The 67,629-nt window shown below is 41.3% G+C and overlaps 1 protein-coding gene across 1 annotated transcript; it reads right to left on the minus strand.

Moving 5' to 3' along the window:
- Window positions 1-13,821: 13,821 nt before the first annotated feature.
- Window positions 13,822-40,864, minus strand: ELOVL4 (ELOVL fatty acid elongase 4; the record flags this gene model as incomplete). Its single annotated transcript, XM_080934179.1, has 6 exons — window positions 40,728-40,864; window positions 22,708-22,895; window positions 20,990-21,070; window positions 17,841-18,012; window positions 16,454-16,581; window positions 13,822-14,094 (listed from the first exon to the last, which is right to left on the minus strand). Exons 1-6 carry the CDS (start codon window positions 40,825-40,827, stop codon window positions 13,822-13,824), a joined length of 942 nt encoding a protein of 313 aa, XP_080790305.1. The 5' UTR covers window positions 40,828-40,864.
- Between the last annotated feature and the right edge of the window lie 26,765 nt (window positions 40,865-67,629).

Consider the following 67,629-nt stretch of genomic DNA (forward strand, 5'->3'; position numbering starts at 1 on the left):
GTAACTAGAAGAGGGCTACAAAAGGATGCTACCAAATCTGGTTTGTAACAAGGACTGCCCTAGGAGAACCAAACAGCAAGACAGAAAAACAAATCTATCTGCTCATTAAAATAGTATTTTTAAGCTCATAAATGTTCTCTTGTTATGTGATAATATATTTAATGGCAAGAGAAACCAAAACCATCTTCTGATGGTGACTTTCTAGATGAGGTAGAAAGAACATGGCAGATACAGTATGTTCTTAAAAGAAAGAAAAGATATTTTTTAAAATCAATTTGTCTCACCAACTAGCCAGAGAAAGTAAAAATGCTGGAGAAACCTATCCAGAGAGGTGTAGAGAGCAGAGCCTCTAATTTTAATTTTATGCCTTCAGTGACCATCATGCTGTCTGTCACTGAAACTATAGGTGAACCTGAACTTGTCACTTTGCATGTGGGCTAGGCTATGTGGTGGGGATTCATGTGTGAGTGTGCATGTGAGTGTGTGTGTATGCGAGGGTGTGTGTGTGTGTGTGTGTGTGTGTATGTGTGTGTGTGCAAGTATGCACCAACATGTGCTGAGCGAGCCAGAGGTCACCCTCAAGTGTTGTTTCTTAGGAGCCATCTGTCATGTTTTCGGAGACAGGATCTTTCATTTGGCTGTGGAGCTCTCTAACTAGACTAGGCTGCTGGCCAGGAAACGCCAGGTATTGGCCAATCTCCATAACCTGTCGTCCCACCCCCACCCCCAGCACAAGTGTTACAGAAACATACCACCATACCCAGGCTTTGGCATGGATGCTGGGTTCAACTTGAGTCTTTATGAGCACTTGGCATGGACTTTGATGAGTGGATTATTCCCACAACTGGCCGCTAAAGGCAATACTGATGAATAGAATCACACCAAGTAAATGGCTTATTTAGTGCCATTAAAAGACACTGATAAACAGACATATATGAATCAGTGAATAAAAAGTACCTTAATTGTCCATCGTCAACATAGCTGGTGTGGTTACTGGTGGTGCCCATTGATGATAAGAAAGAAAGAGGAACTTATTGTAAATTTTGTAGAAGTCGATGCAGATGCTGTCCAATGCTTGTGTTTAAGGAGGTCTCATTTTATACCCTGTCGGGAAACTATACAAAAGCATAAAATGTGTAATGTCATGCAAATTGTCATTAAGACTGAATTTCATAAAGACCAAAAGATGAAATCACTATCAATTCCAGGAATTCCTCAAAACTGTTGACACGGACTGTGACAACATCTTTTATTATCAGAAGTAAGGTTGCTGAGCTGAGGCCAGATATTGAAAATTATTTGCAACAGGATATCAAAGTTCCTTACAGTAGCAAAACAATTATTTGTATCAGAGTTGACAATAATAACTGGCTTTCAGATTTACCACTTTTAGTTCGTTAGATAATTCATTTAAGATGAGATTAATGAGTGTCTTTAAGGTGAAAACCAAGTTAGCAATACAGTTCAAATATAACAGAATTCCAAATGAAACCAAAGTCATGACAAGCTCAAATTAAAGCCAATGATGCTGTGCCGTTTGACAGGTTGCCTACACCTGTTCTATCGACAGTGGGAAGCATGCAACTGTGGTTCCAGTTTGATCCAAAGGTGGTCTGTGCTGCTGCTAAAGGTCATGCTGATGTCCATGGACCAGAGTGATGTGCGTGATCCAAGCTGCTACTGAAAACCATGTTGAAGTCTGATTGTGCTGCTGCCAGAAATAATGTGGAAGTCTATGGTTCATGTTGCTACTGGCTGTTTGGGGCTAGGAAGCTTCTCTCTCAGTGATATCAGTGACCCACAGACTTGTGACAGAGAATAAGAGATGCTGAAGGCCTCTGTGACATCTCTGCCCTCCTCCCCAAAGGAAAATGTTTAGACAGGAAACCATTGAAGACAATTCTTAAAACCGTGTTAAGGTTGCTGGAGTGTAGCTCTTCATAGTTGACGGTGTGTGTGGGTGAAGGATGTGGGGAAGGACACCGTTTTCTTTAAGGAGCTGGCCACTGGGAATTTAATCCTGCACTAATTAATACATGAACAACACAAATTGGATTTGATGGAGGGTTGGTTTTGGGGGGTGAGGGTGGTTGGTGGGAGGGTAGACTTGGGAGAGATGGGAAATGAATAGGATTGGCATACATCGGATAAAATTCCCAAATATTTAATTAAAATATTATGTTGGAGGAAATGTCCAATTAAATTTTTTTTAAATAAAGAAAACAAATTTTAAAGTGTCTTAAAACTAATCAGTATCCTGTCGTATTTGCAACTCCAGTCCAGTGACATAAATATGTTTGGGTTTTTTGTTTGTTTGTTTTGTTTTTGACATTTCAAATGGAATGTATACATTTGACTTAAAGGCATCTTATTGTGTCTTTTTATTAGATTTTATAGATTCTATCTTACTTCACTTTTCTTACGATCTTCCCTTATTTATGTCATGACTTTCTGGCGGCTCTTGTTTGTGAGTAGCTGTTTTCGAGAGCAAAGCTGAGAGTACGTACGGTCAGAGTCAAGCAGCCGTGAGCACCTTGGGAGTGGCAACAGCTTCCATCAAGCCAAACTAATGAGTGAATTCAGCCCCTGGGTCAAGACCCCTTTGGTGGTCAAATGACCCTTTCTGAGGGGTCACCTAAGACCTTTGGAGAATACAGAGATTTCCATTATCATTTATAAAAGCAGCAAAACTACAATTATGAAGTGATGAAAAAAATAATGTCATGGTTTGAAGTCACCACAATATGAGGATCTGTATTGAAGGGTTGCAGCATTAGGAAGGTTGGAAACCATTATATAATTATCTCAAACACACGTCAGATATGCTACTAGTTTTATGTTGCACTTTTTTTCTATTGCTTTTTATAATAAACATTCGGAAAAAAGTCAATAAAACTTTATTACTCGAGTAGGCCCATTCTCTTCATTAGAAGCAACTTGAGACTGGGAATGGAGTCCATATAGTCAGGATAATCTCTGCTTCTCTGCAGTGTCAGCTTCGTGAGAAATAGAAGCAGATGTTCTTTGCTCTCCTGGTTTTGTTAGTGTTTCTGCATTTAATGTGTGGTCTAAGCTAAGACAATTCTTTTTTCCTTTTCTTTCTTTTTTTTTTTTATCCCATGTATCCCAGAGAAGTCAAAAGTGTGGATATTCCTGTTCTTTTTTTAAAGCTCTCCCTCCCCTATACCAGGCAATTCTATAAAACCCCCAAATAATTCTGCAGACTCAGCTGTGCTGTTGCTCACTTCGAGAGCCTGTGCCCTTCCACCTTGGTTTCCTTATTATAAAATAGATTTCAAACTTTGTCATCAGTAATATACCTTCTACCAAATAGCAAGGGGAAAGGGAGGCTGTACTTTGGTTAGTATCTATGGATATGAACGTGTACTAAAGGAAGTGTGCAAAGCTATCACAAATGGAGTTACATATGTAGTTCACAGGAAGATGACTAGATGCCTTTGCTGAGAGTACATTGTTTCTTTAATTATAAAATCAATTTCTGGATATGAAGCAGTGCTCTGAAATCCACAACTGATGCTACTACTGGCAAACCACTGAGTTCACCGTGAATTTTCCCAATTAGAATGGACTACTCTCTGCAATGGGATCTATCAAATGGCTGTCTAGCCCAAGGATGGCCCCATATCAAGACCAGCATCAGGCTCCACTGGGGGAGGCTGGCCACTCCACAGATCAATCTTCCTAAGAAGTCCATATTATTCAAGCTCTTGTTCACCATCCCTATGTTCCTGTAGCAAATGACCTCCAAAGTTTATCCTCTTACAGTTTCAGTAGAAGTCTGATGTGAAGATGTAGTCAGGACAGCTCTTTGTTTCCCGCTCCTTCTCTCTCTTCCTCTCCCCCTTCCTCTTCCTCTTCCTCCCTTTCTCCCTCCCTTCCCCTATCTCCCTCTTCCCCTCTCTTTCTTGGCTCTAAGAAACAACCCTTGCCTTGCCTCTTCTAGGTTCTGATGAGGGCCAACATGCCTGAGCTGCATCCATCCCTCCAAGCCTGCCTCCTCTTTTCTCACCTTTGCTTTGCATGGGAAGCATCTCTCTCTTTTAAGAATGTTTGCCAAAATATTCAGAAAACAATCAATAACACAGAATTCCCTCCTCATCTTAAAATTACTTAAAATTTATAAATAGGTGTTTTGCCTACATGCATGCACATGTGCCACAAACATGCCTGGTCTCAGAGGAGATCAGAAGAGGACACGGGCTCCCTTGGAACTGGAGTTAAAGATGGTTGTGAGCTGCCATGTGGGTGCTGGGAATACAATTCAGGTCCTGTGTAAGAGCCGCAAGTGCTTGTAACAGCTCCATCTTAAGATTCTAAATCACACCTACAATGCTCTTTACTTTCAGGAAGGGCAGCATCTATAGGCTCCAGGGGTACCATTCAGTCCAATCTCTTGTTCCCTTTGAGAATCAATCTCTTATTCCCTTTGAGAGCTACAGAGAAAGCGTGAGTTCTCTAGAGGAAGCAATGGACTGATATCCTGGCATTTGTTAAAAGCCTCTGTACAGAGACCATTCAAATGGAACAGAAAAATGTGTGACATTCAGGGTCTTCAGTGTTAGGCTCCTCTAGTCACCCATAGTTTGTCCAAACCATTATCAAATTCATACTTCTGGTCATTTTTTCCTTTAGGAAAAAAAAATCACCAAGTGGATGTATAATCAAATGTCTTCTTACAGGGAGTTTTCCACTTTTCTTTTGGGGCCATTTCTTATGCATGCATACATACGTTGTGCGTATGTGTGCGCTACATGAAAATGTGTTGCATATACATGGATGTGCAGGAACTCACAACCCTGCACACACATGCATAGGTGAGAGCAGGTCATCAACTGTCTTCCTTGATCAATCACTGTCTTGTTTTGAAACAGGGTCTCTCACTGAACAGGGATGTAGTTATTTTGGCTAACCTGGCTGACCAGCTAGCTTTTGGATTGTCCCAGTCTCCCTACCGCAGTATTGGAGTTTACATCCGTACATAGCCAGGCCTGACTTTTTATGTGGATGCTGGGTATTTTCATTTATGTCTTCATACTCTTACCCACCAAGGCTTTGGTTTTTTGGACACTTCCAAGCTCAGCTCTGTTGCTGCCACAGTCTATTTGCAATCGGGGTTCGAATGTTACAGAAAATAATTTATAATTTTGTGTTTAATTATTTCTGTTTCCAGTTTCCCAAGAAGGGGCCCACCATAAATCAGAATTCGCCCCACATTACTTGTCTGAAGACACTTCAGTGAAAGGATTGTATGTAGATGTGAACACAGGGAGGCAGGAACAAACAGGGAACACTGAGGTTCAGGGAAATGCGCAAGAGTTTGGCACTGTTCTCCCAGAATTGCAAGAACAGGAAGGGAAACTCTTGAGCTCAGGGAGAAGTAAAAGGTGAAGAGGCTGTGTCTTAGAGGGACGGGGCTGGGTTAAAGAGGCAACCCACAGTAGGGAGAGGGCGAGGCTGTATCCTCACAGTGGAACCTTTAGGTCACCTGTTCATGACTTCTTAACTGAAATCAGCTGTCGGCCAGCTGACCAGGGGGCTGGCTGCCTTTCTCCATTTTCTGAAGTTATTGCAAAATTCAACACCATGGGTATTTTTAAAAGAAAATGGTTAGTTAGATTATGGTCTGAGAAGATTGCTTGGCATGTGGAAGGGGTCTTCCTACAGGGTTAAGATATGATGCAAGACATCACATGGCAAAGTGAACTATCCAGAGAGTTCACTTACTTAACAAAGCCACTTGGACATGACTACATTCATTCATGAAGGACAAACTCCTATGGCCCCAAGATCCCACCTCCAAATACCATTATTTGTGACTTCAGGGCTTAAATTTCAACCAACGGATGAGTTCGAGGGCCGCACTGAAAGCACAAAAGGAGCTGAGACAGTGTAGTCTGTGTGGTTCATCCTTTCAGTATCAAACATGTGCATCCAGTCGGCCAGCATTTGAATAAAGTTCTCAGTGGAACATTTGATCTGAGGGAGATGCGGCATGCAGCAAGGGCAGGCATGCTGGTACTCTGAGGGCAGCTCAGGCTTATACCTGGGACTTCACAACCTCCCACTGGATAAGGGAACACTGTTACACCTGCTCTAGCTTAAGAGCCCAGGCTGAACAGCTCAGTTGGCAGAATCATTTCATGTTCTCTGGCAGATACCAAAACCCAGGTATAACCTTCCACCTGTTTCTTAATAATTTGGGGACTAGGTCATGGCTTTTACCTAAACCCTAAAGGACTGCACCTTGAGGGCTTTCAGAGTCACCTCCAGAACTGCTTTTAAGTTAATCACATGGAGCCATTCTGTTGGCTCCTCCATCTTAAATAGCAGAGTATCACACACTGCAATGTTCTTTGCACCTGCGAATCCTTTTCTTGCCTCTGACCCCCTTTGGAACTGGCAGGGTAATAGCTTACCTGATAAATGAGAAAAAGCAGAACCTTCTGATGTGGGTGTTGTTAGAAGCCAACAGGATGACAGGTGTTCCTTTAATAGTGATGGGTGGCAGGACAGCAGCACTTTTACTTTGGAGGGAGTGTCTCAGCCTTCTATGGACCTCCGTAAACATGAGCCTTGAGTTCACCATTTATTTTCCCTCCGACTTCTAAGAAACCATAGTATTTGCTACCTCCTCCCCATGGAAGCACAGCAATATGATGCTATCCACACAATGGACCATGATGAGAGATGTCACCGGGAGACAAACAAGGCTACTGTGGCAGACCCTTACTGAAAACAGATGACTGGCCTTGCTCTGAGGCGAGACGGCGAGATTCACTGTGGCCGAAAACCTGACTTACCGCTATTAAAAAAAGAAGGGAGGTGTAACGTATTGATAGCCACCAGCTCCACAAGTTATGCTGATCTGCCGATTAACTGACGAGGTCTGTAACAGCCGCTGAACTGGGGGCTGCATGGTTAGTTCACGGTGAAGTATCAGTCTCCAGAAGTCCGCTGTTTCTCTGTTCCTCATTACTTCTGACGTACTGCTTCAACTGGGAGAGAATGTTCCAGCTCTGACTTGAGTGAGGGAAACAGGGTAAGCCTTGAGAACAACAGTGTGTAGTTCCCCTGTACATGTGGTAACTGGGGAGGTGTGTGTGTGTGTGTGTGTGTGTGTGTGTGTGTGTGTGTGTGTGTGTGTTTGGGGTGTGGGGGGGTCAATGAGCCTCAATGGGATAGACTCAGGCCACAATTCCATTTATCATCTGGCCACTAAAACCCTCATTTTGATTGGTTACCACAGTACTAACTTGGGTGGTTAATGGTAATGCCCCTGAACTGTCTCTCTGCTTTCTCGGTGAAAGGTAAGCAGGTTTATAATATATACTCATGACATCACCCCCCACAAGATCCCCTTCACTGAGGTAGCTCTGCCGTGAGACATGATGGTGGAAGCCTCTAGTCTCAGCCTTCAGGAGGCCCAGATAGGAGAAAGTTGGGGCCCAGAAACTCAAGACCAGCCTAGGCAATGTAGTGAGACCTGCTTCAAGTAAAAGAAGAAAAAGGAGGGAGGGAGAGACGGAGAGAGGAAAAGAGGGAAGGGGGAATGAAGGGAGGGAGGGAGGGAGGGAAAGAGGGTGGAAGGGTGGAAAGAATCTCCATGTCTGTGCTTTGGATTATATGTGAGAATTGGTAGGGAGTTTCCTTTCCACTGTATTGACTCAGGCCTGTGTTCAGAAGAATTGACAGGTGTATCAATCAATAGGACCTTAGTAAGTTTATTTCTGTCTCAGGCACATTATAACCAATTACCATCACCATAATCTCCAAAGCTATTCTGGATCAATTCTACTGCTGTAATGATAGCCATGCCTCACCACCACTGGCACTTAGGTTCCTCTCCAGCTGGTGACACTGTCATTCCCACTGAAGGGACAGCTTAAGAGACGGCTTTCTCTCCCTCTCATCATCCCTAGCCTACAGGCAGGAGTCACCAAGCAACTTTTCAAGCATGGTGGCAATCCTTACCAAACAGCGAGGAAATGGCCGGATGGGTCACACACAATAACCCCAACCATACTAGCTTCGTAAACTTTTGATTCTCACGTGCATGTGATTCCAATGCACTTCTAATCTTCATCTAACTTTAATGAAGGTCACATGGTTTTGTCCTCACTGGTGAGTGTGAGTCTCAACTCAAGAATTTCTGGTAAGCTACACATCTACCAACAATTTCAGTTCACTTTTCAGATGTTTCATCTGCTCTGGTTAGCATCCTGAGAATCTATTCCTATGGATGAAAACCTGCCTAATCCTACCATTGTTCACCATCTCCTATCCGGTTGGTCCTCCTGGAATGTGCCATATAGTTCTCCTGGGTGCAATGGTACTGAAAGTAGAAGGAAGCATGGGGAGGTTCAGCCTCCCTTCGGAGGCAGCCACCTTGGTTAAACTCATTATAAGGTTTTGTGTAAAAAGGCCCATGACTGCTTTACCTGGCCAGGCAATGGCCAAAGAGATTTAGAAATTCAAGTTCTCAGATGCAGCCAAATCTACTCAAATTCTCACAATGCAGTTCTTTGGAACCCTGTTCTTTTATAACAGACGCTACAATGTTCACATGGAAAAACTACTGAGGAGGTGGACTTAAGTCTTACTTCTGCAACCCACAGAAATAAGCATTGTTTGGAGACATTTTGGGTGTGCAACTATGAAGTGCAAGAAGGCCTTTGATGGGTAGTCACTCAAGGTCCTTGTCCCAGTCTAACCTAAGAACTTAAAATGTGAGCTAATTTTCTTTCTGTGTACCCTGTAGTGTGACCAGGAGCAGCTGCATCACTAATCTTTACGTTTCCCATTTGCATGACAATGGTAACAATACAGCAGCCCTGTGGTCTGCCAAATGTTCCACCTTCACTTACAACCCCCAGGACAGGTCATACATAACTCAGCTACGTGCCTCATGAAAACAGGATCACATTTCTCACAGAACTTAGGTTACTGCTCCCTAGAAACACAACCAGGGAAGATGGTTAACCCCATATCATCGTTAGAGCCATTTCTCTGTCTTGTTTAGTGCTGCATACAGGCTGTTATGTGAACTTCAACGTATGAAACAGATACCATTTAAGATATATCAAACACACACACATAAACACACAGACACCTCTCAAAGCACTGAATGTTATTACAATTATTTAGAAAGTTGGAAACATGAAGGGTCAAAAAAAACTACCTTTAGCTTTGACTTCAAGCATGTAAGACTGTATCTGCCATGACTATTACCAAAAATCTGTCTGCATCAACAAGATTGATACAGACAATGGGGCATACGGGCCAGCTGCTGCAAGCTTGTCTGGAAGAACTCACCGCTTTAGCTAGACTACTACAAGATGTACTGGTGTCCTCTGCCTTCTTAAGATTTCAGTTTTTGCCTTGTGTTGACAAAAGTTCAAGTTGTCAGAGAAACACACCCCACAAAGGAATCTAATGTAAATTTGATTTTTCAGTTTCTGCAATGCTGAGGGAGGTCAGAGAGCACATCACACGGAATGAATTCCGTGTGCCAATCAATGTCTAAACGCACTAACAAAGAAGGAGCTAGAATTGTGAGTGAGTCAGTCTTCATAATAAACTTCTCAGATGAAAAATCTCAACTATAAGAAATCTGCTCCTCAGCGTCATCTGGTTGCTCCTTTGCCTCAAGCCCTCAGTACATTTTCTTAGTGCAGAAAATATTAGATTTCACTTTTATAAGAGCTGGCCTAGTTCTTAAAAGTCACAGTTCTCCTCCTCTTCCTCCTCCTCTTCTTCTTTCTCCTTCTCCTCTTCTCCCCTCCCCCCCTCCTCCTTGTTCTCTTTTTTCTAAATACAAATTTGGAGAGGTTACTTTCTCTTTTGTGATCATAGAAAAAAAAATTTAAACTTTTCTGATTGGACCTGAAATTAGAATACATTTGAAACTTAGGGATGTAGCTCACAGCCAGAGAGCTCTTGCCTGGCCTGCATGAAGCCTTGGTTTCAAGCTCTTCACTGAAAGAGAGAACATGCATACATGTATATGAAATGAAACTATGTATGAACAGATAATGTACAATACGCCTGTGGAATGTCCAGCATGCCCAGATTGAGTACGATAGAACATAAGCTGAAAGGTGGGGCACGACTTGTTAGCACAATGCTTCCATATCATAATGCTTCCTCATCATCTACCCACACCTCATTTCCAAATAGCTAGGTAATCACTGCTCCTGAAAGACTGGTTCGCAGAATCCTTCCTTCACAGGGAGGGGAGCCTCAGTTAAACCGAATGTATCACAGGTGATAAACGAATTCTAACTAGCACCTTAACTTTCCCTCCTGGCAAACACGAAGGAGAAAATTCTAAACTAAAAAAAAAGAAAGGAAGGGCTGGTTTCTCTAAGACAGGAAGGGAGGAAGGTGAGGAGGAAGGGAGGGAACCAGGGGATAGACTTCAGACGGCTGAGGTCAGACTTTAAGCTGAGAGGACAGATCTTCCCAAGTTGGTGCCTGAATTGGTGTAGAATTAATTAGTTAGCACAAGAAAATAATCTCTACTTCCAGGTATTCTTTCTCATATATAGGGTAAAGGCATGCCACTTACAGAACGAATTTGAAAATTAAGGTTTTTCATTTTAAAAGTGGTTCATCTCATCTTTTATTTTAAAAAGCCTACAGATTAGCCGTGTCTAAAATATGCACAATAAACTAGAAACGAAACTAAGCCAATGACACTGAGGAATCCTGGGACATTACATTTTGGTGCATTTGTTAGGAAGATCATTCAACATTTTCAGACAAATACAGTCTTATGCACGCCAGGCCATCTCTGCCTGTCCTCTTCTGTGTCACCTCTCCTGTCTAGGGCTTGTTAACATAATCACCTCAGAACTGGGAGAGCATGAAGCACGTAGACAGAACCTGGCACTCCTTCCAAAGCCCACAGAAACAAGCCAATGGCTCTGTTACCTGTGGCTTTTCTCAAGCTGATGAATCCAGGGACACAAGTAAGCCATGTTTCCACCACGTGCCACCCAAGGGACAGGACAGCTGTGTATGCCTGGCTTATTTCTGTCTTCCGGAGACAGAGCTGGGGGGAAAAACACTGAAAACCCTAAAAGTCTCCTGCAGCTGGCTTTTAGGACTCTTTGAGGACACTGGCTCCCAGTCCCTTTCTAAGTAGCAGCCCTCAGCCACAGACATCAGAATGAACAAGCAAGAACTGTGGTGCTGGGAGGGTACACGTTTCAAGATGTGAACATCTGTTCTAAACCATGTTCAGATGCCTAGAGTATGGCGTGGAAGAGTGAATGAATTAGTAATGCTGACGCTGAAACTGCAGCCAGCAGTGTCTGTCAGGAAACAGATACAAGAGCATGTGGATGGGGTGGAGGTGGGGCAGCCCCGGTTATCCACTATACTGGCTGTTCGGGTGTTTATGAAGTATTTGAATGTGCGTATGATTAATAAACTCTCTATTTTCTGCTGAAGATATTTTCATGAAAGAAGTTTAACACAAAGGAGGCACAACCCTTATTCACTGGGTGTCAGCAACAAGGCATGTTGACTGCTCTGTGATGATTCAGAAATCATCGAAGCTATTAGGAGAGGCTGCCATTTAAGCATTTTAAAGTCATATCCCATAAACTCATAAGGACTGTGTGATTTAAATATGAGACTCTAAGAGCCTCCCAGAATTATTTAGAATGTTTCATGTTTGAAAGCAAATTGAATGATAAAATAATAGCAACAACAACAACAATAATAAAACATGCTACCATAAAAACAAGCTTTTAGTCCTACTATGCTTCTATGATCCCAGCACTCTGGAGGCAGAAAACAGTGGGTGGTGAGTTCATGGCTGGCCTAAACTACACAGCAGGACTCTGTCTCAAAAATAAACAAATGAATGCATACAAACATCCTAAACTTTGACCCAGAAACCCTGAGGACTAAGATCTAGCTAGTCTCATTGCTTTTTGTATATAAGAGGTTGGTCCCCACAGAAAATAAGACAGAAACAAATTGATTGACAGCAGTAGTATATTTATTGTGCTGAAATCTGATAGCAGGGAATGAAGGGGTCTGGGAAGCCAGTACAGAATGTTCACAAAGATTTACACATCTCCAGTCATTACACACTGGCACAAACCAAAGTGTTGATCCTCTCAGACCGAGCTATAGCCTGCGACGCTCATTTCTGCCATGTTCCTGACTGCGTGCCTTTGGGGGAAAATGTAATCTCAGCGCACAATAAATATTTTATAATTTACAAAATGTTCTGAACGTCTGTACAAACAGCAGACATCCTACACATGCAGTTTGGACAAGTTGGAAGATTTAGAAATATCCATGCTAATTTTTTTTGTCCCATTTTCTCTTTCCATGTGATCCCTCTGTGACGTCCCTTAACAAATTGATCTGTGTAAAAATAAACTGTGGAACAACATCTCTTCTGCAGACTTCCAGTCTCCTCCCCTTTTGATTACATGAGATACATCTTTTGTAAACACCACATTTGACTTGGTCTCAATTTTTCTCATCCTGTATTAATAAGTAACACCTTGTAACAGCAAGCACTGAATTTAGTGATCATTAGCACCAAGGAGTCAAGATATTGCACCAAAATGCATTTACACTTCTCTAGTTGATAAGGAAGATTTTTTTTTTTTTGCAAGGTAGTCACAGGGGAAGTAAGCATTATTCAGAATTAGATACATTGAAAGAAATGGATAGCATCATGGAAATGTTTGAGCTATTTGAAAATAAAATTAAAATAAAAAGTAAATTTTGAAAATTAAAATTAAAATCTATATTAGAGGACTCCTTGATTTTTTTTAGTAAAATTTATTTCATTTTAAATGTTCTTTCCAACAGAAGAGGTAGGTGTATGTCCGTCCACGTATGAAAAAAAAAAATCAGCAACAGCTACAAATCAAAACAAGGAAAGCCCTGATAAAAATCAATCCACCCTCAGAGTTCTAAGTGCATGTGAATGTGGTGACTACCTTAGATGTTAACAAAGACATGGGTTCTTTCATGTTTCAGTCATACAACCATCTTAATTCTCATAATACATTTCTGCTAATAATAGGAGTATTCAAAGGTTACCTGCCTCATTACAAAAATATATAGAGAGATACATTGTTTCCCACAGTGATTTGTGCCGTAAGTCATGGTGGCCTTTGGGTCACAAGGCAGGATTTTACTGTTATTCTTTCTTATCTTCACCAACACCATCATCATAGTCGTCGTTGTCTTCATCATCATCATCATCATCATCAAGCCTCTATGATTCTACAGAGATTTTGCAGAGCTTTCGAATTTAATTACAGCCAAAAGGGAATATTCTGGCTAGAGGTGGAGGAAGGTTTGGCCAAAAGGGTCAGTAAATGGATCCAAATTCAAATGCATTTTCTCGTTCTGTCTCTGAACTGATTTTCGACCAGTAGGAAACTAGTGATTTAGGGGAAAATTTTTTTTTTCATAAAACTGTGTTTCTGTGATCATCTAAAATTCAGACTGAGGAAAGAGTCAATGGAAGATGGGTGAAACTCCACCCATTGCACAGGTGGATGTGAACAGGAGGAGAGGCTCCAAGGTCACACTGGGACTGCTTTGGTCTGGACAACATGAAGGCTATTTAAAAAATGTTTAAAATAAAAACTTCATAAATAAAACATCTGGGTACCATATATTGAAAGGTTTACTCAGTCTGAAGGTGCGTAGACCCTATCTGCCTTTCTCCCCACCCCAGACCCTCTCCTTCTGTTGCCCCTGAACTTTTAAATGACACAGGAGTTTCCTCACTGTCTACTGGTTAAGGCCCAGTTCAATTTACTCTCCTTTCGGCTTCCCGTTTTTCTGGGGTTTCCCGTTTTCTGACACTAGCTGCTTCTCTGACTTGTTCACACCGTTTGCTGAGATGCCATTCACGGCCCTCTTTCCCGTTTTTGACTTGGGCTCGTTGTAGGTCCGAGTGTAGAAGTTGAGGAAGAGGAAGATGAAGCTGATTGCATAGGCGATCAAAGCCCAGTGCATCCACTTGGGGAAGGGGCAGTCGGTGTAGAGAGACAGTGCTGTGTGCCCGATGGTCACGTGGAACTGAACCTGAAAAACAAAAGCAGCAGTGCAGGGAACGTCATGAGAGCAGGAAGAGACCTCTGACAGCCCGCGGTGGCATCACAGTCTCCTACAGGGCTGGCACAGTCTGAGCTGGGGCCCGAGGTTTGTGAGGGTAAGAGTCTCTGCCTCTCCCTCCTCAAGGTCACAGTTCAAACACCTCCTGTTCACCAAGGGCACGCTACTGATTTCCACAGACCCCGCACCCATCACAGGACTTTATTTATTTATTTATTTATTTATTTATTTATTTATTTATTTATTTATTTATTTTTGCTTTTAAAGTCGTGTGAGAGATAATCTGAAGCTGCCTCCTGTATCCGCTGCCTCCTCTGGGACAGTTTTCGGAGGCAGGGTTCTTCTGCCTTGCTCACTGACCATTCCGGAGTCTCCGGCACAAAATTTGGACATTTGAATACTCGCTGGAGGGCATCCAAGGAGAGGGAACCAATGGCAGGCAAACAATAAAGCAATAGTATTTGTAGGGTCTTTTTCATTTTTTTTTTTTTTTTTTTTTTAGTACTTAAGCTTTCACCAGGCAGCTACACCCACTATATTCCTTTTTATTACATCTTTAGGCAGGAACACAAAAATAACGGGGTTCCCTGAAATTCTCATCCGTGCACATCACTGTAATTGGCTCAATCCCTCCCCCGTCCTCCACTGGTCTCCTTGCTCCCCCTGAATAGTCCTCTTGCTCTCACTCCAAATAAAACACATTCACCCTAAAAAGAACAGAAACCCATCAGGCTGGCTCACTCTCCCCTCTGGTAAGACAGGCAAGTCCACATCTAAATAAACACCATTCTTTAAAAACTTATATTCCAATTAAAATCAATAAATGCAAAAAGAATTGACTTCAATTTTATGAACTTCCGGGAAGAGAAAATTCAAAACAGAAATACTCGAAGAACAAACTTAAATTCTGGTGTACTAGTCACTGGACGGTCTGAAGCCCAGAATTACAGATTCCGTCGCATTAACAAGGGTGAACTTTTTGTAAGACTCTTACATTACTTAAGTGTTTGGAGAAAATCTGACTCAGAAATTCAAGTTCAGCATCCTGTCTGTAATGGGCAACTCTAGATTCTTTTGAGAGAAAAAAAATGACAGCATTCTCCATATGTTTATTTCATTAACTATTAAGACAATTTGTTCCACACACTGCAGTTTACATTAACTTTTATAATTCCCATGGCAAAAAGCCAAACTTTTAGAACGTGTAATTTCACAATGGCTCCCAGAAGCAGTACCACTGAAAGAGGGTGTGTTGTGGACTGGGTGTAGTTGAGTATGAGGTAGCTCCCAGCCTGGGGGGGGGATTGAAGGAGATGAGATACTTTATAGGATTTGGGTCGCCTCTTCGTGTTCTCGGGACCACCTAGCTCTTGGTGGGAGGAATACATCCTATGAGCTATATAGCACATGCTTCTTCAGTGCCAGAAGAAGTCTCGAGCCCTTCTTCGCTAATGAAGCCTTCACACCCAGCATTCCCCAAAAAGCTGTGCTTCCTGTTTGGTTAGGCAGCTGTGTGGCAACTCCAAGCAGAGAAGTATATTTCTAAATTCGATTCCACTGATAAAAAAGTATGTGCACACTATGATTAAAGCGTATTAGAATATGCTCTGAAGCCTGGAAATTAGGTACCATTGTGGATTTGCATGTTCAGTTTGATTACAGGACACACCCAAGCTCTGTACAACGCTTTGATGAATGCACTGTGGCGTAATGAGGAGCCCTACACAGAGGAGCTCCTGAGAGCAGTCTGCCTGGGACACTGGGAGTTCAAATCCTTGGCTCTGATGCTCCAGCACAGGGTGTCACAGAAGTAGAAAGAGTACCCCTTCTGGTGTTCCACCCATCCCCCTTCCTTGGCTTGTCCTTCCTTTGCTACATGTATGTGGTCTGTCAACAAGAAACGAAACAGGAGAAAGCTGAAAATTCAAGCCAGAACAAGAAAAGAGAATAAAATAGTAAGGTAGAAAAAAAAAATAGTCACTCATGGAAAGTGTTTTTCTAGTCATATATGAGTCTATGGACCTTGTGGCACAGTTACATTTTAACCATTCTTTCCCCAGATAGCTTTGTAGACTTTCTCTCAGAGGGGCAGGATCTGAATTCAGCCTTTAAGGGTTTTATAAAGTAGTGACCATGGTCAGTCCACCCACAAGTGTTCAGGTAAGAACCAAGCCAGTCTTGACACTGAACCTCGCTTATAAAGGTGATTTCCTGATGGAGAACCAACTAAAACAACTTGGCACTTTACAAATGATAAACTTCGACTATTTTAAGTACTTTGATTTGTCTGCCGACAGCCGGAAGTAACTTTTTAAAACATTTAACTCACCAGCTGCAACATGGTCAGGTATCGCTTCCACCAAAGATACTTCTGGATCCAGGGGCCGAATGCAGTCAGTCCATAGTAGGAGTACATGATCACGTGAATGAAAGAATTCATCTGGGCCCCGAAAAACGCTGTTGAGAAACAAGAGACAATTGCAAGGAAACAATCAGGGGTCAATGAAGACGCTGAGATTTAAAAATCGATCTCACCGATAAAAATGATGTGCACACCATGATTAAAGCGTATTAGAAAACTTTCTACATCGCTTCCCACTTAATTTACATCACATTCTACACATTCTATTTTTGTCTCAAAGAGAAGTCAAAGCCTCTCAAATGAAGCTGGAAATTCTTTACAATTTAGGTTTGAGGGTTTCTCTTAAAAATATACAAATAGAAATGTGTATTGGTAAAATGCAAAGGATTTTTGAAGTGGTGAATTGTTAAGTGGGGGACTCCCGAGAGCTTCAGCAAACAATCTAAAATGGCTGCTGCCTTCTACTTTACCGTATTTTCATGTTGCCTACCTGTAATTCCTTAGAAAGAAATTCCGGTGCTTCTAAGGGTTTATGTGCATTACGTCATCGCCTCTAGAGACACCAATGCGCACACCAGGGGCAAACTAGCACTCATTTCTTGGGTTTCTACACGGTTTTCAACATGACGGTATAATTGTATACATTGATCCATCCTTTTAGTTTATACAGATCTAGCGATGTCCTGCTCAGCCCAATTCAACGACATCCTTTCTCTTCAGAATGTGGAAGAAAGCGCGCACACAACAGTGCATTTTGTCATGACATGAGCGGAGGGGTCAGTTTAGGTTTACAAATTTTCTTTTAAACTCGGAGTTTCCCTTTAATGTTATTAGCAAATGCTAAGAGTGAACTGTGTAGATTGTAGCTAGTCACTCGGCGCCACCCAGCATCCAGAAGAAAGGGCTGTTTCCAGCTCAGCCTGTGTATCCCACCCCTAGTTTACAGCCACCCGAGAGACTAGAGCAGATCTCTGACCTGCTGTGACTTCTGATCCTCTTTAGTACCTATGAGGCTATGTTAAAGTTCATTTAAATGGGCAATGAGGTCACTCGGGGTCTGTATCATAGCAGGGGTAAGCTGAGGGCTTGGGCTGAACCTGAGGCGTTGTATCTCAGTTTCTATCAGATCAGAACTGTCAATCAGCTCCTTTTCCCACTCAAGTATTGTTTGCTGGCATTTAGGCTTGGTGGTTTATGTCCACCTTGGGGACAAGTCTCTAGGTGTCGATTCTTCACATATTGAAAAGTTGAAGTTTTTAGGAAGAGGGATGAATATTGACAGAGATGACACAGTAGGTAAATATATTCCCCCCCCAAGTACTTAAGGGTTCAGACAGACAGGTGGAGCCCTCACCTTGGCCTCCTGCTACCCACTTGATCCCAATCCACCACAGCGTGAACATGGTGCAGTGATGGTAGACATGAAGGAAAGACACCTGGTTGTTTTTCTTCCTCAGGATAAAAAACACTGTGTCCAAATACTCAACTCCTTTCGATACAAAGTACCACCACAGGGCAGCAGCTATCTGTAAACGGGAAGGAGAGGCACATTGTAAAACAAAATCATGCCAGGTGTGGGCTTCTACTTGGTGCTGAAAACTGCAGAACGGGGCACACAAAATGTACAAGGCCTGCAATCAGTCTTCTGCTAGGTACGTCTGAGACTGAACCGTGTACCCACCAGAAAACAAACTCAAAGCTTTCTCTGCTTAGAGCCAGGCAGTGTCCAGCAGCTGAGCACTGTACATTTGCCACACAGCTATGCTTTGCAGATGGTAGAGAAACCAGCGTATCTTTGGGTATTTTAGCTGTTCCTACAGACTTCATGTTTACATATCAGCTTATTCTCTTAACATCTCCCACTTTTCTTTACCTGTACACCAAGGTAGCCAATCACTCAGGCCTGTGTTGGTATAGTCTTTAAAATGATCAACTCAAAAACAACAAATATTTCCTAGGTCACAAATATAATCCTGTTTACACAAGTAAGTCTTTTCTCGGGCTCTAATTAAGACACCAGATGGTACAAACGATTATGGGACATGCTGGGGGATTAAGGATCCAGGAAGAGGTGACCTCTGAATATGTTTTTAATCATTCTACAAGGATCCGACTGTAACAATGACTAAACATAACTTTTGTATAGATTTCTGATAATAATTGTAGATAAAACTAAAAAAATAAAACAGTGCACCACTGAAGTGTACTTATAAGCCTTTCTAAGACAGAAGGCTAAGATCCTGTCCTCATTTTATGCCCACATCTGATGTCTATGAGTTTTTGCTCATGTTTTGGTTTTTGCTTCTGAAAATAAAATCATTTTTTTCAAGTTCTGGAATCATTACCATTCATGGCAATTTGAAGTTCTTAATTCATTACTGTCAGTTCTAGAATCAGCATCGCTTACAATAAGCATTCCCTAACAGTATACTTTTAAAACATAGAGGAGGGGAAAGAGAAAGGTCAGGAACAATTTACACAGTCTGAGCAGTATTGCTATATACCACAAAGCTAGCTGAAAACCTGCCTGATATAGTTTCGGTTACCCACAGTAATGCTGTATTTAATGTCCATGATTATGTTGCTGTAAGATAAAGTGACTATACATTTTAACTTATTAAACTGTAGGAGGAAAAAGGGGAGGTCTTTCTTTCCCTCCATGTGGACCTCTAAGGTAGCCCAGTTCAAGTATAATAAATTTTCCGCTTGGTCTGTGAACTGTGCTAGCTATCTGAATGGGATGCTTCAAATCAAGGAGTGACACTTGTGGTACATGCAATGCATACAAGAAAGGAGTCTGAGTACAACGTTCATTTCACCATGGTCACTCTTTGACGGGAGAGGTGGGTAGAGGGAAGTCCCCAATTGCAATCTGCTCAGTTACCAGATTTTGGGGGGGTCCTGGGTGTGTTTTCACAATAGCTCCTTTTTTCCTAAACTGAAAGAATGCTGTTGAATGCTGTTGATTGAGTGGGGTATCCACCCTCCGAAGAGGGTGAAGTCTGAGTGTGTCAGCAGAGTGGATTCACAATCAGCAGGTTGGCAATGTTGAGGCTTTTCCTAATAATATGACACACTGCCTTACTTAGGGCCCTTCCCTACGTGTACTCCTGAGAGAAGGTTAAGTCCAGCCCTTCTCCTTTTCCCACCTTTAAGAAAAAGCCAGCTCTCCACCGAGGAGATTCTTTGGCAATGCAGTTATTATATCAGAGTCTGAATGAAGCAACCTTGCTCAGTCTCTCAGCCACACCCCGGGCTTTACTTTCTTAACTGTTTCTCCACATGCTGACTACCTTCCAGACCACACTAAAACGTGAGCTCTTTGCAGGCAGAGACTTAATCTGTCTTCTTGCTTCTATGGCCCAGGCCCTGGTGCTATATACATACAAATGCAGGTTCTGCGTACATGCAGTGGGCAAACGAAGTCAATGGGCATGGCAAGCAGCAGGGTGACTGAGAGGTGACATACACACGGCGTCCTAAGGACATTAGAACAGTCTGGCTACATTCCCTAAAACTCATGCTACAAGATTATTCTTCCCAACCGATGGTATTACATACATCTAGCATCATTACACACATACATGAAACATACATGGGACATACAAAGCACACATATGTATGTAAACTGGCTTTCTTGTGTATATGTACAGGAATCATAGATTTAAGAGTTCACTAAATAAACAATTTGACATTTCTTCCACTTAAATAATAGTTTTACTAATATAAGTGACTGGGGAAATGGAGCATGATATTGTTTCTTAAAAATTTAATAAAATCCAGTTTCATACCCATATGGGTTATCTTGTGCCTTCCTAAGGTTTTTATAATTAAAATATTTTCCTCAAATAAGTTAGCTTTCTTTTGTAGTTTCTACTTTTGTCACAAAAGATGAGAAATAAAATTGGAGACATAGTTTCATGACATAGCTCTGACTGGCTTGGATCTTGCTAAAGAACTGGGTTGGCCTTGGACTCACAGAGATAGGCCTGCCTCTCTATCCCCAGGGAATGACTCTCTCTCTCTCTCTCTCTCTCTCTCTCTCTCTCTCTCTCTCTCTCTCTCTCTCTCTCTCTCTCGTGTGTGTGTGTGTGTGTGTGTGTGTGTGTGTGTGTGGCTTTTTGAGGCAGAATTTCTCTAGCCTAGGCTGTCCTGGAACTCACTCTGTAGATCAGGCTGGCCTCCGGTTCAGAGATCTGCCTGTCTCTGCCTCCTAAATGCTGGGATTAAAGGTATGAACCACCACCTCTCCACTTAAATGACCTGTTTTTAAAGTACTGTATGGTCGCAATTCAATCATGTTCATTCTTTCTACTCCCAGTAAAAGAGGACACAGGGGAATAAAAACACATATTTCAGTTATGTGTTTGAAAGGAAAGCTGAGCTTTCTCTTCCCCACTCAACACATGACACTCACATACAACACTCCCATACAGCACTGTATTTTTATGGCCCAAGAGCCTATAAACTGCACTCATCAATGGTTTTCACTGGCATACTCACCCTGACTTCATTAACGTTATTAGAATAATCCACTGACTGGCAAATGTAGCTGTATCCTGCGTTGTATGATCCCATGAATAGCTGGGGGCGAAAGGATTAACATTTGGAGTAAAGCTTTAGTAAACACAGCATTGAAAACAGTAAATGTGACAACTGTTCCAAGTGAAAGCATTTGTTTTCTTTAAAAACATTTCAAGTGCATTAAACACTTTATAAAGTTATTTTCTTGTCCTTTTGTGCTGAGGATCAAACTCGGGACTCCACATATGCTGGGCAAATGCTGTATGACTGCATTTGAGACAGGGTTTCTCATCTCCAGCCCTGAGCTGACATGTAAAGTTCGAAAAGCCTTTGTGTGATAGCCTTATTATAATTTTAATAAAGACTAAATAAAAAGCAAGCATACTCTTTTTCACCAAGACATCAACTAATCAAATACATATTTTTTCATTATGTAGATAATAGCTTATTAGTTCCCATAATTAAACATGCATAGGCAAGACCTTATATATTTAGCATAGTTCATCATTGGAAAGATACATTCAATGCTTCTAAACTAATATGGATGCCAATTCTATATAATGCCAACTCAGTCAAAGAGAAATTTTTACAGCAGCTGTGTTTGCTAAATTTTTGCCAATTTGATATAAGCTAAGTCCTTTGGGAAGAAGGAATGTCAATCCAAAAAATACCTCTACCAGAAAGCCCTGTGAATAAGCATGTAGGGCCCTTTCATGACTGATGGTTGGCACTGGAGGGTCTGCTCACTGTAGGTGATGCCACACCTGGACAGTTTGTCTTAAGTGCTTATAAAAAAGCTGGCTGAGCAAGCTGCCAGGGAGCAGGCCAGTAAGCAATGTTCCTCTCTGGCTTCTGCTTCAGTTCCTGCCTCCAAGTTCCTGCCTTTAGTTCCTGCCCTGACTTCCCTTTGCCTGGATTGCTACCTGGGAGTGTCAGATGAGATAAAACTCTGGTTTCTGAGCCAAAAGTTGTCCTGAGTTAACTGATTTATATCTTGATCGAAAGTGGCTTTTGACCATCAAACTAAGGTATCCAAATAAAGCCAACGAGAGTTTGTGACATTGAAAGTCTACAGGTTAAGTGTCGTTGGGAGGTTTTTCTATAGAACAGTTAATTTGCTCAGTACCTCTGGTGGGCCATCAGCCCATAAAGAATTTTACTAAGTCTCTTAGCAACAAATTCCTTAGACTTTAGCAACTTGAAAGGACCATTCCAGCCTTCAGGGTTTTCTTTCAAACTTTCCTGATTTTGCTGATGTCTCAAAAGTGTGGTGATTAGCAGCCACACCTGCAGAACAGCCAACTCCTTTCAGCTCCGGCGCATAATACGACAAATTACATAAGAGGATTCAATGTGAAACTCACAAGTGTTTTGATCAGGTTGTCAGGCCTGAAACTGATGAAGAATGGTCCTTGGTAGCCCTTGTGGCTCACTAAGTGTCATATATGTGCCAAACACCCTAGAAACATGCCTCTCTCACCTCTAGGGACAGCCTTGCATAGTTGGCAGGTACCTTCCCATGCCAAAACAGTTACTAAGTGTCTACTGAGAATCCATTCTATGCTTGCTTCCAAGTCTCATCCAAACAACTTTCCTACACTCCATGCAAGGCTACAATGGTAGTTTCAGGGGGGTCTCATTTTAAAATTATTTCCAACAACCCTGAGGAATTAGTAGAGTGACGTTAGTAAACCTACCTCTCTGAAGATGAAAAGGTTAAGCAAAACCATGCCAAAATTATAGACTATGAGCACTAGGCGCATTTGAAACGGCTCGCGGTCTCTCATCCACTTTGGACCCAGCCACACGAACAGGAGATAGAGTGTGCTGATGCTTAGTGTTGGCCATGGGGACTGCATCAGCGGCCAGTCTTCTACGCGCTTATCTGCAGAGAGAATCAAACCACATGCAACTCACTGAGCAATGCACATTTTACAAAACAAAATTCTCTTAGGAGTTAAAATAATGTCCTAATTCCATAATTAGAGTAAGTGCAGATCACTGTCCCCAGAAAAATACATGGTTTATAAAACAAAGGGCAGACGGGGAAAAAAATCACTTCTTTACTTACATTACACAGTGCTTTTTTTTTTTTTTTTTGAGAACTAAAAAAACAGAGACAAGAAATGCACTAAAAACATGGAAGATAACTTAAGTTGAAAGTGAAGACCTCCTAGCACAAAAATAAATACTTCAAGGAAACACTAATTTTTTGCACTAGGTGAATGAAATTTAACAGGCAGTGTGGCACTGTGCTTTGTATCCAGACCTAAGCACAAATCACATGGATGAGGTTTGGAGCAATGAAAGCCAGAGGTTGAATAGGTTTAGAAATGAGATTTACTTGATCATACTTGAGGAAGTAAGGTAATCCCTTTACGATATCTCTTTACGATTTTAATTTCTCTTCAGTGGTACCCATATTCAAGACGGGTTTGCTACTTTACTATTGATAATGTGTTATTGTAGGTTGATGTCAAGGCGACACATGATTGGACAGTAGAGAGCAAGGCTGGGAAAGTCGAGGGAAGTGGAAGAGGAGGAGAGAGGCAGGAGATTCGAGAGGAGGTGACATGGAAGTAGACGTGGATGTTCGTCTCGTCGCATCACTGCTTGGATAAGGTTGTTATGTATATTTTATAAGAGATGGAGTTGTACAGGATTATCTGACTTATCTACGTGGGCAAATTATATCACACCAACTGGATCAGAGTAGTTTGGTGTGTTCTTTGAGGTGACAACTTAATTGAGTAGAACACACAAAGCCTACCACAGAGTCCGGGTGCGTGTGTCTAAGGCTTGGCAGCACCACGCAAAGAGAAAGTGAGTGAAAACACGCAAGGGTGGGTGGAGTGGGCTGCGCCTGAGTTCTCACAGGCAGCATGGAGCCTCTGAGGTAGAGATGCCCGAAGTGCCATGTCCTACGGGAACCAGCACTAGCTCAGGATAAAAGCTTATCCACTTTTATATTTGCCACAACATGTTATCAATCTTATTAGCTATGAAAAACCAATTTTATACTTAACTTCACTTATTCATATATGAGTAAATACATATAGAACAAATCATTTCACTTAAATTGATTGCCTACAATATTTAAATGTGCAACCATCAATTTGTTTTATAATGTAATATTTAAGACAAAAACATTAATTAGATAAGAAATGATAATGAATTAATAGATTAAGAAAATCTATTTATATAAAGTATATTAAGATTAAAATTTATATTTCTCATGTTAAACAGAATTTTATTTTTTTATAATCAAATATCCACTTTTGGAAATACAAAACACATTTAAAATTCTATTTTTGGCATAGTTTATTTCTAAAATAAAGAAAAACAGTCTTTTATCAGATTCCTAAAATCCATCCTATATGGTTGTAATATATTGTTAATTACAGTAATCTCAATCAAAATGGACTATATATATATATATATATATATATATACAAAATGGTTCTGAATTAGATAACTAAATATTAGAATACTGTTTTAAAATAGACTAATCAGGCTGGGGTGTGGCTCAGTGGTAAAGAAAGAATTTCCCTTTTTGTGTCTGTGTGCATGTGTACGTACGCATTCACAGCTAAACATATGCACAAGCACACACTAGTCTATTTCTATATGCTGTCCAGTGAAAATAAGACACAAGAAAATATGAGGTTTCATCAAATAATCTGTCAAGTTAGGAAGTGCCATAATTACTGCAGTTTCAGAGAAATAACTTGATAAAAAGGTGAGGGGTAGGGGGGCATTCAGACAGAAGGACTGAGGTTGAGGCCAGTCTGCTAAGTTAGAAGAGATACCCCACCTCAACAGAACAAAGAAGGGAACATTTTTTCCTAGGGTCTGGCTGGATACATATGCATAGTTTTCAACCCTTGGCAAAGAAACTTTTCTCTGCCATAGACAGGGGCCACTGTAGAAAACCACAACGGGTAAAAATGTAGAGTTGCAGAGCCCAGTCCCCAAAGTATACATAAACAACACCCAAGACTCAGGATTTGTTACAGAAGAAGGGAGTAGAAAGATCATAAAAAACTGTGAAATTATGTCCCTTAGATATGTCAGAAGCGGGCTGAAGAGATGGCTCAGCGGTTAAGAGCACTGACTGCTCTTCCAGAGGTCCTGAGTTCAAATCCCAGCAACCACATGGTGCCTCACAACCATCTGTAACAGAATCTGATACCCTCTTCTGGTATGTCTTAAGAGAGCAACTCACATATATGAAATAAAATAAATAAATCTTAAAAAAAAAGAAGTGTCAGAAGCGGTATCCATGATGTCTCAGCAATATGGCAGCCTAAAGATGACCCAAACAAGGATGATACCCAGAGACAGAAGAACATGAACATGGAAACCTGTGAGGTCTGAACACTACACAGAGAACTATAGACAACTAAGGGATGCTGAGAGTGAGAGAAATAGCCTTCCCCAGGAAAGAACACACCAACTGGTTACCCAATTCCAAATGGTCAGCCCTGAAAACATATGAACAAGGAAAACAAACACACACACACACACACACACACACTGCTGCCACCACCATCACCACCACCAGTTAAAGAAAACAATACGATGGTAAATTTGAAGGACAAAGAGGAGAGCACATGGGACAATTTGGAGGGAGGAAGGGGAAGAGAGAAATGATAGTAAGTATGTACAATCTTAAAAAATACTTTTAAAAAGGAGAAAGGAGATAGCATTAGTTTAAGATGAACATACATGGGAACAGGAAAAACTACAATCAGATTTTATTTCGTACTTTACAAAGGAGGCCTACCGTTCATGATAACTGTGATTATATTGACCAAATAAAATTCAGCCAGACTTTAATTGAAAAATAAGAAACTTAAACCATGTTGACTTGTGCTGACATTTTTCAAAGGGCACATGACTGTCATGGTTGTTTGGGGCTTAGAAGACATGTTATCCTTCAGTGATAATTGTCTTCCTATAAATACAGTGTTTCCCTGTCTGAAGACACCATATAAAACACAGAATGCGTATCAACTTAGGTCTTCCCTGATGTAGACAGACTCCAGAAGCTTAAAGTCTTGTTCTAGGTCACAGCAGAGTTGCTCCAGGGTCCTGTTCTCCACAAATGCCAAGGAAAACACTGACCCACCAGATGAAGGTCAAGAGCCAATGCATTATTAATGGGATAGTCAGCCTGGCACAGAAAGGAAAATGGACTCTGCTCTAAAGAGACCTTAATATCTACGATCCTGGATTCGGTGTCATCGCTTATCTCAGCACACAAAAGACTCCTATTGACTTCAAAGAAAGTTCCAAGTACAAAAAGAAAAAATTAGAAAAACAGGTTCAGGGGTTAGAGAGAAGGCTCAGTCAATAAAATACTTGCCACACAAGTATGAGGACCCAAATCTGATCCCTAGAATTCATGTAAAACTGGGAGTGGCTGTGCACACTTATCATCCGTGTCCTGGAGAGGCAGAGGTAGGAGGTCCCCTGGAGCGTGCTGAACAGCCAATCTAGCCCCATCCAAGAGACTTAATCTCAAAAGACGAGGTGTCAAGCAATTAAGAAAGATACCCAGCATATTGCCTACAACACACACACACAAATACATATACACCCATTAGCTTATACAAACAGACATATATAAAACAAAGAAAATAGAAAAAGAAAACCAAGTACCAAAATTAGCCAGAAATTAAGAGTAAACAATGGTTTTGTTCAATATTTTTGAGATGAAGATAGGGGTTCTCACTCTGTTGCCCAGCCTGTGCTTGGACATTTGAGTTCAGGTTGACACTCCCGCCTCCCAAACAGTAGCTAGAACTACGGGTGTCGCACTACGCCTCGCTTGCAGTGCTGGTACACTGTCTCATTCTCTCATTCAGCAACGACACTTAAGAGGACTATCAAGGACAGGCAGAGGAAGACACAAGTGAGAAGCTGAAGGCTCTGAAATATCAAACACTAAGGGAGGCTGGGACACAGTTAAGAAGCCAAAGGACGACAGGAGATAACGGCGTATACAGGATGCAGTCAGTGAATGAACTCCAGCACTGGCCCTGCCCGGTGCACAGGATGCTACAGCGCAATCCCCCCCACATCTCCTTCATCTATAAATAGGGGAGGCTAGAAGGTGAACTAGATTCGTGATTCTCCAACCTTAATAAAACAGCAGCAAGCTCCACGAGTGGCTGACAGGCCATTTCCAGGGATACTGCACTTTCTGTGTCTGGGATTCTCCATATTCTTCCGGATTAGTCCAAATAAGTGTGCGCACTGCTTTTGTTTTGTTTTGTTTCCTTTGAGACAAAGTCTCATACCATGATTCTCTTACCTCAATATCTTGGGTTTGGAATGACAGACATGTGTCTTCAAGCCTCATCCTTAAAGGTTACAATGGTTTATATCTGTAACATATTTACTGTTTCCAGAGGCTCATGGCAAGCTGGACCAATCTGTTTATAGGTGTCAGCTTGGACAATAACCACATTTTATCTGTATTAAAAATCCATACATAGTTACCCAACCATGTTGTCCAAACTATCAAAATGTTAACTTTAAAAAAACAAGGGGGTATGTCCTTTAAGGGGATCCTTATTTATTGAGACAGTGTCTCACCGAGTATCCCTTGCTAGCCTGGAATATGCCTAGTACAATGGCCTTGAACACACAGAGATCCATCTGTCTTACCTCCCCAGTGCTAGAATTATTGATGTGTGTCAACACAGCCGGCAGATGAGCTTTCACACACTATGGACACATTTTTGTCCCTAACTTCATTTTGTACCTCATGATCACATAGCACTGGAGCCAACAACTTTACCTTTGTGACTGTGTGTGCCCACACACTCGCACACGTGTGCACACATTCATGCACAGACCTATCGAAATTTATCATTTACAGGAAGGTGGAACAGACTTGAAAACTCATCTGCTCTGCTGCAGGATAAGAGTCCAAGTTCAGCAAGAGGACAGGAAAGTGGCCAGGACATGGCTCAACTACAGGCATCTAAACTTTTACTCTTAGGGGAGGGGGAGGCTGGGGGGGTGGGGGGGATATGCCAGGCAGGCAGAGAAGTCCTGTTCCAGAGAAGGGACTTAGAGAGACTGACCCAGAGCTCCTTTCTTTGTTTGACAAGACTCTGGTAGCAGTGCAGGACAGACTGCAGGGAAAGGGGACTGTCAGGGAGCAGGGACACCATGTCAGGTCCATCTCTCCCGGTGACATAAGGAGTAAGTGCTATTTAATGCTTTGCTGATTCCAAGGCCCATCCCCCATCTGAACTGACACCTCTCCAGCTGGGGCCTAAGTGTGACTACGGTGCTTCTTGGCTTTGTGATGCACGAGGTGATGAAATCCCAGGCTCCAGATGTTGCTCTGGATAGGAGACAACAGGAAAGTCCCAAGGCAAAGCGCTACAGATCTGAAGACAGGTACAGATTAAAGAGGGAAAGTGGAATGGCTTAGGGTACAGCCAGGGGGCAACTGGGAAAGTCGGGACAGTGTAGACTACACCAGCAGGAAGGCCCAGGAGAAAGTGAGCAGGAAATGTTTAAACATCCCCGAGTGATGTACCTAAGTGGTCCCTGGGTGAGGCAGCCAGGAGGCTCCAGGGATACAGGGGCAGGAGAAAGGAGATGGGAGCCATGAGAATCACATCAGGTCACAAGCAGGTCAAGTGCACAGTGTGTGGGGGGGGGAGCAAAAAGGTCTGTGCCTAGAGTCACACACAGAGAGGGGGCAAAATGACGGCAAATCAGCCTCAGAGGTGGGGGAGAGAAAATAGCCAGACACTGGAATCAACTGTACCAGCCCATCTTCCCTCCTTTTCTCTCTCTCTCTCTCCCTCCCTTCCTCCCTCTCTCCCTCCCTCCCTCCATCCCTTCCTCCCTCTGTCCCTTCCTTATTTGTTTAAGGAACTCATTACCTTGAGGGTTGTTAAGGGAAGATTTAATGAACTAGTGTTTCCAGCCATAAGGATCCTATAAAGTCCCTCCCTCCTTTTCAGTACACACACATGTACCATGCCATGTGTATGGGGGTCAGAGGACAACTCTGAGAAGTCAGTTCTCTCCTTCTGCCTTTATATATGGGATCTAGGGGTTGAACTCAGGTTGTCAGGCCTGCACTGCAAGCCCCTTTACCTGATGAGCCATCCAGCCCAGGCCTCACTAGCTTAAATTTCAAATTATGCTGAAAGGCTATTTTCAAAATTATTTTTAAAGGCGGCATAAAGCAAAATGTAAAAAAGAATAAAATACTGGTAGTCCTGTAGCTTTTAAGTAGCTCAGGTAATCTCTGCTTATAATCCAGTAATCACAACTAGTCCTTGGAAAACTCTAATCGGTCTTTTTCTTTGAAAGGCTGATCTAAAGGCTGTTGTTGTAGCTCAGGATTTTCGCTAGCCAACATGAACTTTCTAGTAAAATTCCACCATCACATCCCAGAAAAAAAAAATAGTAAAATTAAACATGTTTAGACTATCCAGGCACCTAGACTAGCTGGAACCAAGTCTGCAGAAAGAAACGAGTCATGTGTACAAAAGACAAGACTTACACCAAGAACTGGATCCCAGGGGGAGGCACACATCCATAGCCCCAGCTAATCATGATGCCGAGTCAAGAAAATGACTCGTTCCCTGCCGACCTGGATCCACAGGGGTATCCAGGGGAGAGAGTGCTGGGACGGGTATGCACCTCCAGGCTTGGCCCACTATTTGGTTTAAAATAATAACTTAAATCCATTTAACACGTCTACTTTTTCTACAGTATTAAACAAAGGAAAGTAGTCTAACAGAGTCTCTTAGCCTGGAGCACTAGCCCATTAACTCATCCTGCTGAAACACCACTCCAGATTTCTTTGAGTTGGTCCTTGACTCTGCCAGGAGGCATCTGCCACTTTCTCGTTGCTTCTAACACACACCTGTGTAATCTGCCACTATCAAAAGGAAAACACAAGTCTAAGGACCGCTAGCCAGACTAGCCTTGGGAGTGTATTTAACATGTCAGAACTATGTCCTCAATGGAGTGGGAGCCATCTGCTGCCTGCCTTTGGATCCCTTTCCACTAACTCGGCTGCCTTGTCTGGCCTTAGTGGCAGAGGATGTGCTTCATCCTGATGTGATGTCACGTCACAGGGAAGGTTGGTGCGTGGAGAGGGGAGGGGCTCCCCTTCTCTGAGGAGAAGAGGGTAGGGAGATGGGGTGGGAAGGTGGGGCTGGGAGGAAAGGAGGAGGGCTGCAGTCTGTATGTAATGAATAAATTAAATGAATGAATGAATGAATGAGAAGAAGGGGTAGGGGGAATGTCTGATGGCCCCAGAGTATTTCAAACTGGTTTACTAACCCAGTTATGTACCAGTCACTCAAGGGGAGATGTGGGGAGGAGTAAAATGAAGAGAGAAAAGACTTCGGTTGTGAGTCTAAACAGCGATCATAGTAAAGGTTAAAGGGCAGGAAAGGCGTGCACTTTCCTGCAGAACACAGAGAAGGGGGGGTTTGGATGCTGCAGAGAATAAAACCAAAGTCTGTCGGGAGATGGAATCAGTATGAGATGCATGCTACTCAGACTGACTTCTGACTCGGGAGGGTTAAGTATTTGATGCATACCACCCGGGGGAAGTCAATTTGCTCCCGAGAAGATAGATGAACATGACCATGGCACACAACCCAAAGAACCTAAGTATTAAGTAAATGTGATGACAGTCAAAGCCCCTGGCACTCTGTCAGCATCGGGGACCCCTCGGTGCGATAAATGAGTAACAGCCGAGGCTGCAAGACAGAAGTGAACTATCACAGGGAGGAGATCCTCCTCCCACCCAGGCTCTGGCTCCAGCTGTGTGGTCTAAGCCTCTCTTCATCTCTAGGCAGTTAAATAACACCTAACTTGCAAGGATGCTATGAAGGATGAATATCTGGGGGTTAAGAAAAACTACTGCAGCCTCACAGAGTACTTCACGGAGAGCAGTGTGCTTCATAGGTGGCAGAGAGGTCTGGTGGCTATGTGTCCTACAAGACCAGAAGGCGGGCAAGCAGTTTCCTCCTCTCCCTGTTACGTGAACTCTTTGTACGAGTCCAGACAGCACTCGGCACTGCCAACGATCTCAAAGCTTTAAGAAAATCACAGTGATGCTTCCCATTTGTTAAAGAGCTTGTGTGTGTGCGTGCGTGCGTGCGTGCGCGCGCATGTGGATATGTATGGAGTGGGGGGAGTGGGGACTTGGTCTTTAATGCTTTTATAAACTAAATACTCACTGGGCAGAGGACCATCCCATCCTGAATTTTCACTAATTAACAGTAGCTGGTAGCTCTTGTCTCGTGCCATTTGGCAAATAAGTTCATAATCGCTTTGAACATAATAAATTAACAGTTCTAACAACTCTATCTTATGGAAGACAATTTCATCTCAGGATACATGTCACATCTTAAAGGCATACTCCCATACGCCGTGTCAGCATACAGATTTAGCTAAGAAAATACCACTTTTCAGTTTCTTTTAAAAATACATATGCATGTTTTGCCTACATATATGTCTACATATATGGCTGGTGCCTACAGAGAGCACAAGCAGGCACTGGGTCCCCTGGGACTGGAATTACGAGTGGTTATGGACTGTCACGTAGGTGCTAGGAACTGAACCTCAGCTCTCTAAAAGAGCAACAAAACTCTTAACTGCTGAGCATCTCCGGTGGACTGGTTTAATTTCATACACTAGCCCTAACAGTATCTTTGAGCATTTCAGTTGCTCTTGCTGTTGCCGTTGTCAGTATTAGGATTTGGGTCAGATTTAGTATCTCGCAAGAAGAATGTAGTAATGCTATGTAGGTAAGGTAGCACCGAGAATGATCAGCTAGAGAGGAGTGAAGGCTTCTTTCTTGACTGGTGTGAGGATAAAATGGGCCTCAGGCTAGGAATGACACAGCGCATTTCCTCACTTCTGTGAACCTCGTGGATTTGTAAGCGAATGAGAGGAAATAAAATCTTCCAAGCCTGTCTTCCAGGGGTTCTGTAAAACTAAGGCAAAGTGCAAAGCTGAAACTTTCCACCTCCTTGTTCCCCAGGCAAGGCTGATGACACTTCATAAAGGTTGGCTGGTGGCACTTAATAAAGCCATTTCACAGTAAGCAGAAAAACAAAAGAACCATTTGTCTCACCCACCAAAACTGAAGAAAGGTCCAGTTTAGGAATGCCATTACATACAGTATGTGGAGTTCTTGTGTTTTACTAGCCCGTATTAATGATACATAATAAAGGGTATCATGTTGATTTTTTTCATACATGCTTGTGGTACACTTTAATTACGGTCCTCCATTCCCTCCCTAGTCCCTGTCACTTCCATAGGTCCCCACCCCCTGTTCATAATGTCTTCTTGTTTGTGTTTTGTGTTTTTGTTTTGTGTGTGTGTGTGTGTGTCCTGACAAACCTGCCTCAGTGTGAAGCATGAATCTTACCAGTGTGCGTTAAGTCCATACGCTGGCACTAGGAAACGTCCCCAGAAGGCTGTGCAGCCACTGTCTACAACCAGTGTCGCATTGCAAAATGGAAACTTCAAACCTCATAAGCACCAATTCCCCAGTCGGTTCCTTCTCTTTCCAGCCCTGCCAAACATGGTTTTAATTTCTGTTTCTATTAATTACTTTAGAAAGTCCATGTGAGTAAGAAGAAAGAAACATCTTTGTCCTGTTGTGTTGGAGCTCAGTGCCTCCTGGAGTCATCCACATACAGTGTAAACATTTCCTAAAACCTTGTCAAAAAAACAAAAACAACATAAAACAATCTTATTCTGAGCATTCCAGTAACTTTTCGTGTATGTACCTCGCTGTACTATAAGTAGCTGGTTTGTATGAGGTGGTTAAAAAGGCCAACAATAATTTTTTTTCCTTTTTTTTTTGTCTATGAAGTTGCTGTTTTTATTCATTTATTTTGGCCTGTTTGATATATATGTAAAACAATGTCCAAAAATAAACAGGAATTTTATTTTGTTGAAAAAAATATTCTTTCCAAACTGAAAAGTATTCTTATATCCCCACGATCCACTGTGTTCACCGGCTCACTCCTCAGTGGACAGAGTTCAGCTGTTTCACCTCTTACTGGGCTGTGATGCAACTATCAACAAGGGATGACCGAGATGTGGGATGCATTAACACACACACACACACACACACACACACACGATGCATTAACACACATATGTTCCTGAGTCTACATTTAGTAAAGAAAAATGAAAACAGAAATGTAAACTCCTTCAACTGATTCTTTCAGAGGACTGATGAATTTTGTCTTAAAAACCCCAAGATACAAATAAAATATAAACAAAATTCCATACTAAGACATTTGCTTAGCAGTGACAACTTTCTGTGGGGAAAAAAAAAGACAGAAGGGTTTTAAATGGTGATGACGCTGAGGTACGTGCTTCTATCAAGCATTTAGTTTTTCTTGCTTTTCCCTTCCTGTGAGACACAGATATGTCAGCAGTTTTATAAATAACTTAAGCCATGTCTCCAAACTTGTTGGAAATTATCAAATAGGAGATATCGATCATTGAAAAGTTTAATAATAATATAGAAAAAAGTAGGTGTTTTCCTAAAGAAAAAAATTGAAACTAATATTAAGTTTAAACTTATATTTAAGTTATTGTTCTATGAAATTGTGCTAAGCAGATTACTCAGATGAGCTGGTGGCATGTACTTACAGCTAAGTTTTCATATGGTACAGGTAGCAATGAGATACCTGGGACTAAAGAAATGGCAGTGGCTGGGAGCACTTCCTGCTCTTGTACAGGAATCAAGTTAATTTCCAGTACTTAGATGTGGTGGTTTGAATTTGCTTGGCCCAGGGAGTGGCACTATTAGGAGGTGTGGCCCTGTTAGAGGAGGTGTGTCATTGTGGGCATGGGCTTTAAGGCCCTCCTTCTTACTATGTGGGAACCAGTCTTCTCCTTCAGATGGAGATGAAGAACTCTCAGCTCCTTCTGCACCATGCCTGCCTGGACGCTGCCATGCTCCCATTATGATGATAATGGACTGAACCTCTGGACTTTTAAGCCAGCCCCAACTAAATGTTGTCTTTGTCATGGTGTCTTTTTCGCTGCAATGGAACCCTAACTAAGACAGGTGTGTAGCTCACAACCATCTGTAATTCAAGCTCCAATGGCTCTGGTGCCCTCTCTGGCTTCCCAAGGTATACTTCATACACACACACACACACACACACACACACACACACACACACATACACACACACACAAACACACACACACACACTTTACTCACACAAGTAAAAATAAAATTCTTTAAAAAAAGAAAGAAACACAAAGAATGACTGAAAACTTGCCCAGACTACGTAAGAAGCTATCTTTAGAAGCTGGACATCACATGATTGAATTACTGTGTAACTAAAAGCATTTATACTTTTTCGGTTACCGCTCCTGTTTTTGGCAAGTTAGCTCACTCGTGGTTATTCACGGAATACTGAAATAATTAAACAGCTCTGGAGATGCAGTGTCACATGATGCTGTTTCAAGCAGCTGCCCAGTGTCTTTATCCTTTCTTTCTCTATTCCTCTACACGGCTCTTACAGAACAGGCAAGACCAAGCAAAATATGGTTAATAACAAAAGTACTATTTTTACCAGTGGTGGGGGAGTGTGCTAAGAAAGCACTTAAATTATAAAAAAATATTTTCAAATTAATAACTGCCATATATCACATTGAAAGTGCTCTCTCTATTCAAAGAACAGCAGAGTAGCGTTTGCACAGTACAATGGATCAAGCAGAGTGGTACATGTCTTTAATCCCAGTACTCAGAGAGCAGAGTCAGCATCTCTGTGAGTTCAAGGCCAGCCTAAGTCTACACAATAGAACTATGGATCCACAGCTCAATTCTCTGGATCAATAGGAGGAAAATGTTGCCTGTTGGGGAGAGGGACTTGTTGAAACTCTCACACTGGGTAGCCTCATGACTGAAGCCGGGTCACCTGACTCTCAGACCCCAAGTCTTTTCCACCCTCTGTGTCCTGCTACCTTCAATTCCCACATCACAATGCTTCTGCATGTATGAAAGACAAAAAGTATGTATCTCTGTCATGAGCGACCAAATGATTTGATAGTGGATTAATTGGGTTTAGTTGGCACCAACTGAAATTATGACTGATAAATTAAACAAGAAAAAACCTTCTGCAGGGTTTTTAAAAAATGGAAACAAACCAAAAAGCCACTCAATAGTAGAATGCTTACTTAGCATGGGTGAAGACCTGAAGTCCAATCCTCCAACCCCCAACAAAAGGGGGTGGGGCATCCTCTGCAATTTAGTTGTCATCTAAAACTTTATTACCCCAAGACATCGCTAATCAAAATTGTGCAAGATGGCCAGGATTGGTGGCACCTGACTAGTGTCAGCACTCAGGAAACTGAGACAGGAGAATCACAAGTTCAAAGACTGGACTACATCAGGGAGACTCTTTCAAAACTGAAAACAAAAGCTAGAGAGTGAGAGAACCATCTCACTTGTGTAAGAGCAAGAGAAAGAGAGAGAGTCTCTTGAGCATGCTGAGGAGGAAACCATAAAATAAAGAGGCTGGTCATAATGATGGTTTATATAATTCAGGACTAGTCATTAAAACAAAATGGCACAAGACAAGTAATTGCCAAACACAAGGGTTGATGTCAGAGGTCCTGCAGTTACTCCTAGTTACAGTTAGGCAATGGTTTGGGAAGCAGAGCTATATGGTGTCTGGAGAGGTAATCAGAGAAAAAGTGAGCAAGGGAATACTGTAAGGAGAGAAAGGCGGGTAGGCATTGCTTTTACTGGAGGACCAGGAACTTACCCAAGCTGGCTAGAGCTGCAGGTACAGGGTAGGGACTACTGTCTGAGCACATCAGGAAGCTAACCCAGAAGCAAACATGAGAAACAATGTATCGCCCACCTTTCTCTTTTCTAAGTGTCAAAACCTATATGATTTTTGAGTAGTAAGCTCTGACACAGAAAAACCGTGGCTTATTTTATAGACGAAGGATTGCAATATCTGGGGAAAGAAGAGGCACAGGAAGTGAAGAAAGACATGCTTCATTAAATAACTCTGTGTGGATACATGTGCCTAATGCAAGAATAGTGGCTTGGGGAAAAATCATACTCATGTACAGTCATTCATATCATTTACGATTTATATAATATCATATGTAGTGATATCATGTGGCATTATTATATGACTTAAAAAATAGAACATTGAAATATGAAAAGGATGACCAAGTATTTTGTACCTTACAAGATCACAAAACCATTGTCCAGGACCTTTATAATCTTAAAACCTGTCTCTTTAAGCAAATGACACCAGTCTCCGAACTCTGTCTGCCCCACTACGATCTGACCATGAGGAGTACTCTGCTATACGCTGTGAGGGAAGAGGGTATAAGAATATCAGCCAAGGGGATATCCTATCTCAAGTATGACTGTGGTAGAGGAAAAATATCAACATAGAAACCCCTCTAAAGTTGTCTGGACCTCATCGGAGCTCCAGAGAGGCTGAGACAAGACATCAGTAACAATAGTGACCACATGAGGCTTAGAAGCTGACTGTTCCCCACACTTGTGTTATATGCTAGTGTGTGCACTTGTAATCACTGTACAGGAAGGTGAAAGGTTAGCCTTGCCTACACAGTGAGCTCAGAGCTGGCCTGTTTCACACATCAAGACCCTATCTCAAACCCTAACCCTTCTGAGAGAGAACACACTTGCTCTCTTATATATACACATTTCCCATCAAATCCAAACAAAACCTATTTTAGAAATTAACACAAATGAAAACTACACATTAACTATGTCAAATAAAATTAATATCAACATGCTGTACACCATTTAAAACCGGTCTTCCTCCTCTGCAGCCTGGTAAGTCATACTATAAACCTTATTATAGCTGAATTAAGCATCCCCGCCCACAGCAGGTCCAAGTGACTCACTGGTCCTTTCAAAGTCCCGGTTTCCCCAGTTCAGTCCCCAGGTCAGACCCTGCTCCCTTTGCCTTTGACACCTTTGCCCTAGTCTCCCAACAGCTCACTCACCTCTGGGGGAAGAGACCTGTGGGAAATTGCTAAAATGATCAGAAAACAGAGCCAGTCAGTCTGCTGACTTCACACTCATGACTGACACATAGGATGAGGACACTGAGAAGGACAATAGAGAAGGACTCTCCTGAATGTCCCCCGGCCCTCAAACCAGGATTTCAAAAGGGGAGCAGAATGCCAGTGACTCCCTTAGACTTCATGAGCTTTGACCTAGTGACCTCCTATTCTCTCCGTCCCTGACCTGGATTTTGCCTGGCAAGTACATTTTGGACTAAAGAACTATACAACTATACGTGACCTAAGTGCAGTTAGCTTATACAAGTCTGGCTTCTGAAGCATGTCATCAGCATATAGGAGACACCTCCCTCCCGTACCACTGGTCTCATCCTCTTTCCCTTCTGCCTCTTCCAAAGCAAACACAAGAGCCCAGATAACACTGCTGTTTAAATGCAAACTTCAATGACACATAAACATGTGCCCATGCTCCACGAAGTAACCAAACAGCCAGGAGAAAAAATGGTTGTAGTGGGTAAAGTGGTCAATGTATGGGGGGAGGGACTATTTAGATGTGTCAGCTTAAATTTTTACAGAGAGAGCTTAATTCGTTACTTTTTTAGTCTAATCACATTCACACATATAAAGTAAAATCAGAGAAGGAAAGAAATAGGAAATGCAGGGGTCTCAGAGCTCCAACTCCAAAATGGGCAGCTAGAATGAAGTCTCACTTCAGCCCACGCTTCCTCCTTTCTGGTAAAAGCAAGTAACTTTCTGTTGCAAATGTCTAAGAGCCGAGTTTAGGAAAGTCAAATTTATTATTTTTTCCAAAAGTAAAGTCTTCTAGATCTTAAATTTCAAAATATAAAGTGTCAATGATACAATAAAAGTTAAAAGTGACTTGTTCCCGAAAGTGCACAAATTTGTTATTTGATATATATATATATATATATATATATATATATATATATATATATATATATATATATATATATATATATATATTTGAAAAGCCAGGTTTGTGGCTCCATCTCCCTTTGGCTGTGTTTTATTAAACAGCAACCTTTGATGGAAAAGTTTGAAATTATATTTTGAACTTATGTGTTCTAAGGATTTTTTTTTTTTTTTTAAAAATGTCTTGGGCTGTCAAACATACTCTACAAACCTGGAACCTTCTTATTTAGATGACCCAAAATAGAATTACTTCACTTGTATTCATGTAGGAACTTCCAGGGGAGAAAAATCCAAGGAACTAGTAAAAAGGAAGGGAAATCAGCATACACCTACAGCCAGGCACTCGGGCAGGACGCCTAGCTCAGCTTGCTTTTCCTGAATAATTGTATCCTTTCGTCACAACCATTTCCCAAGAGCACCTCTGTCTCCCACCCAGTTTTATTTTCCTCTTTCCAAACATCTGACTCACCCACTTTTTTTCATCATGGCTGAATAATCCACCTTTTCTACTCTGCAGCCCCCTCAGCCAGGTTGTCAACATTCATGAAAGAAACATGTGCTCTGGGAAGAGAAGTGTGACCTGCTGCCCAGAAGAAACTTGGAGCACACACAAGCATCAGGGGACCGGGCACAGAAGTTTCAGAAGGAGCTCCAGATGTGTCAAAAACACAAACAAACAAAACTGAACTATTGAACAATGGTCCTCCTTACGCTGCAAGTCCCAAACAGACTCTAGCCGCTGAGCCTCTGGTGAATTAAGCAGCAGCTCTGCCTGCACAAGGCAGCTCAGGGCAGAGGCAAGGAAGCAGTCTCGGGTTTCGTAAGTGGATAGTCAAGAGCATGGATGAATACCTTCCCACTGACCTGCTAGTAAGAGGTCACTTGAGTGTCCCTGCGTCTACTCGTTTCTCAAGCTTCTTGGCCCATGATAGTTTAATATTTTATAAGCCCCTCAAAGGTGTAGGCGCAAGCTTTCACATGTGTGAACACACAAAACCCCCAACTCCATTCACTGTCTTTTTCCGGACTCATTGGGAAATAATGAACCACTACAGGAGGCTACGTTCTAGCTTTCCCTTCAACTCTTCTTTCTTGAGGCTCAGGAGAGATGAGAGCACGACAGAAGGGGAAGGAGCCAAGAGAGACAGGACTGAGAACGCCTAGGTGTGGCCCTGGGTGCGAGGCAAGGTGGAGGACCTCAACCACATCGCCACCTGCCAGCCAGCTTGTCTGATGTTCAGCTCTGTGCAATCGTGTACGGGAAGCTCTGATGCAATGTCCAGAGCAGTTCCACAGACATGAAGGGAAGGGCGCTTCTTCCCAGGTACTGCAGGTATCAGGGTGATGGCACTAAAGAAAGACTCAAGGAAGAGTCGGCCCATTACAACTGCCTCTAAACCATCTCCGGCTGGGAGGCTTGGGAACTACTGTCTATCCTACAGCCAGATGTGTGATCTCCTGAGAAATATGGCGCTTTTTTAAAACAAGTCAGCGAAGCCTCCATGTCAGAAAAAGAATTCGTCTCATACAGAAACAGTCCCAGCAAGCATACTGTCCACAGTTACATACATCAAACTTCATACTGTATTACACACACCATACATATATATATATATATATATGTATATATGTGTATATATATGTATATATATCACACTGTCTCGTTTGCCCTAGCAACAAAAACTACAGAAGAAACTTTTCACTTCCAAAGAAGACAGATATCATAACCTAAACTCTTAACATCCTCCTTTGCTAGAATACAGGGTCACACTGCAAGCGGACAATAAAAATACAAAGCCCCAAACCATCCGTAGGATCCTTTAAACTTAAGGTTTAAGATCTCGGAAACTTTTAAAAGCCAACAAAGCAAATGAAGAAATGTTAAAACGTCAACAATTACTTCGGCTAGGAAAACTACCCCCTCCCAGTGACAGCCCTGCTCTGCAAACTCAACAGCTAAAAGTTCGCTCATTTCAGCACACTGTACTTATGCAGGCTTCTGAGCCAACCTCTAGGTGCTGCTGCAGAGACCCCGGCCCAAGGACTGCCTTCCTTCCCCTCCCCCTGAAGGCACTGCACTGCGCAAAGCCCTGGCAGAGTCGCCTAACTGATTTGCTACTGAGGAGCCACACACACACAAAAACAAACAACCCCCCCCAAAAAAACAAAAACAACAAAACAAAACAAAACAAAAAGAAACTAACGTTCCTCAAGGAGCTAAATAATGCTGTTTTACTTTTCAGCCGAAATAATACTACAAAGAGGTTAGCTAAATGGAAGAAGATAAAAGAGCGGCTTGTCAAAGCCTTCATGGAAGCTGAAGTAGCGGAGAGACAGGTATAGTCGTAGCTCTCCTCCTCCGCCAGGCCTCTCTATCTCTCTACAAGGAGTACCAGTACGTAAGAGAATAGGCGAGCTCGGGAAATGCGGGCGTCGGGGCGGGGTGGATCCTTGGCTGCACTGGCAGCATCTGGTTAAATCAGCTCCTGCATCCGCGGAGCCGAAGAGAAGGGAGTGTTCGGTGGGCAGGGAGGAGGACGACTTAACGTTCGCATCCGATTAACCAGTTCACAACCGTTCTGAGGGGACCCGGGCACCCCCACCAGCCTCAGGGCGCTGGGTAAGGGGACTCAGGGCCTTGCCTGGCGCTGAGGCCGGGGACTGGCGTCTGAGCCGTGGGCAGCCCAAGGAGCACCCTGCGGAGATGGATGAGGCCCCTCGCCTGTACCTGCGATGGACCAAGTCCAGCGGTAGAACTCTACGGTGTCGTTGAACGCCGTGGACACTGCGTTCAGGACACTGCCGGGCTCTGAGTCCAGCAGCCCCATCGTGGCGCGGAGCGGTGCGAGCAGTGGCGAGAAGAGAGGCCCGGAGAGACGGTGGGCGGCTGCGGCGGGGACCCTGCTGGCTGCGGCGTCTCCTCCTCCTCCAGGCGCCGCGACTGGGGATGCGGGAGGCGAGCAACGGCTAGCAGCGGAGACAAGAAGCCAGAGGGCGGAGGAGGAGGACCAGCCACGAGCGCCCAGCGCTGCTCCTCTCTGTCGCCCCGCGCTGCAGCCGCTCCAATCCCCTCGCCCGCATCACGTGGCCACGCGGGGCGGGGCGCCGCCTCCTCTCGCCCCGGGCGCGGGGATGCTGCGGTCGCGAGTGGTGGCCGGCCTGCGCAGGCGCGCTAAGGCCAGCCCCGGGCCACCACCTGAGCCACAGGAACGCCGCAGGGGGACACCTCGTACCCAATCCTCCTCCCCTCCCCTGCCCTCCTGCCCACGGTTACCTCTGCTCTGACGGATACAACGTGGGAAACCGAACGGGGGAAAGTGGGAGTTTGTGGACAAAGATGAAGTAGGCGAAGCGTTTCTGGTCCTTGCCTATCATTCACCTCCATCACCTGTGCTTTGGCTGTCTTCTCCTTTGGCATGTGCTTGTCACGCAGACAAGGAAACGCAGGTAGTTTCACTGTAAATGAATGCAGCGGCAAAGGAGAGTAGTCCGGTCACCCCATAAATAACATTAGCATGTAGTTAAATCCTTGTGACTATTGAAAATAGTGTTATCAACAGACAGGGGCCTATCAAAGCAATGTAATTTTATCAAATCAGGCTACTGGTAGTTCAGAGAAGAGGGAGCCATAAGAACAGGTTAAAAAGTCAGCGATGCTGAGAAGACAGAGCAATTGCCTTGTGAATTGAGAGCCATCCATGCGTATAGTAACAGCAACAACAAAATTTCACTGGATAATTTTTATAGTTTCTGACATAAAGCAAGAGTTCAGTGAATGGTTCAATAACAAATTCACCTGCTTTTTATTCAGACATGCCATCCACTTTTGTTTCTGCTTTTTTCCCCCTCCACTTGATGATTTAGAAAAGCTTATTTTAAAGGCCACCGGGTTAAATGCCCAACTAACACGAACACTACCTGAGCCCTAACTCTGTGCTATGCATGGCAAGTCATAAATATTTATGGTGACAAAATTATAACGCACACCATTTCCAGAGCATAGTGGGAGTTGTTTAAGTAGAAAGAGCCTCGGCAAGAAAGGGTAATTAAAAGTAACTGGTCTGTTCTGTAACTCGGGCTACCATGGCTCTCTGTAAGTACTTTCTTCTGAAATCCACCACATGATATATGATGATGCGTTAAATTGTCAAATCTGCGTGCCAGACTGAAGTTTCTCAGATTAAGGAATTTCTTACATCTCAGTTCCTTGCTATGATTCTAGTAACTATAAAGGATTCTACTCAAATCTCATTTCCATTGGTAATGTGAATACAAGTGAGCTTTTCCCTTGCGTATAATATTAATTGCTACCTCTCTGTTGTCTTGGAGTCTTGGATGTTTTTATGGAGAACAGATTCCTACCCTCGCTTCACAAACCCTCACCATGTCTGCTTATTTAATATAATGTGAAACCATTAAAGCAGCCTTATTCAAGCTTTTCCTTGATGTTCCTCTTCTACTTTGGAGGCCAGTTTAAGTTCCTTGTTCACTAGGGGGCGCCTGTCATATAAGGAAATCATGGACAAGCCCCATCAATCTCAAGTGAGAAATGGCAACTATACCTGAAGGTGTTGTCTGCCTTACTTGGAGGCATTCTTTTTTATTTATACGTATGAGCCGTTCAAGCATACAAGAAGAATCAGTCTTAGGATGTATTCAGTCTTGAGCTCCATTACTTGGTGTGAAGATTACAGTCCGTTACTTAATATTACTTAATTCACAAGTGGTTTACAGATGCCAATGATTGTACAGCACGGTTTGAAGTTCATGTGTTGGATTTTAACCCTCAGTACAGCAAGTTAGAGAGGTGAGACCTACTTGGAGTGGGGTGGGTCACGAGGGCTCGGCTTTCACCAATAAGTTACAGAGCGTTTTAAATTGTGACTTTCGTCTCTCATAATAAATACTTCTTAGTTGTCTTCTTTTTTACCATGGAATAATGCAGGATGGGAAAGCCCCCCTCACTAGAACTAGTGCCTTGAACATAGGCTTCCTAGTTTTCAGAACTTTAAGAAATAAATCTGTATTCTCTGCAAGTTACTTAGTCTTTCCAATTCCTTTGTAGTAACGCAAAACAGACTAAGACAGAAAACAGTGAGAAGCAGGGCCACAGCTATTACAGATTCCTGGAAATATAGACACAGTTTTGAAATAGGGTCATGGGTGGAGACTGGAAGAGCTTCAAAGATTAGCTACAAAATTGAGAATTCCCAGGAACAGTTAGAGCAGCAGGGAGAAAAGACTGTGTATTTTTACACCTAGGCGGTTGCCAGCAATAGAAATGCAGACAGTATAGGTCGTTCTGACGACCTCACAGAGGGCAGTAAGGACAGAACTGAAAACTGAAGTGAACTTGGCTAGACTGTGCCCATGCCTAGGGATGGACAGAAGCAGATTGGGAGTGATGAGCTGATTTAACAACATGTCCATCCCAAAGCCTGCACATGTCTTTACGGCCTTTTCCTCCTTCTCAAAACCCACAGAGGCCTTCTGGGACTAGGACTTTTAAAAGGAATTTAGGTCTGTCTGGAATGATGTGTTTTGTTTGGCTTTGTTTTGTTTTTTGTTTTGGATGTTTTGTTTGTTTGTTTTTTGGTTGAGGGAGAAGATGTAAATTTTCCAGAGCCAGCAAGAACAAACAGCTTTTAAAATGTAAGTTATTTATTCTCAAGTGAAATTGAATAGAATTTGAGCAACCGATACATTTATGTATCAAAGGGAAGAATGACACAGTAGCACCCTGAGACTTGGTAGCAAACCACCCAAAAGGAGAGCAGGCTGGAGAAAGGTAACTTTCTTATAATTGACTAACTCCCATGAGTTAGTGGTATTTTTATATCAAATTACAAGCACCATTTCTGAGAAGACAGTTGAACCCAGAATGCATGTGATAATGTGCCTTCAAAGTAATGGCAAGTTAGCTACATAAAAGTGTATTGATCCTTCCCACTGGTATCTGTAGCAGTTTTATTTATAATCATTGTATACTGTAAACAGCCAAAATGTCCTTTAATAGATAAATAAATTTTGCAAAAGAATGTAACTATATTACAAAATACTTTCAACTTGGTGAAAGTTTCCTTTGATTCTTAAGAGAAAGAATTCCAAGAAGACACAGACAGTTTCAGCAGTAGCTTATTTAACAAAGCAGGACAAAGACAAGGCTACACTCCACACAGACATGGGAACAGACTGACCTCAAATGCATTGTGGAATTTTTGCATATTTCTGAAGGTAAGATAACCCTTTTTTCCTCTCAAAAATCATGGTGGATTATTACCCTTTTATAGCAATTCTCCCCATAATCCTCTTGAACTGCTACAGTAGGGTAGCTAGGGATGTCAAACAACAATGTAAATATTATTATAAGTCAGGGTCTTTGGGAGATGCATGTTCATTGATGTGCATGTATGTCAATTTGGAAAATTCTCTAGTGCCCTTATTTTGAATATGTCAGGAAGAACCTAATTGCACATTTAAGGTACTTAGCCAGAATGAAGCATTCTGTCTAGATGCAGCTGGAATTCCCTTTTATTCCTTCACATCTAACTTAATCTATTTATCTATTTATTTACTTACTTAGTGTTTGTTTGTGTGTTTTCAAAATAGAGGTTCTCTGTGTAGCCCTGGTTGTCCTGGAACTCCCTCTGTAGACCGGATTGACCTTGAACTCAAAGCTATGCCTGCCTCTGCCTTCTGAGTGCTGGGGATAAAGGCATGTGCCCCCACTGCCAGGCCCACATCTAATTTTTTATCTAACCAGGAGACATAGTCATAAGTAGAAAGCCTTTCTTGGTCACCTCATACTTAATTCCATGTCTTCCTTGTCTCAGAAAAACCCAACTGAATCGTATCAGAGCATAATTTGCTGACCAACGTGAATGGTCAGTAAACCTAAGGCAAGTCAGCATTGCCTGCAGTGCTGACGATGAGACCCTATTGATTAAGACAGCACATATTTAATGTAAGGGGTCAAGAAATCAAGCTAGTATTCAACTGCAAACCTCACCCCCAACTCCACTGGCTACTGTTTCTAGTACTTGAGAATGCTATTCATAATACCATTGTAGAAAAGTAATCATCCCATTTCACTCGGCTATGAGAGAGATATGATAGATATGCCCACTGGCTTAATGGCACAAGTTATTGGCCTAACCGATACCCTTTTTATTGGGTTTAAAGCCCCACTATGAAGTAGAACTCATACCTGACAATGTCAATGAGGACAGATATGCACAAGTTCAAGTCAGATAAAATCGCCACAATGGAAGGAAAGGAAGTGGGCACAAAGTTCTCCTCCCCCTAGCCAAGAAGCTACAAATAATAGTTCTAAGAGAGAGGAAATCAGTTTCTCTTCTTTAGAATAATACTAGGTATATCAACCACACTCATTTTCAGGAGTAATTGGTCAACACATATTGGATTCCATGATTGTGTGTGTGTGTGTGTATGTGTGTGTGTGTGTGTGCGCACGTAGTGCTAAGAATAAAGGTAGGGCATCATGCACGTGAAGTGTATATTCTATTCCTGAGCAAAATCCCCAGCTACATATAATAATTTATTGTGTAAAATGTGTGCATTTATTATTATTAAAGACACAGTTTTGATTGTTTTGTTTTGTTGAGAAATAACATTATGTCGAGTAGGTAGGAGAGTATCTGAGAAAATTTGTGAGAGGAAAAAAAAAGAGTATGATCAAAATATACTGTATAAAATTCTCAAAGTATAAATTAAAAACACCATTAAAATACTAAGGCAAATTTACTGCATAATTGCAAGACCCACTGCTTCTCGCAGAGGAATGAAACAATAGTTCTGATATGTCCATATGTTTACACTAGAACTCAATTATAAAGTAAATGGATGCACAAGACAAAAGGCACGTATCTTAATAAAGAAGTAAATTAATAGGTAAGCATAAGAAGGAGGCCAGGATGATCATGTGGCACTACATTAGAATTTGCCACAGCAGTACAAACTTATTTTGGAATAAATGGTGATATTAATAATTGTGCATAAATGCACTTGTTATATGGGGCTGGGGGTTTACCTCAGGAATAGAATATACATTTTTCATGCATGCTATCTTTTATCCTTAGCACTAAAAGAACAAATCTTTGCAGCAAAAATTCCAAATAGTTTCTGTAGGTAAGAAAATATAGCCATATTAGCTATATTTTATAGTCATAATAGCCACTCCTTAAGTGTGTGTCCTATGCATAGTAACTTTCCCCCCAAACACTGAAGAACTGAAGTAAGAAAAGGGTTACTTTATCGTGAATAACATCAGTCAGATGGGTGTTAAGAATAAATATTGGAACCAGATAAGGACGGTGATGTGAATGAAGCCTTTTCCCTATACCTCTTGGTCCTGCTCCTCATAATTCTCACCAAGTGAGAAACAGCAGACAAGTTCTGATTGCGAATTATTCTACAACACATGGAACTAGTATTTCTCTGCCATCTGGACCACACAGGTTGACTCCTAGGCTCCACACCAGCCCTGAGACAACCACTGGTTTCTCCAAAAAGCTCAGGTTTCCATTTGGAAGCAGCCCCTTCACCCATGGCCTCCTGGACACACTTCAGGGAATTCCACCCTGCCACAAGATTTGAAGCTACACTTGTAGTCATTGAGTTTTGCTTAAGTGTGTTTTTTTTTTTTTTTTTTTTTTTTTGAGTAAAGGGGTATTCAACTTATTTTTTAGGAACCTACAGTTAGAGACATTGGATACTAAAGTGTTTGATACTTTTAAAGGTTTGTGGGACTTTTGAAGCTATGTTATGATTTATTTTGTGGATTAGCACAAGATTTTAGGGTAAACAAGAAAGAACAGGTCGTGTCTTACCAGCGATGTATTTGTGTTTTCAATTGACAAGGGTCTGTTTTTCCGGCTAGTTCTTTTGTCAATTTGGCTCAAACTAGAGTCACCTGGGGAGAAGGAACCTAAATTGAAGAATTGTCTCCATCAGACTGGCCCAGGGGCATGTCTGTGGGACATTTGTTTGATTACTGATTTATGTGGGAGGACCCAGCCCACTGTAGGTGGTGTCACCCCTGGGCAAGTGAGTCTGGAATGTATAAGAAAGCCAATTGAGCAAGCTATGGACAGCAAGCCAGGAAGCAATGTTTCTCCATGGTCTCTGCTCCAGTTCCTGCCTCCTAGTTCCTGCCTTGAGTTCCTGCTCAGCCTCCCCCAGTGACTGGATTGTGACAGGAACAGTATGATGAAACAAACCCTTTCCTTCCCAACGTGTTTTTAGTCAGTGTCCTATGACAGCAAAAGAGACAGCAACTGTGGCTAGTTATTATGTAAGACCAAGATAAAACATAAAGTTTAGGCTCTATATCTTTTCAGCAAGCGTGACAAAGTCATCATGCTCAATAATGAGGAAAACTGGAGAAGGAATATGTGGACACTTTTGTTTATCTTTACACATTTTACATAAAAACTTTTTTAATATTTTACTTTTATTATTTTTATTTATACACATGTGTCTGTGTGAACACACACACACCATGAGTGTGACAGTGCCTGTGGAAGCCAGCAGAAGGTATCAGATTCCCTGGAATCACCTGATGTAGGACCTGGAAACCGGGTCCTCAAGAAGATTAGAAAGCACACTTGAGCCCCCCCCCCCCCCGGTCATCTCTCCAAACCCTCTACATAAATCTTAAACTCTTCTAAATGATAAATAGTTTTAAATAATAAAAAGTGAAAATATGAATGTTTGGAGTTTATATATAGTTTATTTTTAGTCTGGGGACTTATTCTGAAGAAATAACTATGGTATATCTCAATGTAGGCTTGGAAATAGTATCTATAGGATTTTAGATGAAGTTGGTCGTACAGGGTAGTATTCTCAATAAATTTTGGTACTCACATTTTATTGTTATTATTACTCACAACTGATTTATATTTAAAACTACCCCTAAATAAGGCACAATACTCAAAGAACTGACTGTGTTGTTGAGAAAGAAAAACCAGTGACTAAAATACATGGCAAGTTATCGATGATAAATGGCTCTTAGTTTGCTCTTTGACCTCATAAAAATAGTTAAGCCCACTACCTAGGTCATAACACTGAACAAATGTAGCAAAAAACGATGACAATAACATTAGCCCCAACAACAATATTGATGAGATTGAAGCCAAAGGGATGATGGAGTGAAATAAAAATGTCTCCCAAGACTGGTGGAAGATATTTCTGGCTTATTGGACAAAGTAATAACTAAAATGAATGTCATGAATAAACACTAACTCATTGATCATTAAATACATATCAGTTGTGTTTGTGAAGTTTGGAGTGTATTCCGGACTGTCTTTTTCCTGAGGATTTCTAGAGAGAAAGGAGAGTAACATTTCAATACAATGAAGCAAATGTTTATGGACAGGAGTGCAGAGGTTAGATCTGGCAAGGTAGCCATTGTGGATGGAACAGAAGAACCAAGTATGACTTTCCAACAGCAACAACAACAACAAAAAATGGTCCCTGTGATTAGTTGAATGTGTTCTAGTTTCCTTTGTTATCATAATTATAATATCCCAACAAAAATAACTTTAGTAAAGGAAGGCTTTATTCAAATTATAATCCCAGGCCATTGCTTCAAGGGGGTCAGGACAGGAACTTGAAGTATCCACAATCAAGAGCAGAGAGAAATAAATTCCTGTGTGCCTACCTGTGCTTGCCCTCTCTGTGTACTACACAGTCAAAACCCAAACTTAGAGAATGGTAGTGCCCACAGTGGACCGAGTCTTCCCACATCAATGAATAGAATTAAGACAATCCCCCAAAGGCAAGAACATAGGTAACTTCAACTAGACCTTAACAGAGACTTTTCCCAGGAGAAGAGATTAAGATTATAGATTAAGTCAAGTTAACAATTAGAACTCAACCATCACAGTGTAGGATAACCTCTCACACAGAGGAGACAATTATGAGTTGACCTTTGGGAAGGGAAAGTAGAAGTTAGATATGATCAAGACATGTTGTACACATGTAAAAAAATTATTAGCAAACAAAATCAAGATATTAAAAAAGAAAAACAACAACTTCAAAAGTGACAGAATTTGTGCCTATCTCCGCATCTTTATACACAGAACAAGAAGTAATAGGAGGTTGCCAGGGATTAAGATCAAGGCAGGAGTATCAGATGGTGGATAAGGGCCTTGGGAAATCATGCTGAGGAGTATAGGCCTTTCCTGTACACAACTGACATCAGAGATAAGAAGCACAAGAGAACTCAGTATACATTTCAGAAATCAGTTTTGCATTTGGTGTTTGAAAGAGGCATTTCAAGAACCAACACTTTCAACAAGGAAGTCAGGAACCTTTTGAGTGGTGTAAGAGAGAGATAATTAGGGTGCAAACAGCAACAGCAGATGCTGAAGAGAAAGGTCTACAGAGTTTAGGCATAGAATTTGAAGAAAAAAATATTGTGTGTGTGTGTGTGTGTGTGTGTGTGTGTGTGTGTGTGTGTGTGTTCTTTTGGAATTTGAAGAAGTTGCAGTATTGTTTGGTCTCTATGATTAAATACCCTCTCTGCACCTAAGCCCAGGAGCACTTCATCAGTGAATGCAGAGCTGGAAGGAGATGCTCACGTTGGCATCCATGAGCTTGTGAAAGGCTGCTCCTACACACCCCTGACTCTTGACTCGGTGTAACTACACCTTCAGTATATATTGTGTCTCTATACCCCACTGCTCTGTAACAACCCACCATCATCTGCTTGGATTCCTATGATTAATCTCTGTTCAAAGGCAAGCAGTTCAAGCCAATCCCATACTAAATGCTACAAACAGATTTCTAAACCTAGGCTCTGCCACATGACTGCCTTCTGCAATGTTTTTTCCTTTTCTATGAAGCAGTTGATGTCATTCAATTGTCTATCTGGGCCAAGTGAGTATTCTTTGGAGAAAGAAACGCAAATATTTTATAACTTGTGTTGTCCTAACCATATTTGCATAGAATTGAATGGCAGTCACTTAACAATGACACGGTGTACATATGATTTTGAACATTTCTCTAGTTATGGTGGAAGAAATACTATGCTTTCACCATCTACTGAGAGAAGCAGTTTGAATTAAAATTAAGCATCAGTCAAGTTTATCAGAGATGGAAACTCATTAACACATTCACAAAATTTTATTGCAGAGCAAATTAGATTCAGCCACATTCCCTGTATTATTAGAATTATTTCTTGTAGAGAAAAAAACTAAGCCATTTGCCAATAAGAAATGACATGTGAATTGCTGTTAGATCACTAAACAATATACTCTCAGCAAGGAGTGGTTTGAATTTATTTACTCCTCTCTGACCTAAAATAAAGAAGGGAAACAAATAAATTTTGAGCACATGTTATTGGGCTCTAGCTAGAAAGAAACTTTACACATGGGATTCTATTTTCAAAAGCTATGTTTAAAGACCACAGATTTTTCTGAGCATCAAGTAGGACAATATTGTGTCACAGTGGAAAGCTTCCTTCCCCAGCAACTGGGAGAGACCTAGATTCTGTTTATCCCTGGCTCTAGTATGTGTGGGCACAGACAAGGCACTAGACTTAGTTGCTCCATCTGATAAATGAAGACATGCACTCTCTACCTGCTGTAAACAATTGCATGGAATGGATACTAAGTTTATTTAAAGAACGGCATTTTTACTGCTGAAAGAGTTCACCACCGTAAGTTTATGCAGAAATTAAAAATATTTTAAGAAACAATCATATCCTTCATTAAGAATTGAATTAAATAATCATATATAATGCTCCAAATCTACTTCAAATATATGTTTTAAAAAATAGGAAATAGCCATTGAAAACCATTCCTTCCCATGAGAAAAAGTTACAATCATCTAAATATTCTACAATAATCAAAATGACATAAAATGATTGTACAGATTTGGCCATTACAATTGTAGCTTGAGTAACTTCAAATTTGTTGCTTTTCATTATTTCTTTAAAGAGCATCCTTCATTAGATGTAGGGCTAGCATTGGTTTCTTTTTCTTTTCCATTCCATATAGTTTAGAAGGATCCGACTTCACTCTCTTTTTTTTCTACACCATATATTCTACTTCAATATTTCATAGAGAATTTTTAATTTCTTCAACAAGTGGCCTTAAAAGGAGACCCTATAAACTGATATGGGGCAAGTTCCAGTCCCCACTCCCTAAAGCCTTGGTCTGCACCAGCATTCATGAGGACAGTACAACCAGGTGTTCTCACAGAAGAGGAAATTAATAGCAATGGAAAGAAAGAAGAAGGTCATGTGGGGTTGATTCCTACACACTGGCAAGAGCATAGGATGGGTAGTATCCTAGGTGTCTTGGTACTGTGGTCCTAAGACCCATCTTCCCATATGTAAATGTCCAATACAGATGACAAATGTTGGCTAAAGGAACGGACTGATGGGTAAGTTAGAACAGGTAAGTGGCCGCTGAAATAATTTGTACCTTTATTTTGACATTTGACTACTATGAAAGAGCTAGGACAACAGTAGTTAATGGATCATGTGAATCCCAAATTATCAGTTTTCCAGCCATGCCAACAGGGGCAGGCAGGCTCTTTTCCACCTTGCTCTGCCCCTTTTTCCAGTCTTGGAATACCGCTCTTGCCATGCGAAGGTACAAAGTCCAGCTAATCTACCGCCCTCTAGCACAAGCCTGAGAGGACTGACTCATCTCAGCCATTTCCTGTCCTCATGTGCTCCTAGAAGATCTAGGTAATCTTGGGGTTACCCTGATTCTGATCCTTCCTCATACCTATGAATATGTTTGTGTATGCCTTACACAAACATGCCAACCTGTAAATTAGCGCACACACCGAACTCCACTATTCATTAGTTGGTGTTCAGTTATACAAAGTGAGGCTTAGAAGACTTAAACAGAAACTTCCGCAGCTAACAGTTGGGCCCCAAGACATTCTCTTTCAAAAGTCCTGTCCTGTGTCTTTTTAAACAAGAACACCTACATCCATGAAAGCCTGGGGAGCCTGCCATTATCCACAAGGACAGTGGCTACTGCCCAAAGGGGGCTGGGTCAGAGGAAAGACAAAGAAAATGACAAGCTGAGTTTTGCTCACGGTCTCCCAGGAGTGTAAACTCATTTTCTCATTTTCTTGCTTTTTTTCCTGGACCCGAAAGCTTCACTGATGAGTGCAATGTGTGCACCAGTTGCGCACAGTCAGCCAAAGAAGACTTGCCACGCTAAGAAATTGTAGCTATTGAGCATCGGAAATGTGACTCGTCCATCTGAGAGCATGATCAGTCAAAAGCACACTTACAAGGGCTATAAAAAAACTTTCTAAGGCTTAGTATGAAAAAGATTATAAAAACGTTATTGTTTTATATTGATCATATGCTCAAATAATATTTTAGCCATAGAGGAATAAATAAAACATTAAAATTATTAATTTCTGCAGTGACTGCACTATAATTTTACATTATGTAAATTTACAATATAGGTAAAGTTTTAACATAAAATATGAAAAAGTTTGCACTATTCTTTATTAGACAACACCAATGAAGACAAGATAAAATATGATCTAATGTAAGGTAAAAAGTTAACTCCAGATAACTTACATTACCATTTTCATGTGCATTAATTTGAGTGTGATTCTTCATTTTAATAGATCATTTTAAAGAAAAATTACTTCTTAGAAGATGAGTATAAAGTAATTTTAATCATGCTTAATTTTTCTGAAAACATTTAAAGTATATTCTTTTGCATTAATAGCCATAAATTATATAAAATATGTTTTTTAAAGTTTGCATTTACTTTTTCTTGAGGTAGGGTCTCACTGTGTAACCATCACCCACGTCACCATGGTAATTAAGCTGGCCTCAAACTCACAGCAATCCTGCTGTGTCGACTTCCCAAGTGGTGGTGTCACACATGAACTACCGGACTTCCGTGATAATCTTACTTATAGCAGCTTAACTGTGGGTCTTTTTTTTTTTTTTTTTTTTACCATTATTGTAGATCTCACAAATGTTAGAGGTCAGCTCTTTTCAGTCACAGAGTAGACCCACAGTTACCAGAAAGTTCTCAGCTAAACAGACTCTTCTTCATGGGATTGCTGTCATGTGCCGAGCCTCCGAACTACCTTCTGGATTCCTGTCACAGGTGATACCTCTATGGTCCTTGAAGGTCTGTGTGAATCTACTTGTCCTGGGTGGGATAGAAGGCACTAAGTGTATGTAGGCTAGCAGTGCCCTGACACTGTCCTTGTGAGTGTGTTTCACCACCCCAGCTCTTTCCAGGGTCAATTAAATTGGCTGAAAGCTGCTGAGACAGACTTTAAACAGGAGCAGAGCTCTCGGCAGTGTGTGCAATGCAATCAGTACTCGTGGTGCCACTTTTGGTAGAAACTGGGTCAGAGGGTGGAGTATGGAGTATGTAGAGGTGATGTCCTTCAAAAGGAACACGTGCCAACTGAACTTCAACAGAAGGAGGCCTCCTGGAGACCCATGGGAAAGTGAGTCAGTTGACTAGGCTGGTGTACACCATGTTTTATTAATGCTGGAACATGCATGTACTACCTCCCACGTCCAGCATAAGTATGTGGATTTGACCTGTTTATGCATATAAACTAACCATATGCACCACTATAAAATACATCAGTTCAACCATAAATGACTATATGAATTCCATCTACTTGCATATAAACCAGCCACCTCTGGACACTGATAGCTATTTTCCGTGACCAAAATGTATAGATTTGAGTATTAGTTGTACCAGAAATAAAAACGAACTGAAAAGCAGATGTCCATTTTTTTTTTTTTTTGGAGGACTATTCCAGGCCAAGTCTTTAATCTGATTTAGATTTCAGTCTCCTGTGTTGGGGAAAAAACAGAGATGAGAAAATTATACTGCCTACCTTGTAAACTAGTATTAGGCTCCAGTGAGACTGTTGATGGGACTGCACATAGATTACCACACAGCAGTTTGCAAATACAAAATGCTGGCACTTGGTTTGCTCTCTGGACTGATTGCTGCTCTACTGTTAGGATCATTGTAGGAGGTCATGTGATGTGATTCACTGGTAACATACACTTCATTTTCAAAGGACTACAGCTCAGAATTTAATTTAATTGTTTGTTTGTTTGTTTGTTTGTTCTATTTTTTGAGATGGGGTGTCTCTGTGGAGCCCTGGCTATCCTGAAACTCACTTTGTAGACCAGGATGGCCTTGAACTCAGAGATCTGCCTACCTCTGCCCTCTTAAGTGCTGGGATTAAAGATGTACCATCACTGCCTGGCACAGCTCAGAATTTTATTTTTTTATTTTATTTTTTTAACTTTATTTTTAAAAACAAAGATAAATGTACAGATTTTAAGCATTTTTGCATAAAAGTATACAAACACATTTTATAAGGTTATAATTAAGTATTTGTGGGTACCTATACATATACATATGTATATATGTAACAATAATATAGGAAAAGAGGCTATTAATTTGAGGAGATAGGAGAGAAACTGGGAGGGGCTGTAGGAAAAAAATGGGGGATGTGATACAGTTCTATTTTAATTAAAATATATTCTTTTTTTTTGTTGAGCTTCACACAAAACAAAGCCATTAAAGTATGATTCCATTTTTGTTTTAATTTAAAAACCTAGTGTCCACTCACTAATTTACAGATGCTTTGGTTGCCTTTCAAGTTCTTGTTACTCTACCCTTCTCTTTTGATTTTTAAAACTCAGATTGCTTATGCATAAGAGAACTATGTGGCCAAGAAAAAAAATGTTACCATTCACCATCATCTGCTTTCCTTTTGTATCCACCCTGAACTCCTCTACGACATTGTTGGGAAAGGAAGCTCTCAGTTTCACTCATCCTGTTTTTGGAAGAAGAGATCGGTGGTCTGACTATCTGGGCTGCAGGATCCTCCCTGACTTGCTTGTCCTATCAGATAAAGCAGGGAGTGAACCTCTGACAGACGCCTCATGCACCTCAGGTCCTCGGTTGGAGTCCAGTTCTGCTCTGAGCTGCTATATAGGAGGGTAATGTGGATGACTTCTATCCTGTACTCTAAGGAGTGGCTTATTACATCTGTACACAGGACAAATTAATTCCCATGAAGCTTTTCAATGAAAGAAATCCAACAGTATAAAAGTGTCAGGAAATTGCTCCTGTCACCAAAAATTTGCATCTTTTTTTTTTTTTTAATTTAGAAAGGAAACACCAGACCACAACACAATAGGGAAAAAAAAACCGGTGATTTGTTTTTCTAACCGATTTAAGAAAGGATTTGGGGACTTACAATCCAACAGCAAGTTATGTCAGGCCCCCTTGTAGAAGAAACAGCAGTTCACTTTCTTTCTGAAGACACTAATGCCAAGGGCGTAGGCAGCTTTATGTGACTTCAAGGCTTGTCACTGCTGAGTTCCCGTGAAGATTTTCTTGTGCATCAGGTCAGCACAGACTTGGCTGTAATCTGGACCGAAGCACTCACAGGTCCTACCTGCCCAAGCATGTCTGGAGAATTTGTAACACTAGCTGCTTTCCTGGGTCCCAGAGAGCATTCCAGACAGGCTTGAGTTTTGTATCCTTCTGTTGCTACTAGGCATTTGGGGTAAATTGTGAAACGCCATGATAGACTTCTAAGAGAGGGAAGGCTACTGAGTCTCCTTCAAGGAACTCATTCTAAGGATAGGAGACAGGCTTATCTAAGGATAAGAAAGACGGCTACTCAGCCGCATCCTCTTATGAACCCAGAGGGGGAAACAGGTTCAAAAAACTTTGTGGTTGCTTCTCACCCAGATCTCAGTTCCATCTAGGGTCTGTAAAGTGACAGTGATACTTATGAACTATGAGGACAATCAGACAATCATCAGGCAGTCCGTAGACCCGTGAGGTTCTCAACCTGTGGGTCTCGACCCCTTTGGAGAGTCAAATGACTTTTTTCACAGGGGTCCCAGGTCAGACACCCTGCTTATCCGGTGTTTACATTAGGATTCATAACAGTAGCAAAGCTGTAGTCATGAAATGTCAATGAAAACAATCTTAGGATTGTTTCACCACATCACGAGGAACTGTATTAAAGGGTCCCAGCACTAGGAAGGCTGAGAAGCAGGGCTGGAGGCCATCAAAGTCCAGGAAAAGATGTACTGCGAGTGTTTATACAGAAAGAGGATAAAGGAAGGTGTTAAAAGAAAAAAAAAGAACCACTTCAACTTAATAAAGCATACTTGGACAAGGAATACATTATGGAATAGGACATTTTGGACCAAAGATGGGTCAGAATGTCCCACCAAGCCACACGCATCAATTATATTTCTAGCCAAAGGAAAAGCAGCATCAAACAGAAACAACCTGGTTGGCTGCAATTCACATGTTCTTCATAAGGTCATGGTCTAATACTTTGGCAGCCTGGGATTGGCTAGAGTGCAAGTGATGGCACACTTGCTTGGCTTTGCTGTCTCTGTCCAGACGCTGGCTAGATTTCTGTTATCATTCGAGCATGAAGACTTGTTGGGGCAAACGTATTTCAGCTTACCTGTGCTGGTTGGCTGTTTGTCATGGGTCACCAAGCTTTGTTGCTGTGGACTTTGAAGCTATGTGTGAAGGATGGTCACATTCTTCAGAGTCAGTGCAGTATGTGGTTTACTAAGAATGGGATGTTTCAAGGACTGTTACCTGGCAGATCAGTGGTGGCCCTTGGAGGAGAATCTAAAGGACAGGCACCTCATAGAGGCTGGATCTGTTCCTAATCAAAAGTAAGATACTCCCTGAGGGCATGAGTAGCAACAGTCTTAGGGGCAAAGAACCAACCTTACAGCCCAAATGCTCTGATGGCTGGTGACGATCTTAGGTGTAAATACAGTCTTGAGGGACTTTGGAATGTTTGCATTTCCCTGCTCTTTTCCTGGTTTTGAAAAAGCTAGCTACAAGTTCATGACCCAACAGACAGAGAATGCCACAATGCAACAGTTAACTACTATGTGGTCAAAATGATGGAGTCTTATTAGGGTTTTGCAATGTCCCTAGCTTGACAGCTACTATTATTACCATTGCGGTGGTAGCTTTCATTAGTATTCAGTATGTATTCTCTGTGTGTAGACAAAGCAATGAGAAAAATAAACTTCAGTCTGGTTCTTATAGAAGTCAAAGGATGCTGTACAGGATGGATAAAGATACATTCACTGAACATTTTGTGACAGCTGCTCCTTCGAAACAAGATGCCTTCAGTAGTTTGGGAGCAACAGTGAAAAAGTTGAAGTAACTTTTATTCTCCTGTAGTAATTGTTGTTTCTGAAGCAGACTACCTCAACTGTTAACCTAGGCCTAGCTGTGAAAGGTTTCAGCCTCTGTGGAGTATAATCTAGGCGTAGAATATTTTGAGCATCTTAGATTTACTGCTGAATTAAGCTGACCCTTTCTAGTTCTTCCTGAGCTCTGACTAGCTGATTCAACTCAGGTGCTCTGGCTCGAACTCTTCGCCAAGCTGACTTCTCTAGCTTCTCTCAACTTCTTACTAAATTGTTCTGTTTGGCCTCATACTAGTTATAACCATCTGTTCTAATCTTGTGGCTCCTTCTCAGTCTCTGGATCATTCCAACTCTACCTCGGTCTAGCTTGTTCTCTCTTCAACCTGTCTCTGGAAAAGCCTCCCAGGAAAACTGCCTCCTTCCTCTTTCTGCACCTCAAGCACCCTCACTTTCATTTCTATTCTTGTGAGAGTTGGACATATCCTATTCTTTCTCTGATTTGCCCCTTTGTCTGCCCCTCAATAAGACATCACTTTTTTTTGTTTTGAGTCTTTTTTATTGAATATTTTATGTATTTACATTTCAAATGTTATCCCAACGCCCTTTCCCCCTCCCCCCTCCCCTTGCTTCCATGAAGATGCTCCCACTTCCAACCACCCACTACCATCTCATCACCCTGGTATTCCCCTACTGGGGAAATGAGCACTCACAGGACCAGAGGCCTCTCTTCCCATTGATACCAGTCAATGTCATCCTTTGCTACATATGTGGCTGGAGTCATGGGTCTCTCCATTTGTACTCAGTGGTTGGTGTTTTAGTTCCGGGGAGCTCGGCGGGGGGCGGGGGGTTCAGTTGATTGATATTGTTGTTCTGATCATGAGGTTGCAAACTTTGAGCTCCTTCAGTCCTTTCTCTTGCTCTTCCATTGTGGACCCTGTGCTCAGTCTGATGGTTAGCTGCAAGCATCTTCATCTGAATCAGCATGGCTCTAGCAGAGCCTTTGAGGAGACATCCATATAAGGTTCCTATCAGCAAACACATCTTGGCATCAGCAATAGTGACTGGTTTGGTGGTTCCCCGGGTGAGGCAGTGTCTGGATGACCTTTTCTTCAGTCCCTGCTCCAATCTTTGTCCTTTTACTTCCTCCTGTGAGTATTTTGTTATGCCTTCTAAGAAGGACTGAAGCATCCACATTTTGGCCTTCCTTCCTTTTGAGCTTTATATGGTCTGTGAATTGTTTCTTGGGTATTCGTGGCTTTTTGGGCTAATATCCACTTATCAGTAACAGTATACCATGTGGGTTTTACCTGTGTGTGTGTGTATGAGAGAGATATGGGGGGGGGGGGGACATTACTTCACTCAGGGTGCTATTTTCTAGTTCCATCCATGAAGTCATTGTTTTAATAACATTTACTCCATTCTGTAAATGTACCACATTTTCTGTATCCATTCCTCTGTTGAAGAATATATGGGTTATTTCCAGCTTCTGGTTATTATAAATAAGGCTGCTATGAACATGGTGGGGCATGTGTTCTTGTTATATGTTGGAGCATCTTTAGGATATATGTCCAGGAGTGGTATAGCTGGATCCTTAGGTAGTACTATGTCCAATTTTCTGAAGAACCTCCAGACTGATTTCCAGAGTGGTTGTATTAGTTTTCAATCTCATCAACAGTGGAGGAGTGTTCCTCTTTCTCTACATCCTCGCCAGCATCTGCTGTCACCTGAGTTTTTGTCTTAGCCATTCTGACTGGTGTGAGATGGACTCTCAGGGTTGTTTTGATTTGCATTTCCCTGATGACTAGGGATGTTGAGCATTTTTTTAGGTGCTTCTCAGCCATTCATTATTCCTAAGTTAAGAATTTTTTGTTTAGTTCTGTACCCAATTTTTTAAAATAAGAGTATTTGATTCTCTGAAGACTCCTTCTTGAGTTCTTTGTATATATTGGATATTAGCCCTCTATCAGATGTAGGATTGGTAAAGATCTTTTTCCAACCTGTTGGTTGCCATTTTGTCCTACTGACAGTGTCCTTTGCCTTACAGAAGCTTTGCAATTTCATGAGGTCCCATTTGTCGATTATTGATCATAGAGCAAAAGCCATTGATGTTCTGTTCAGGAAAATTTCCCCCTGTTCCTATGTTCTAAGCTCTTCCCCACTTTTTCCTCTATTAGTTTCAGTGTAGCTGGTTTTATTTTTTTTTTAATTGAACAACTTTATTTTACAAAACAAAGATAAATGTACAGATTTAAAAAGCATTTTTGTATAACAGTATATGAATACATTTTTGTCAGTACTTGATTTTTTTAAAGGTTTGATAGTATGCCTTAAAATCTTTCTAGTTACAATGAGCATAAAGTACATGTCAAACAAGATGTAACCTGGAAATAGTCAAAGTTTTCTTGGTGTGTAAAGATTAAGCATAATGATTTTTCTTTTCTTTTCTTTTCTTTTTTTCTTTCTTTTTTTTTTTGGCCTTTGTTTTCTTGAACTTCATATAGTTTGTACACTGTTTCTGGGGTGTTCAGAGCTTTCTGGAGTTAGTATCCAATTATCAGTGACTGCATATTATGTTTGTTCTTTTGTGACTGGGTTACCTCACTCAGGATGATGTTCTCTAGATGTATCAATTTTTTTTAAGAATTTCATTAGGTTATTGTTTCTGATAGCTGAGTAGTTCTCCATTGTGTAAATATAACACAAATTTTGTATCCATTCATCTACTGAAGGACATCTGGGTTCTTTCCAGCTTCTGGCTATTATAAATAGAGCTGCTATGAACAATGTGGTGCATGTGTCTTTGTTGTATGTTGGAGCTTCTCTGGGGTATATGCCCAGAAGTGGAATAACTGGGTCTTCAGGTCCAATTTTCTGAGGAATCGCCAGACTGATTTCCAGAGTGGTTGTACCAGTTTACAACCCCACCAACAGTAGAGAAGTGTTCCTCTTTCTCCACATCCTCGCCAGCATCTGCTGTCATCTGAATTTTTGATCTTAGCCATTCTGACTGGTGTGAGGTGGAATCTCAGGGTTGTTTTGATTTGCATTTCCCTGGTGGCTAAGGATGTTGAGCACTTCCTTAGATGCTTCTCTGCCATTCGATATTCCTCGATTGAGAACTTTTTGTTTAGCTCTGTACCCCATTTTTAATAGGGTTGTTTGATTCTCTGGTGTCTAACTTCTTGAGTTCTTTGTATACCTTGGATATTAGGCCTCTAACAGATGAGGGGTTGGTAAAGATCTCTTCCTAATCTGTTGGCTGCCTTTTTGTTTTCTTGACAGTGTCCCTAGCCTTACAGAACCTTTGCAATCTCATTAAGTCCCATTTGTCCACATTTGGCCTTAGAGCACGAGCCATTGTTGTTCTGTTCAGGAAATTTTCTCCTATGCCTATGTGTTCTAAGGTTTTCCCTACTTTCTCTTCTAATATTCTGTGTACATGGTTTAATGTGGAGATCTTTGATCCACTTGCGTTTGAGCTTTGTACAAGGAGCTAAGAAAAAATCTATTTTCATTCTTCTGCATGCTGAGTGCCAGTTGAACCAACACCATTTGTTGAATAGGCTGTCCTTTTTTCATTGAATGGTTACAGCTCCTTTGTTAAAAATCTGGTGACCGTATACATGAGGGCTCATTTCTGGATCTTCAATTCTATTCCATTGATCCACCTGCCTAGCTCTGTACCAATACCATGCAGTTTTCAACACAATTGCCTTGTAGTATAGCTTGAGGTCAGGGATGGTGATTCCCACAGATGTTTTCTTGTTGTTGAGGATGGATTTCACTATTCTAGGTCTTTTGTTATTCCAGATAAAAGTGCACATTGCTCTTTTTAACTCTATGAAAAATTGGGTTGGAATTTTGATGGTGATTGCATTGAATCTGTAGATTGCTTTTGGTAGGATGGCCATTTTTACAGTGTTGGTCCTTCCAATCCATGAGCATGGGAGCTCTTCCCATTTTCTGAGATCTTCCTCGATATCCTTCATTAGAGATTTGAAGTTCTTGTCATACAGGTCCTTCACTTGCTTAGTTAGAGTCACACCAAGGTATTTCATATTGTATGTGACTATTGTGAAGGGTATCTTTTCCTTAATTTCTGTCTCAGCATGTTTGTCCTTTGAGTAGAGGAAGGCTACTGATTTGTTTGAGTTAATTTTATATCCAGCCACTTTGCTGAACTTGTTTATCACCTGTAGAAGTTCTCTGGTGGAATTTTTGGGGTCACTTACATACACTATCATGTCATCTGAAAACATTGATGTTTTTACTTCTTCCTTTCCAACTTGTATCTCTTTGATTTCCTTTTACTGTCTAATTGCTCTGGCTAGGGTTTCCAGTAGTATGTTGAATAGGTAGGGGGAGAGTGGGCAGCCTTGTCTAGTCCCTGATTTTAGTGGGATTGCTTCAAGTTTCTCGCCATTAAGTTTGATGTGGGCCTATTAGTTTGTTGTATATTGCTTTTATTATGTTTAGGTATGGGCCTTGAATTCCTGGTCTTTCCAAGACTTTTAACATGAAGGGGTGTTGAATTACGTCAAATGCTTTCTCAGCATCTAGTGATATGACCATGTGATTTTCTTCTTTGAGTTTGTTTATATGGTGGATTACGTTGATGGATTTCCATATATTAAACCACCCCTGCATCCCAGGGATGAAGCCTACTTGATCATGGTGAATGATGGTTTTGATGTGTTCTTGGATTCAGTTTGCAAAAATTTTGTTGAGTATTTTTGCACCGATGTTCATAAGTGAGATTAGTCTGAAGTTCTCTTTCCTTGTAGGGTCTTTGTGTGGTTTAGCAACGAGGGTTATTTTGGCCTCAAAAAATGAGTTAGGTAGTGTTCCATCTGACTCTATTTTGTGGAATAGTTTGGAGAGTATTGGTATTAGGTCGTCAATAAATGTCTGATAGAATTCTTCACTGAACCCATCGGGACCTGGGCTTTTTTTGGTTGGGAGGCTTTTGATGACTGCTTCTATTTCTTTAGGTGTTATGGTATTATTTAGATGGTTTACCTGGTCCTGGTTTAGCTTTAGTATCTGGTATCTGTCTAGGAATTCATCTATTTTCTCCAGATTTTCCAGCTTTGTTAAGTATAGGCTTTTGTAGTAGGATCTCATAATTTCTTGAATTTCCTCAGTTTCAGTTGTTATGTCTCCACATTCCTCTCTGATTTTGTTAATTTGGATACTCTCTCTTTGCCCTCAACTTAGTCTGCTAAGGGCTTATCAATCTTGTTAATTTTCTCAAAGAACCAGCTCTTGGTTTTGTTGATTCTTTCTATGGTTCTTTTTGGTTTTTTTGGTCAATTTCTGCTCTGAGTTTGATTATTTCTTGCTGTCTACTCCTCTTGAGTGTATCTGCTTCCTTTTGTTCTAGAACTTTCAACTGTGCTGTCAAGTTGCTCTTGTATGCTCTCTCCAGTTTCTTTTTGGAAGCACTCAAAGCTATGAGTTTTCCTCTCAGTGCTGTTTTCATTGCATCCCCTAGGTTTGGGTATATTGTATTTATATTTTCATTAAATTCTATAAAATCCTTTATTTCTTTCTATATTTCTTCTTTGACCATGCTGTCATTTAATAGAGCATTATTTAGTTTCCATGTGTATATGGGCTTTTTGTTGTTTTTGTTGTTTTAAAGGCCAGCCTTAAACCATGGTGATCTGATAGGATGCATGGGAGTATCTCAATCTTCTTATATCTATTTAAGCTTGTTTTGTGACCGGTTATATGGGCAATTTTGGAGAAGGTGCTGTGAGGTACTAAGAAGAAGGTGTATTCTTTTGTTTTAGGATGAAATGTTCTGTAGATCTCTGTTAATTCCAATTGGTTCATAACCTCTGCTAGTTTCACTGTGTCCTTGTTCAGTTTCTGTTTCCAGGATTTGTCCATTGATGAGAGTGGGGTGTTGAGGTCTCCCACTATTATTGTGTGGGATACAATGTATTTTTTGAGCTTTACTATGGTTTCTTTTGTGAATATGGGTGCTCTTGTGTTTGGAGCATATTTTTTAAGGATTAAGAGTTCCTCCTGACAAATTTTCCCTGTAATGAGTAAAAAGTGTCCTTCCTTATCTTTTTTGATAACTTTTGGTTGAAAATCTACTTTATTCCATATTAGAATGGCCACTCCAGCTTGCGTCTTGGGCCTGTTTGCTGGGAAGGTTTTTTTCCTAACCTTTTACTCTGAGATAGTGTCTGTCTTTGTCTCTGAGATGAGTTTCCTGTATGCAGCAAAATGCTGGATTCTATTTATGTATCCAGTTTGATAGCCTATGTCTTTTTATTGGGGAATTGAGTCCATTTATGTTAACAGATATTAAAAAATAGTGGTTGCTGTTTCCTGCTATTTTTGCTTTTAGAGGTAAAATTGTGCCTGTGTGTCTTTCTTCTTTTGGTTTTCTTGATTAGGTATTTTCTTGTTTTTACTAGGATGTAGTTTCCCTCCTTGTATTGGGTTTTCCACCTATAATTCATTGTAGTGCTGGGTTTGTGGTCAGATATTGTGTAAATTTAGTTTTGTGCTGGAATATCTTGGTCTCTCCATCTATGGTGATTGAGAGTTTTGCTGGGTATGACACTTGTGTTCTCTTAGAATCTGCATGATGTCTGTCCAGGATCTTCTAGCTTTCATAGTCTCTGTTGAGAAGTCCGGTGTGATTCTGATTAGTCTGCCTTTATATGTTATATGACCTTTTTCCCTTACTGCTTTTAGTATTCTTTCTTTGCTTTGGGCACTTGGCATTTTGACTATTATGTGTCTGGAGTAATTTCTTTTCTGGTCCACGCTATTTGGAGTTTTGTAGGCTTCTTTTGTGCTCATGGTCATTTCATTCTTAAGGGTAAGGAAGTTTTCTTCTACAATTTTGTTGAAGATATTTACTGTGTGTCTTAGTTGATATTCTTTGCCTTCTATTCCTATTATCCTTAGCTTTGTTCTTCTCATTGTGTCCTGGATCTCCTAGATATTTTGGGTTAGGTGCTTTTTGGCTTCTCTGACTGTTTTGTCTATGTTTTCCATGTTGTCTTCGGCCCCTGAGATTCTCTCTTCCATCTCTTCTAGTCTGTTGGAGATGCTGGCATCTGTGACAACGGATTTCCTTTTTAGGTTTTCTCCCTCCAGTGTTGTCTCTTTTAGTGTTTTAATTATTGTTTCCACTTCAATTTTAAATTTCTTCTCCAATTCCTTCATCTCTTTGGTTTTGTTTTCCTCTAGTTCCTTGATTTCTTTGAGTGTTTTTCTTGTTTTCTCTTTAAAAGCTTCTATTTCTTTATGCTTTTCTTTCTGTTCTTCTTTAAGTATCCCTATCATCATCTTGAGGTATGATTTTGGGTCTGAGTCTTCTTTTTCTGGAGTGTTTAGCATTCCACTGTTTCCTGTGGTGGGAGACCTGGGTTCTGGTGTTGCCAGGTTGTCTTGGTTTCCATTGGGTAAGTTCTTTTGCTTTCCTCTTGCCATCTTGTTGTCTGTGATTATATGTTGTCTTGTTGTCAGTGATTGGTTCCTGTCTCTCCTGTGTACCTAGCCTGTGTCTCTGGATCTCCGCTGTTCCAGGTGGTAGATGGCCTGAGCCTTTGATCCGTGTAGCTGGTTTTAAGTGGCCGTCTTTGATCCACTAAAAGTTGAACTTTGTACAAGGAGATAAAAAGGAAAAATTTGCATTCTTCTACATGCTGACTTCCAGTTAAACCAGCATTATTTGTTGAAAATGCTGTCTTTTTTCCATTGGATGTTTTTAGCTCCTCTCTCAAAGATCAAGTGACCAAATGTGTGTGGATAGACATGACATTCAAGCATTAGACTTCCTTCTACAAACTACCTTTACCTTCATTGTTTGTAATTAAACACGTGTACTAAAAGGTATGACAGTATTCCCACCAGAGGGATTAAAGGTATGTGCTACAGGTGTTTCAGAAACCAACACAATCTCAGGGTTGACAGGTTGATGAAATATCCTGCAGCAAAGAAGAATAAAGACCTCATATTCAAAGTACATGTTTTAGGGGAAAGAAGCAATAAGCACAAACAAATGAATAATATTACTACAGATAGATTAAAAATCTATGAACAGATAGAGATTTGATAAAGGGTGGGAAGAAAGTCATGGAGGGCTCGAAATCACATACGATCTCATTAAATACAAGACACAGGTTGTTGGGGCTCAGGGGATGTTCAGGGCACATCCGTGCTGGGAGAAGGCTCAGAATGGCTTTTAACTCCAGCTCATATAATGCCACTGTGAGTACCTGCATTCCAATGCAACCCTCCTAGACGTATATATAACTTAAAACAAAAATAAATATGTCCTTTAAAAGAAACTAAAAGTTGAACTAAGGGTAATTCACGAATGTCTAAAGATCTGTGGATAAATATTTGGGTAGAGATTGCAACAAAATGAAAGGGCCCCTTGGGCCAGAAAACATCCTACTGTGCTGAAGGAACCGATGTAGCAGCTAGTGAGGCTGGAGAAAGTAAAACTAACTTGTGAAGAATTGAGGAGGGTTTGAACACCTTGGACTTGGATTGTTGATCAGAAGTCAAGTGCTTGCCCAACGTGAACTCTCTCTCTCTCTCTCTCTCTCTCTCTCTCTCTCTCTCTCTCTCTCTGCTGAAGGATTCCCTTCTCCAGACTGTCTGTCTAGCTCCTGCTGCTTTTCCAAAGGCTCATGGAAACTAAATTTCTATTTGTCTGTATCTCAATTAAAGGCTATCCTATGATAACTTTATACACACACACACACACACACACACACACACAGCCTGTGATTTAACAGAGTCTCAATAATAGGGGATGCAACAGGGGAGTAGAGATGTCTTATGGACCCAGTATGATCCAAGGAATAGTAGAGTAAGTTATTGAAAACAGCCACATAGTACGTAGAAGGCACCCATTCTTTTAAGGGAACACTTGTGAAATATCCAGGGGATCCCAGAAATACTGAAGAACATAACCCAATCCCTAAAACTGAAAATAGTAGCCACACCAAGTGATGGAATGGATTTGGAGAGATTGTAACTATCATACAACGCTGGTTAAAGGAATGTACAATAGAGTAACTTTAGAAAACGCAACTTCGAGCTATACTTACCATGTGATAGAGCTTCTCTATTCCTGGGTATTTGCTCCAGAGAAAGTCAACTATACTTCATACCAATAATTGTAGGTGAATTCTCTTAGCAGTTTTATATGGAGCAACAACAAACTAAAAAGAACTCAAATGTGGACAATCACAGAAATGGAAATGGATTAGCAAACTGTGTTATTGTCATAAAGTGGACATCAATACACACAACCCCATGAATGAATCTCAAAATCAGCATGAAATCAGTCAAAATAAGGCAAAAAATAAATTATTATTTTATGACTCCATCTATATTAAATTGGGCAAAATGCTAGCTGATTTTCGTCTTATCAGATTCAAATGTTCCTAAGGCACAGGTAGAGAGCTATGTGGACAGGAGGAAGAGTCAAGGGCCCAAGAAAAACTTGGAGAAGGATGGTTGGTATAGTCAGTTATTTGTAATTTTATCTAATATAAAAATAATCAAAATATATAACTTAAATATGAATGATTTATTGTATATAACATCTGCATAAACCCATTCTTTCAATCATGTCTGTATTATGTATTCACCTCTTTCAAAAGCGTATCACAAAATTGGAATCTGTTCTCCCTCATTGGTGAGCTGGGGATGTTTAACCTATGGCTTAGTCCTGCTAAGCCTTTGCACTCTGTCCTTGAACTCTCTCTGCCAGCACACGTGCATGGACAGAACTCCCCTTTTCTGTCTTCCTGCTGTAAAATGCTATAAAGGGCTCTACACGCTTAGTGGTGATTTCCACAAGCGAGTCTGCTCCTTACTATGCCTTTCCAACTGCACACTTTGATGTATCAACACTAAGAATCTAAGAGAACTTATTCTGCAAAATGTCCTCTTGACATAGTTCAATGCTTTCATACAGTTTGTGTCTGGGGAAATCACAGAAGGAAAAAAAACAAAACAAACAAAAACAAAAACACCTAGCGACATGACAAGTATCAGGGCTTGGAGTCAAGCCTCTGAGACCCTTCCAAGACCTACAGTCAAATATCTGGTGGGTAGGTTCGGAAGTTTTAGAGAATGAAGTGGACTATGCCAGGCTTTCACTAGTCTCTGTAGTAGTGGTGGTGTAGGATGTGGCTCAAGGCGCTAGGGAAATTTACCAGCTCAACTGGTAAAGTACTTTCTTGCAAGCATAAGGAGCTGAGTTCAGCCTCCAGAACCCATGTACAAAAGCTGGGTGTGGTGGCCTGCCCTTGTAATACAAACTCCTGGGAGGTAGACACTGGGAATGCCAGGTGCTGGCTAGTTAGCCAGTTTAGCCTAATTGGCAAGTACCAGGAAAATTGAGAAAACCTGGCTGACCTCAGGCCTACAC

The sequence above is a fragment of the Micromys minutus genome, assembly GCF_963924665.1.
Source record: "Micromys minutus genome assembly, chromosome: 21".
In the NCBI taxonomy this organism is placed as follows: Eukaryota; Metazoa; Chordata; class Mammalia; order Rodentia; family Muridae; genus Micromys; species Micromys minutus.